At 37.2% G+C, this 70,194-nt stretch overlaps 8 protein-coding genes across 12 annotated transcripts in view; 2 read left to right on the top strand and 6 right to left on the bottom strand.

The window, feature by feature from the left end:
• Positions 1-3,928: 3,928 nt before the first annotated feature.
• LOC148911950 (uncharacterized) lies at positions 3,929-5,255 on the bottom strand. Its single transcript, XM_089028505.1, has 3 exons — positions 5,071-5,255; positions 4,639-4,748; positions 3,929-4,552 (listed from the first exon to the last, which is right to left on the bottom strand). The coding sequence occupies exons 1-3, from the start codon at positions 5,240-5,242 to the stop codon at positions 4,172-4,174; spliced, it is 663 nt and encodes a 220-aa protein (XP_088884631.1). The 5' UTR covers positions 5,243-5,255; the 3' UTR covers positions 3,929-4,171.
• LOC148911949 (uncharacterized) lies at positions 5,139-7,035 on the bottom strand. Its single transcript, XM_089028506.1, has 2 exons — positions 5,262-7,035; positions 5,139-5,162 (listed from the first exon to the last, which is right to left on the bottom strand). The coding sequence occupies exon 1, from the start codon at positions 6,079-6,081 to the stop codon at positions 5,656-5,658; it is 426 nt and encodes a 141-aa protein (XP_088884632.1). The 5' UTR covers positions 6,082-7,035; the 3' UTR covers positions 5,139-5,162; positions 5,262-5,655.
• A 10,772-nt stretch (positions 7,036-17,807) lies between these two features.
• LOC148911948 (uncharacterized) lies at positions 17,808-22,529 on the top strand. The gene is made up of 6 exons (XM_089028486.1): positions 17,808-19,137; positions 19,477-19,549; positions 19,776-19,823; positions 20,218-20,259; positions 20,669-21,570; positions 21,878-22,529. Exons 1-6 carry the CDS (start codon positions 18,454-18,456, stop codon positions 22,034-22,036), a joined length of 1,908 nt encoding a protein of 635 aa, XP_088884612.1. The 5' UTR covers positions 17,808-18,453; the 3' UTR covers positions 22,037-22,529.
• On the bottom strand, positions 22,032-24,462 carry LOC148911947 (uncharacterized). Its single transcript, XM_089028487.1, has one exon. It carries the CDS (start codon positions 24,341-24,343, stop codon positions 22,841-22,843), a length of 1,503 nt encoding a protein of 500 aa, XP_088884613.1. The 5' UTR covers positions 24,344-24,462; the 3' UTR covers positions 22,032-22,840.
• A 149-nt stretch (positions 24,463-24,611) lies between these two features.
• On the bottom strand, positions 24,612-36,891 carry LOC116298066 (lysophosphatidylserine lipase ABHD12). Of its 3 annotated transcripts, none has more exons than XM_031706411.2 (15): positions 36,860-36,891; positions 36,590-36,631; positions 35,851-35,972; positions 34,949-35,048; positions 34,219-34,320; positions 33,600-33,630; positions 32,823-32,868; positions 32,521-32,556; positions 32,354-32,447; positions 31,072-31,109; positions 30,571-30,650; positions 30,256-30,329; positions 26,893-26,971; positions 26,011-26,132; positions 24,612-25,859 (listed from the first exon to the last, which is right to left on the bottom strand). In XM_031706411.2, the coding sequence occupies exons 1-15, from the start codon at positions 36,883-36,885 to the stop codon at positions 25,796-25,798; spliced, it is 1,056 nt and encodes a 351-aa protein (XP_031562271.1). In that variant the 5' UTR covers positions 36,886-36,891; the 3' UTR covers positions 24,612-25,795. The 3 variants fall into 3 exon arrangements, 2 of the variants coding, with proteins under 2 accessions (XP_031562271.1, XP_031562272.1); XM_031706412.2 differs by having other exon boundaries at positions 35,851-35,907; positions 36,860-36,890; XR_004197299.2 differs by lacking the exons at positions 24,612-25,859; positions 26,011-26,132 and adding an exon at positions 27,147-27,383.
• Positions 36,892-37,247: 356 nt separating this feature from the next.
• Positions 37,248-42,325, bottom strand: LOC116298068 (uncharacterized). 2 transcript variants are annotated; one of them, XM_089028485.1, is made up of 6 exons: positions 42,270-42,325; positions 41,816-42,144; positions 40,584-40,603; positions 40,088-40,209; positions 38,177-38,294; positions 37,248-37,778 (listed from the first exon to the last, which is right to left on the bottom strand). In XM_089028485.1, the coding sequence occupies exons 2-5, from the start codon at positions 42,133-42,135 to the stop codon at positions 38,184-38,186; spliced, it is 573 nt and encodes a 190-aa protein (XP_088884611.1). In that variant the 5' UTR covers positions 42,136-42,144; positions 42,270-42,325; the 3' UTR covers positions 37,248-37,778; positions 38,177-38,183. The 2 variants fall into 2 exon arrangements, with proteins under 2 accessions (XP_088884611.1, XP_031562273.1); XM_031706413.1 differs by lacking the exon at positions 37,248-37,778 and having other exon boundaries at positions 38,127-38,294.
• Positions 42,326-51,131: 8,806 nt separating this feature from the next.
• LOC116298063 (TBC1 domain family member 12) lies at positions 51,132-64,156 on the bottom strand. The gene is made up of 12 exons (XM_031706409.1): positions 62,975-64,156; positions 61,071-61,189; positions 59,068-59,197; positions 57,545-57,627; positions 56,861-56,978; positions 56,312-56,418; positions 55,906-56,105; positions 53,567-53,638; positions 53,295-53,423; positions 53,007-53,116; positions 52,394-52,497; positions 51,132-51,845 (listed from the first exon to the last, which is right to left on the bottom strand). Exons 1-12 carry the CDS (start codon positions 63,979-63,981, stop codon positions 51,628-51,630), a joined length of 2,397 nt encoding a protein of 798 aa, XP_031562269.1. The 5' UTR covers positions 63,982-64,156; the 3' UTR covers positions 51,132-51,627.
• Positions 64,157-64,229: 73 nt separating this feature from the next.
• Positions 64,230-70,194, top strand: part of LOC116298061 (protein SFI1 homolog) — a 23,450-nt gene continuing 17,485 nt past the window's right edge. The window contains exons 1-10 of one of the 2 annotated variants that reach the window (XM_031706406.2): positions 64,230-64,586; positions 66,101-66,146; positions 66,241-66,357; positions 66,724-66,795; positions 67,635-67,745; positions 68,026-68,120; positions 68,428-68,545; positions 68,803-68,905; positions 69,649-69,805; positions 69,882-70,027. In XM_031706406.2, the coding sequence (XP_031562266.2) occupies positions 64,334-64,586; positions 66,101-66,146; positions 66,241-66,357; positions 66,724-66,795; positions 67,635-67,745; positions 68,026-68,120; positions 68,428-68,545; positions 68,803-68,905; positions 69,649-69,805; positions 69,882-70,027 (1,218 nt within the window). In that variant the 5' untranslated portion in view covers positions 64,230-64,333. Of the gene's footprint in view, positions 64,587-66,100; positions 66,147-66,240; positions 66,358-66,723; positions 66,796-67,634; positions 67,746-68,025; positions 68,121-68,427; positions 68,546-68,802; positions 68,906-69,648; positions 69,806-69,881; positions 70,044-70,194 lie in introns of both variants that reach the window. The other variant, XM_031706403.2, reaches the window with a different exon arrangement.

Raw genomic sequence — 70,194 nt, 5'->3', positions numbered from 1 at the left:
AAAATCCGGCTTTAAAGCCTATCGCAAGTTGGGGTTAGAAATCCTAGCGCAAGTTCGGTCTTTAAACTCTATCACAGGTTGGGGTTAGAAACCCTAGCAGAAATTGGGGTTAGAAACTCTGGCAGAAATTGGGGTTAGAAACTCTAGCGAAAAATCGGACTTTAAACTCTATTGCAGGTTGGGGTTAGAAAACCTAGCAGAAATTGGGGTTAGAAACCCTACCAGAAATTGGGGTTAAAACCCTAGCGGAAAATCCGCAAATTCGGACTTTAAATTCTATCGCAGGTTGGGGTTAGAAACACTAGCAGAAATTGGGGTTAGAAACCCTAGCAGAAATTGGGGTTAGAAACACTAGCAGAAATTGGGGTTAGAAACTCTAGCGAAAAATCGGCCTTTAAACTCTATCGCAGGTTGGGGTTAGAAACCCTAGCAGAAATTGGGGTTAGAAACCCTAGCAGAAATTGGGGTTAGAAAAAGACCGAAATTTCGCTAGGGTTTCTAACTCCAACTTGCGATAGACTTTAAAGCCGGATTTTTTGCTAGGGTTTCTAACCCCAATTTCTGCTAGGGTTTCTAACCCCAATTATTTCTCAATTGACACGGTTTTCTTTGTTGTTCACAGGGCTTTATTTTTCTTATAACCCTCATTATAAATGCGAGGTCAATATATAGTTTTTAACCCGGTTAATAACTATATATAGACCGTTCGCACTTATAATGAGCAACATTTGATAGAAAACCTTCTCAATTGATAAATAAAATACTTAATTACCTCGAACGTCGGCAATAAGCCTATACATCCCTCGGGGCTGCGGCCCTCGGGATGTATATGGCTTATTGCCTCCGTTCTCGGTATTTAACTCTTACTTTCTAGTAGGGTTTCTAACACTAAGCTGCGATAGAGTTTAAAGCCCGATTTTTCGCTAGGGTTTCTAACCCCATTTTCAGTTAGGGTTTCTAACCCCAAGTTGCGATAGACTTTAGAGCCCGATTTTTCGCTAGGGTTTCTAACCCCAATTCCTGCTAGGCTTTCTAACTCCAATTTCTAGTAGGGTTTCTAACCCCAACCTGCGATAGAGTTTAAAGACCGAACTTGCGCTAGGGTTTCTAACCCCAACTTGCGATAGACTTTAAACCCCAATTTCTGCTAGGGTTTCTAACCCCAATTTCTGCTAGGGTTTCTAACCCCAATTTCTGCTTGGGTTTCTAACCCCAACTTTTGATAGACTTTAAAGCCCGATTTTTCGCTAGGGTTTCTAATCCCAATTTCTGCTAGGGTTTCTAACCCCAATTTCTAGTAGGGTTTCTAACCCCAACCTGCGATAGAGTTTAAAGCCCGATTTTTCGCTAGGGTTTCTAACCCCAATTTCTGCTAGTGTTTCTCAGTCCCTGCCCCACTGACCAAAAATTCTATAGGACCATTGTAGCTGATGTTAGAAATAGGATGATAGTCGACAAAGCGTCCCGCTTCCAGACCTGTTTGCGTCGGTGGTACGTAAAATAAATCAAGTTCTGATTTTGAGCATTCTGATGAGTCGTGATGAACGAAAGCCATAGTTCCTTAATATGATCCAAAAATGTCGTTTTCTATAACTCTTTTCCCTCGGTTGGTTTGCTTGGTTTTTCCTCCTCTGCTTTTTGGAGCAGTTGTTTTCCATGCCTGGAAGCATGTCCAGGACGCTATCAATCTTCGACTTTTTGGTGTCCTTCTTATACTAGAAAGTTTGAGTGACCACAGTCACCATTGTTATTTATTTATCAAAGATATGCCACCACCGTTTCCTTTTTTTCTTTGGTCAAATTCCAGTGATTGTTCTGACAGTTATACCAAATTCTGAATTATAAACAATACCCAGTTTTTTCCTTTGAAATTTTTAGCATGGCTTCAGTGTTTCATAACAATGCTAGTCCTTCAGGTTTTTGGCCGTGATGAATATCCACTTGACGTCCTGGATTGTTTGGGTGTCTTTGGTCCCGAAATGAACGGTGGTAAAGATTATTACAGTGTCCTTATAAACTCGCCACGAATACTGAATTTTGGTATCTAACCGGGGAAACTATAGAAACATTTGAAGAAATCGTGATAAGGATGAGAATACCGATACTGAACTTTCAACGTCGTAATGCTGCTGCTCGCGTGCGAATTCAACGCCTAACTATACGAAACAGAAGACGAAGATTTCTAATGAATTAACATTATTGAAACTTTCGTTGTGGCAAGGAATAAAAACGAATCCAATCAATGAGTCGCCAACTCATCACTATTCTTCCTCCATTCATTCGTCCATTGAAAACAAAACAAAAGAAGAATATTCCCTCCCACCTCACCCAAATAAAAGAACCGTTAATTTGTATAGTAAGACTGCTCATCAACAATGGCATGTATTCATAGGGTGATAATGATGCTTTTAGAACCCTCATTATCACGGTGCTTGATAAGTGGGACGTCTTGGTACAACGGACACGTGTCTTATATGCAAAAGGTCTAGTCACTCGACGAAAAAATGGATTTGTCATGTAGGCAAACATATAGACAAATATATGGGCAAATATCATATTTGACTAATAGTAGACAATATTTGACCAATGACTGTATATGATATGTACCTACACATTTATCCCATGGGCACAGATGGCAAAGTCCGTATGGCCCAGTAAAATCCCAAACGGCAAATATATAGCAGATATCATATCATCCATACATTTACCCGGTAGTAAATGTGAATGCTCATTTGATATGTGCACGTATTTGCCCAGCCCGTATATGTGTTTTATGTCTTACGTATACCCTGTGTTTCCCCAGGCCGTATATGTGATTCATGCCTTACATATACCCTGTATTTTCCCAGGCCGTATATGTGATTAATGCCTTACATTTACCCTGTCTTTGCCCAGGCCGTATATGTGATTAATGCCTTACATATACCCTGTCTTTGCCCAGGCCGTATATGTGATTTATGCCTTACATATACCCTGTCTTTGCCCAGGCCGTATATGTGATTTATGCCTTACATATACCCTGTGTTTCCACAGGCCGTATATGTGATTTATGCCTTACATATACCCTGTATTTTCCCAGGCCGTATATGTGATTTATGCCTTACATATACCCTGTGTTTGCCCAGGCCGTATATGTGATTAATGCCTTACATATACCCCGCTGTATTTTCCAAGGTCGTATATGTGATTTATGCCTTACATATAACCTGTGTTTGCCCAGGCCGTATATGTGATTAATGCCTTACGTATACCCTGTCTTTGCCCAGGTCGTATATGTGATTAATGCCTTACATATACCCTGTATTTTTCCAGGCCGTATATGTGATTTATGCCTTACATATACCATGCGATATGCTCTGACCGTATATGTGATTAATGCCCCCTTAATGCCTTAGATGTACCAGCGCGTCTTAGCCATATTTGCTCAGTTGAATTATGCTCATCATATTTGCTAAATTTAACTATATTATCAGTCTTCAGCTATTGTCACTTATGGCAGGCCAAAAAAAATAGAAACGATATATGTCGTGACAACCACCTCATACTTTAAACATAGCTAACCTATACTAAGAAGCAGGAAAAAAGACATAAATCATACTGAAACATTTTTATTGTGAATTTCCTTTTCTTGACGACTGATTAACTATGAACAATTTGTTAACTACAACTAATTGAAATTTTCATCTTGTGACAGAATTTGTGAAAGGAGATCATAATATATTTAGTTGTCAATCGATCTGTGGCTTATGTACGATTCTTTTTAGATATTCTGTAGTAGTACACTTCATTTATAACTGCAAAAACTTAATTAAGGACACCGAACGTGGTTGGGTTTCTACGAGTTTTATGAATTAAATCTTGTGTCACTGTTCCTCCGTTCCTTTGGCCTGATTTCTAGGGTTTTCCTTCTTCTTTCGATTATTTGAACATTATACTTGTTTACTTGAAGAAATCCAAAGGTCAATAGGCTTAAATAGCCGCTGCTATACCGTTTGACCTTTGGATTTCTTCAAGTAAACGAGTATAACGTTCAAGTAATCGAAAGAAGAACGAAAACCCTAGAAATCAGGCCAAAGGAACGGAGGAACAGTGACACAAGATTTAATTCATAAAACTCGTAGAAACCCCAACCACGTTCGGTGTCCCAGTGCCCTTGATTTGATAAAAACCTTTAGGCTCTCAATGCCCATTCGGGACCTCCAGATGGCCTTGGGCGTCTTGACGGCTCTCCGATTTTCCGCTTCAAAAGCATGGTGAGACTGCGCTCTGACAGTCTCCTTTTTGCTTTTCGGTCCATGCTTTCCATGAACTGGTTAGCTAGGGGGCTTCTCCATGGCAGAGGGTGTTTTATTAAAACTTTACTCTGCTTAGTAGGGCCCCCTTCGTTATCAGAGCCACTGTCCGCTGTATCGTCATCAGCCTGGTCATCCGCCTCTGACATCGACTCCTCTGATGACATATACTCCAGTTTCATAATTGCCTTGACTTTCTCTTTGTCCCCTGGTGATAGCGAGGTTGACAAGTCCGCTGCCTTGGATCTGGATTTTAGGAGCTAAAAGAAAAAAGAAAAAAAAAACACCGTCAGTCAAAGTTTCTTATTAAACAAAGTCATAATCGTTGCAAATTCAGTTTACTCACATTTTGTTTTCTTTGTGTTTTCCGCTGCATCTTTTGATGCCTTCCAAGGGCCCCTGAACGCTCTCTTTTGTTTCTCTTTCTTCTCGTCAGAAAGTGACTTTTAAGGGCAGCTGAAATTATATCAAGTACCCATATATTAAAACTTGAGACAAAATTTGTTAGAAATTTTGGCATTTGGCCGACAATTACTCCTTTAGCATCCATTTGTTTTTGCTTTGTTTTGTTTTGTTTCGTTTTTTTTTTTTCCCATGTTATTTTATTTCAAACTGCTTCCCCTCCCTTCGGCATTTGAATATTTCTAAAAGGATTTCGTTACCCCCTCCCCCCCCCCCCCGACCACCACTACCCTTTGTCCCCACCCCCCCCCCCCCGGGTTAACTTTGATAGGTGCATAAGGCCTTTCGCACTTCGTAATATAAAATACATAAATACCTTCTAACTCGACGGCAGAGACATCCTTATGAACATTCAGAACTCTATCCCTTATTGCGTTATTAATCTGTTCGTTGACGTCATCTCTGAAACTAATTAGGAAATGCCATATTTGAGTGGTAAGTGGAAACTTAATATGGAAAGAAACTATGGATGATTCAGACAAGATCATTTTTATTAAATTTTAATACTTGCGCTTTAGTAAAATCCCATATAAGAGGGTTTTCTTCCCTGTCCCGTAATTTCTTTGCTACCAAGCGTACTTCAGACTGTAATAACATAATATAATTCATTAAAATCATAACATGTACCTTAAGTTATTCTTAGACATAGTAATAATGTTTTCATTATTTTTATGGCTGTGATTGTATAATATTGGGGAAAAAATCGAAATCAAATCAATTCCTTTACAAAAAAGGGAATTATCATTATCATTCAGTGTCTTGTTATTGGAAATCAATAGTAAAGTTTGGTAGCATTAACCACTACCATGGCGGGTTTCCCGCCAATTTTAGCATTGCATAAATTATACCGCTGCATAATTATACCAACTACTCTTCGCGCCAAGAATTCCCAGTAAAATTATCAATAAAAATAGCTTGCTTTTTTAAATATTGCCACTTTACTTACTGCAACAGCCTTTGAGACAGTAATCTTGGTCTTGCTGTTGTCCTTGTTCTGCTGGCTTTCTTTTAAGGCCGCTAGTATTTGGCGGTTTTGTTCTTGCAGTTCTTTAAACTGTTTTACAATCGTTTCGAAATTTGAAGAAATTTCTTCTTTTTCGCTGTCGGGGTCAACGTTCTCATTCTCGCTTGTTGCTTGCAATAGGCGATTTCTGTGTTCTCTTAGCACATCCTCGTTACCACAAGGGACAGAGGGAATAAGTATATTAAGCCTTTGAGAATTGGCGCCATTTTCAGTATGTCTACTCGTACTGCTTGTACTGGTAGTTGCAGTAACAGAATGGACTGGCATTGGGCGTCCTGGTAAAGGTGTAGATGTTCTTCCCATTTTTTGATCGCGACGAATGAACGCAATTTATAAGCAAAGATATAGAATGTGCGGGAAACTAGATGACCGACAGAGTTTGTTACCTGTTTGTGACCAAAAGGCGAATGAACGAATAAGCACATCCACCGAACAAATCTACCCCCTATCTATCACGGCGTATCACGTGACTTGTGATGACATATACGTTCATATAATGAAGTCTAATAATAAAAAAAGGAATAACTGTCTTATAAAAATGCTGAAGTTGTATCCAGGATTCATGTTAAGTAATATATCTATTATCTTAAAGCTATTTGCTCCATTTTATAAAGTTATGAAATTTTTTCTAAAGCCTAGATTCACGAAATATCATTGCAATAAACTTGATTAGCTTCTAGCTCTAAAACCATCGTACCATTATCTGCCGCCAACAGTGACAGCTCTAAGGAAAAGGGCGCGGTAATAAAGATCCGGCGTGCTTTTGTCCAGTGGCATGTGGTTGATGGACGTGGAACTTTATTACGCTGGAATATGGCTGTTAGCCATTCAAAATGCTTGGATTTTGAGTAATTATCCCAATGATACACACCGTCTTTTTAATTATATAGTTCTGGAAAACAAAATGTCTTCTGCGATGTCAAAGCGTTATCATTGCTTTCATTGTAACGAAGATTTACATTACAGAGTATTTTGCCGTCACAAAGAAGAATTTTATGATCCTTTAACAAATCAATGGCAATTACAGCGGAATGACGACGAAGACTCAAATGATAGTATTTTCACTCACGAGATTGACGGCCAGAACGACACTTCTTCTAATGACTACAGCGAGATAAACGTTTTGGACCAAACTGATCAAGACTCCTCTGATGTGCCAAATACAAACCAACCATCAAGTGACGAATTCTTACCAGCTACTTCACAAAAAGGTATTGATGTTATACGTTTATTTGATGATTAGATTATATAATCTTTAAATGTTAAAGTCAAACTGCATAGATAAAAGACTGAATCTTTAACAAGCGGCTGATTTGCACATGATCTAGCTCCCCTATTGGATTTACTACCAAGCATTAGTGTTATTGAAGCGAGATTAAGTTAGAGGTACAAATGATTCTTTTCTATTTCTATCTTAGCCTCGTTTTCACCGTTACTTTTAAGAAGGGTGCATTATTAAGTAATCGGCTTATGGTTGCCATTAAAACCTCAGTGTTCATTCAGAAAGGTTCATTCAAAGAGTTTATAAAATCATAGCTAGAGATAACTCATTTAAAACGCCAAAAAGAATTTACTATGTTCAAATGGATATTGCTGTACATTTTTGTCTCCAAATCAATTCATGACTGTGGTCATCCTGAGATAGCATGGTATCCGGCAAAACATGTTTGTCAAGTTAGAGAAATACAATTATAAGTAATTTATTTAATATGTCTCTTGGGTTTTTTATTTTCGATTTATCATTTTTCTTTCACGAATTATAAATTGTTGTTTTGCTGACTTAGAAATTTATATTTTATTTTCAATGGAAATCATTTATTTTCAGAGCAAAATTTGGGTCAAAATTATACATTTAGGGACCGGTCATTATTTAAGTTGGAGGTAGGGGGGGGGGGGGGGGGTGGAGGAGAAATTGTCAGTGACGCAAAAAAATTTCAAGGCCCCCCCTTTGAAGGCATCCAAGTTTATCGAAAACCCCCCATGGATTGTAGTAAAAAATTTAAAAATTTTCCCTAAGAGTCATTTTTAAATTTCAAGACTTTCACTAGCAAAAATTTCAGCCCCCCCCCCCCCAATTTTTTCTCCCCCCCCCCCCCCCCCAACTTAAATAATGACCGGTCCCTTAGCCCATGAGGTTTTTTTTACTGACATTTTTTTTTCTAGTATTATAATGGTTTCAGACTTTATCTTATACTATGTTGCAGTTATACAATGCCGAATGAATAAAATACATCGTATTTGCTTATGTTTAAAGGAGACGGAATAAATAACTTTGAGGAAGAAGATCAAGTGTTTTGGGATGACAAGTTGGACAGTGAATCTGACCATGAAGAGATAAGAGGAAACGAAAGAAGGAGATTGGTTGAAACTTGGGATATTGATATCGAAGACGTAGAAAGAGATTTTGAACAATCTAGTGCAGAAATAAGCGTTGCCGTCGAAGCAAGTTCCCGAGTGACCCTTATTAACTGGATTGCCTTGTTTGTGTGCTTTTGGTCTGCATACTTTTCTGTACCAGACCGAGGCATTGATATTCTCCTCGCCTTTTTTAAAGCGATTTTTCAGGTTTTGTGTGAGCTTTCGCCAATCATTTTCCCAACCGCAGTATTGGTTTTCCCGAGCTCCTTCAAACTCTTGAAAAATTATCTTTCTTTTAAAGATAAGCATTCAAAGTATGTTGTTTGTCCGAAATGCGACACCCTATACCGTTTTCAAGACTGCATAACAACAAGATTCGGGCGTGTCATTGCTAAACCATGTTCTCACATTGCTTTTCCGAATCACCGTCAATTGTTTCGCCGCACACCTTGTGGAGCGGAATTGCTTAAGGAAATTCGTTTGAAAAATGGACAGACGAAATTGTACCCACATAAAGTTTATTGTTATAAAAGCATCAGAGACGCTCTAACTCACTTTATTAAGCGACCAGACTTTGTACAAAAATGTGAGATTTGGAGAAATCGGAATGTACCGGACGATATTTTAGTTGATATTTACGATGGCCAAGTGTGGAAAGATTGGCAATATTTTAACGGCACTCCTTTCCTTGCCCAGCCTAATAATTATGCTTTTATGCTGAATGTTGACTGGTTTCAGCCTTTTAAGCACAGTGTCTATAGCGTTGGAGTCATATATATGGTCCTCCTAAATCTTCCGAGAAAAGAAAGGTACAAAGAGGAAAACGTAATAATAGTTGGGGTAATACCTGGTCCACACGAGCCCAAATTGAATATCAATACGTACTTACAACCACTCGTAGCCGAATTGAACTTATTGTGGCACGAAGGCATCCAAGTTCGGCCTCATGGGAGTAGAACAGCAAGATGTTTTCGAGCTGCCCTCCTTTGTATTGCTTGTGACATTCCTGCACTAAGAAAAGTTTGCGGTTTCTTAGGATGTACTGCTCACCGAGGGTGCTCAAAGTGCACAAGATTTTCCCCCGGAGATTTTAGTAGCATGGATTTTTCAGGTTTCGAAGATGACGATACACCAAGGACAAATGAAGAGCACCGAAGAGAGGCTCAGAAAATACTCAATGCAACAACCGCTGATGAACGAAACCAAATTGAAACTTCCACTGGAACAAGATATTCTGAACTCTTACAGTTGCCTTACTTCGATTGTACTCGTTACCATGTTGTTGATCCTATGCACAATTTGTTTTTAGGGACAGCAAAACATTTAATGAAAAATGTATGGCTAAATGCTGAAACGCCAATTATTTCTAAAGAAAATTTGAATAAAATCCAGGAAAAGGTAGATGACGTCAAAGCACCATCATTTATTGGGCGTCTCCCGAAAAAGATATCAACATCGTTTGGAGGATTTACTGCTGATCAGTGGAAAACATGGACTCTCTTGTATTCTGTATTCTGCATTTGGAATATCGTTCCAACAGATGATTTGGAGCTGTGGAGGTTATTCGTATTGTCCTGCTTTCACCTTTGCTCTCCACTTATTACAACTGAAGAGCTACAAGAAGGACATGATTACCTAGTGGAATTTTGTAAATCGTTTGAAAAAAGATATGGAAAGGAACGTGTTACGCCAAACATGCATCTACACCTGCACCTCAAACAATGTATTTTAGATTACGGGCCTGTATATTCATTTTGGCTTTTCAGCTTCGAACGTTTCAATGGGATTTTAGGAGCGTTTCGAACTAACAATAGATCTGTTGAAATACAAATCATGAGAAAATTTCTCCAAAAGCATGAACTAAGAGATATCCCTTTACCAGAGAGATTTCGAGAAACTTTCCAACCAGTATTTCAACTTCTTCCGGAGGCACAACAAGTAGGAACACTTGGCGAAAGCATCCCATCAATACCATCAACACTTAATCTTTCAGTTGGTCAAGTACTACGTTGCTTAGAGTGGAGCAATATGAATGCATACTCATGTTTTTCACCTCGATCCATTGATGTTCTTGATGATGACTATACAGAATATCTCTTTAAAGCTTATGAAACAATTTTACCTCAACACTCGGTCATTGAATGTGTTACCGATACGTTTGAGAGAATTAGTACCATTGGATATTCGGGGACAAAGCTAGGGTCCTCTGACTCTAGACTGGAACGTTCTTCCTTCATTCTTGCAAGTTGGTGTGGCCAATATAGTGGCAGTATTGAGACCGATTCATTTGACTTGCGCCCCGGTGTTGTCGATTTCTTTCTTAAACAAACCATTATAATTGATGGCAAGCAGGAATCATTGTGTATGGCAAAGGTTCGATGGTATCAGCAACATCCAGAAAGACACAGGATTGGCAGACCACATGAAATTTGGTGCAGAAACTTGTTTGAAATGGAAGGGCCCTCTACATTCATTCCCATACAAAGGATACACAGCCAGTTTGTTGCTGCTTACGATGTTATTGACAAAGAAAGAGTATTAATTGTTTGTCCTTTACAACGTAAATTGTACGGATGATGGAGATGACAGTAAAGTATCATCCAGGAAAAATATTCAAAGCTATCAAAAATAAACTGTTTGAACTGTGCATCAGTAACTAGATAGTCAAAATGAAAATTGAATGAATTCTTTGATGAGTTTAAAATTAGATGAATTAAAATAATTATGAATGAAATTGCATATATTGCCAATAAAAAAGATGAATTCACATGTTTAGACTAAACAAAATTGATGCTTCAAATAATATTACAGATGTTAGCGGTTTGAAATGCAGCTGAGGTTAATGGGTTAATGAGTTTTCTTATTGTCACTGGAAAAAACGCATGTACGACTTACGCATATTAAAAATACATCGTCCGCGTTTTTTCCTGTGTGTATCAACGCATATAACCTCACTTTCATGACATCAAAGCAAAACAATGATTGAATTAATGTGGTCGCAACATTGATGTCATGCGTTAGGAGAAAAAATTGACACATATGACTGAGATGGACCTGCATGCACTCCCCCCTCGTAAGTCGTAAAAACAAGCCAACATCCATCATAATTCAGTTGAAAAATTATTGATTTGTTTTGAAAAGTTTTGATTGCAATAAATTGAAACGGAAACCTCACATCGGATATACTCAGTTTGGGGTATTGTATTTGCTCCCCAGGTAAATATGGGGCAAAGCCTAGTGCAAAGTTGATTTCATATGTGCCCTTCATTTGACAATAGGGCAAATATAGGGCAAAAACGGTTATCATATATCCCCACTGGGTAAATGCGTCTAAACTAAGGGCAAATATATAACATATTTACCCATGTGTTCAGATGTATGGCAAAGCAATGGCAAATTTATTAGAAATTTACCCCGACCTTTGCCTGCATAGGCAAATGTATGGGCAAATATAGAGCACCATATTTGCCCAACATTTGCCAAGCGGACATATGATGACCAAATCCATTATTTCGTCGAGTGTAGAGATACATGCGCAGAGATTAATTATTGAGTGCAAAATGGGTAAGATTATAAAACTGTCTCTAGCAGAGATTCATACGCAAAGATTAATTATCGATTCCCACATGGGTAAGATGCTGGAACTGGCTGTAGTAGAGATACATGCGCAGAGATTAATTATTGAGTGCAAAATGGGTAAGATTATAAAACTGTATCTAGCAGAGTTTCATACGCAAAGATTGATTATTGATTCCCACATGTCTAAGATAGTGAAACTGTCTCTAGTTGAGCTTCATTCTTACAAATTGATTGTTGAGTCCCACATTTCAAGGAATCAAGAAATGTCACTAGTACATGTTCATGCGCAAAGATGAATTGGTGATTCCCACATGGGTAGAGTTTCATGCGTAAACATTATTTATTGATTCCCACATGTCTAAATGGGTAAGATTCTGAAACTGTCTCTAGTAGAGGTTCATTCTTACAAATTGATTGTTGAGTCCCACGTTTCAAGGAATCAGGAAATGTCACTAGTACATGTTTATGCGCAAAGATGAATTGGTGATTCCCACATGGGTAGAGTTTCATGCGCAAACATTATTTATTGATTCCCACATGTCTAAGATTCTGAAACTGTCTCTAGTAGAAATTCATGCCCAAAGATTAGTTATTGAGTGCCAAATGGGTAAGATTCTGAAACTGTCTGTAGCAGAGTTTCTTGCACAAAGATTTATTATCGATTATCACATGGGTAAGATTCTGAAACTGTCTTTACTAGAGGTTCATGCGCAAAAATTATTGATTCCCACATCTGTAAGATTCTGAAACTGTCTCTCGTAGAGATTTATGCGCAAATATTAATTTGTGAGCCCCAAATGGGTAAGATTCTGAAACTGTCTCTAGTAGAGTTTCATTCCCACATGGGTAAGATGCTTGAACTTGCTCTAGTAGAGTTTCACGCGCAAATATTCATTGTTGAGTCCCACATTTCAAGGAATCAAGAAATGTCACTAGCAGAGGTTCATGCGGAAAGATGCGTAATTATTGATTTGCCACATGTGTAAATAGGTAACACTCTGAAACTGTCTCTAGCAGAGTTTCAAGCACAATAATGAATTTTCGATTTTCACATGGGTAAGCTGCTGGAACTGGCACTAGTAGAGTTTCTTGCGCAAAGATTAATTATTGAGTCCCACATGGGTAAGATTCTGAAATTGTGACCAGTAGAGGTTCATGCTCAAAGATTGATTGTCGAGTCCCACATGGATAAAATTTTAAAACTGGCTCTAGTAGAGATTCACGCTCAAAAAGTTGTTGTTGAGTCCCACATTTCAAGGAATCAAGAAATGGCACTAGTACATGTTCATGCGCAAAGATTTATTGGTGATTCCCAACTGGGTAGAGTTTCATGCCCAAACATTTCTAAATGGGTAAGATTCTGAAACTTTCTCTCGTAGAGTTTCATGCCCAAAGATTGATTGTTGAGTCCGACATTTCAAGGAATCAGGAAATGTCACTAGTAGAGGTTCATGCGCAAAGATTAGTTATTGATTTCTACATGGGTAAGATTCTGAAACGGGCTCTAGTAGAGGTTCATGTTCAAAGATTGATTGTTGAGTCCTTCATTTCAAGGAATCAGGAAATATCACTAGTATAGGTTCATGCACAAAGATTAATCATTACGTCTGAAATGGTTAAAATTCTAAAACTGTCTCTAGAAGAAATTCATGCGCAAACATTAATTATTGATTCCCACATGGGTAAGATGCTGGAACTGGCTCTAGTAGACTTTCATGCACAACGATTGATTGTTGAGTCCCACATTTCAAGGTATCAGGAAATGTCACTAGTATAGGTTTATGCGCAAACATTTATTATTAATTTCCACATGGGTAAGATTCTGAAAGTGTGACTAATAGAGGTTCATGCTCATAGATTGATTTTTGAGTCCCACATGGATAAAATTTTAAAACTGGCTCTAGTAGAGATTCATGCGCAAAGATTTATTATTGATCCCCACATTTCTAAGATTCTAAAACTGTCTCTCGTAGAGATTCATGCGCAAAAAGTGATTGTTGAGTCCCATATTTCAAGGAATCAAAAAATGTCACTAGTACAGGTTTATGCGCAAAGTTTAATTATTGAATAAGACATTTGTAGAGTTTCATTCCCACATGTCTAAATAAGTAAGATTCTAAAACTGTCTGTAGTAGAGATGAATGCGAAAAGATTTATTGTTAAGCCCCTCATTTCAACAGGAAATGGCACTAGTAAAGGTTCATGCACACTGTCACTAGTAGAGGTATATGCGCAAAGATTAATTATTGAGTCCCATATGGGTAAGATGCTGGAAGTAGCTCCAGTAGAGATTCATGCGCAAAAATTAGTTATTGATTCCCATATGTCAAAGATTCTGAAACTGTCTCTAGTAGAGGTTCATGCTTAAAAATTGATTGTTGAGTCCCACATTTCAAAGAAACAGGAAATGTCGTTAGTAGAGGTTCATTCGCAAAGATTGACTGTTGAGTCCCTTGTGTCTAAGATTCTGAAACTGTCTCTAGTAGAGGTTCATACACAAAATTTGATTGTTGAATCCCACATTTCAAGGAATCAGGAAATGTCATTAGTACATGTTCATGCGCAAACATTAATTGGTGATTCCCACGAGGGTAAGATTCAGAACCAGTCAGGAAATGTCACTAATAAAGTTTCATTATTGATTCCCACATGTCTAAATGAGTAAGATTCTGAAACTGCCTCTACTAGAGTTTCATGCGCAAAAATTAATTTTGATTCCCACATGGATAATATTTTGAAAGTGTCACTGGTAGGGGTACATCCAAAAACGTTAATTATTGAGTCCCACATGTGTAAGATGCTGAACTGGCTCAAGTAGAGCTTCATGCACAAAGATTATGTATTAATTCCCACATAATTAAGATTCTGAAACTGTCTCTACTAGAGTTTCATGCGCAAACATTAATTTTGAATCCCACATGTCTAAATAGGTAAGATTCTAAAACTGTCACTAGTAGAGGTACATCCAAAAACATTAATTTCTGAGTCCCACATGTGTAAGATGCTGAAACTGGCTCTAGTAGACTTTCATGCACTTTCATGCAGGAAATGTAACTAGTAGAGGTTCATGCGCAAACTTTAATTTTTGATTCCAACATGGATAAGATTCTGAAACTGTCTCTAGTAGAGATTCATGCGCAAAGATTTATTATTGATTCCCACGTGTGTAAGATGCTGGAACTGACTGGCTCAAGTAGAGCTTCATGCACAAAGATTATGTATTAATTCCCACATAATTAAAATTCTGAAACTGTCTCTACAAGAGTTTCATGCCTAAAGATTAATTTTTGAGCCCCAAATGGTACTCTAGCAGAGTTTCATGCATAAAAATTAATTATTGATTCATAAATGGGTAATTTGATGGAAATGGCTCTAATAGAGTTTCATGCGCAAAGACTGATTGTTGAGTCTCACATTTCAAGAAATCAGGAAATGTCACTAGTAGAGGTTCATGCGCAAAGATTTATTATTGATTCCCACATGTCTAAGATTCTGAACTGTCTCTATTAGAGGTTCATGGGGAAAGATAGATTATTGATTCCAACATGTCTAAGATTCTGAAACTGTCTCTAGTAGAGGTTCATGCGCAAAGATTGATTGTTGAGTCTCACATTTCAAGAAATCAGGAAATGTTACTAGTACAGGTTCATGCGCAAAGATTTATTATTGATTCCCACATGTCTAAGATTCTGAACTGTCTCTATTAGAGGTTCATGGGGAAAGATAGATTATTGATTCCAACATGGGTAAGATTCTGGAACTGGCTCTAGTAGAGATTCATGCGCAAACTTTAATTTTTGATTCGCACATGGATAAGATTCTGAAACTGTCACTAAAAGAGGTATATGTAAAAAGATTAATTATTGAGTCCCACGTGGGTAAGATGCTGGAACTGACTGGCTCTAGTAGAGATTCATGCGCGAAGATTACTAATTGATTCCCATAAGTCAAAGATTCTGAAACTGCTTCTAGTAGAGGTTCATGCTTAAAGATTGATTATTGAGTCCGCCATTTCAAGCAATCAGGAAATGTCATTAGTAAAGTTTTATTATTGATTCCCACATGTCTAAATGGGTAAGATTCTGAAACTGTCTCTAGTAGAGCTTCATGCACAAAGATTAAGTATTGATTCCCACATGTGTAAGATTCTGAAATTGTCTCTACTAGAATTTCATGCGCAAGCATTAATTTTGATTCCCACATGGATAAGATTCTGAAACTGTCACTAGTAGAGGTACATCCAAAAAGATTAATTATTGAGTCCCACATGGGTAAGATGCTGGAACTGGCTCTAGTAGACTTTCATGCACAAAGATTGATTGTTGAGTCCCACATTTCAAGGAATCAGGAAATGTCACTAGTAGAGGTTCATGCGCAAAGATTACTTATTGATTCCCACATGGGTAGAATTTCATGCGCAAAGATTTATTATTGATTCCCACGTCTAAATGGGTAAGATTCTGAAACTGTCTCTAGTAGAGGTTCATGCTGAAAGATTGACTGTCGAGTCCCACATTTGAAGGAATCAGGAAATGTAGAGGTTCATGTGCAAAGACTAATTATTGAGTCCCAAATGGGTAAGATGCTGGAGCTGGGTGTAGTAGAATTTCATGCGCGAAGATTAATTATTGATTCCCACGTGGGTAAGATTCTGAAACTGTCTGTAGAAGAGTTTCAAGCATTAAGATTAACTATCGATTACCACATAGGTAAGATGGTGAAACTGTCTCTAGTAGAGATTCATGCGCAAAGATTTATTATTGATGCACACATGGGTAAGATTCTGAAACTGTCTCTACTAGAGTTTCATGCGAAAAGATTAATTATTGATTCCCATATGTGTAAGATTCTGGAACTGTCTCTAATAGAGTTTCATGCGATAAAATAGATTATTGAGTTCAACAATTCTGGAATTGTCTCTACTAGCGGTTCATGCGCAAAGATAGATAAGAAAGATAGATTATATTGAGTCCCACATTTGCAAGAGTCTGGAGCTGTCTATTGTAGAGGTTCTTGCGCAAAGATAGATTATCGATTGCTACATGGGTATGATTCTGGAATTGTCTCTTGTAGAGGGTATTGCGCAAAGATAGACTATTGGTTCCCAGATTGGTAAAAGTCTGGAACTCTTTCTAGTAGAGGTTCGTGAAGAAGTAATAATTATTGAGTCCCACATGGGTAAGATTCTGAAACTGTTTCTAGTAGAGGTTCATGCGCAAAGCGTAATTTTTGATTCCCAAATGGGCAAGATTCTGGAACTGCCTCTAATAGAGGGTCATGCGCAAAGATAGATTATTGTGTCCCATATGTGTAAGATTCTTGAATTGTCTCTAGTAGAGGTTCACGCGCAAAGATAGACTATTGAGTCCCACATGGGTAAAAGTCTGGAACTGTTTCTAGTAGGGAATCATGAGCAAAGATAGATTATTGAGTCCCATATGTGGCAGAGTCTGGAACTGTCAGTAGTAGAGGTTCATGCGAAAAGATTAATTATTGATACTCACATGGCTAAGATTCTGGAAATGTCTGTAGTAGAGGTTCATGCGCAAAGTTTATTGAGTCCCACAGGTGTTCTACTTGAAACAAAGGATTTGGAGGTGATCATGGTATAATTTAGATAAATCCCGGGAATAGCTTGATAAAGGCCTTGAATTCGTAATGAGCAGAGCAAAGCTATGAATAATGAAAACCGCGACAAGTATTATATCAATCTCGTGTACCCAGAGCCTGCGTTTCGATTGCTCTGACATAATCCATTTATTGAGACTAGCATTTCTTGGATTCCCGGTGTAGAGGCGCATGCGTTACCAAAAGACTTACCAAAAATAATAAAAATATTTTTTTCGATTTCTAATTTTTATTATCTGAATTAATACATAAAGAACTCTATTTAAAAGCATGATTTTCATGATTACCTTTCACTTAGGGGAATTTGCGCATGCACCAAAAAATGGGTTATGCCAGAAGCCTCGTTATTCGCCGCAAGCCAGGAGAAACGCAGGCTCTGGGTACGAGAATGACATTATCTTAGTCTCCTACGCAGTCGCTATTAGTTTCGTCACGAAACAGTGGGTGAGCGTTGCGTGACGAGACTAATAGCGGCTTCGTAGGAGACTAGTATTATATAAGAACTAGTTAAGACCAATTCAGGGTATTTTACGATTACAATTTTATTGCAAACCCCCTTATTCCCCAACCCTCTTCCTTACTCCCACACACACACAAACCCACACACACACAACACACACGAGGATCGTGGAAGAGGGAAAAGAAAAGCTTTAGTGTAGCCGGCAAAGTAGGCGTTCTATGGCAAGCCGTTACTGCCAAAAGGGATCGAGATTTTTTTAAGGGGGGTTGAAATTTTTTTCTTTGTCCAGATTAACTTTTTAGCGATCGAAATATATATATACACTGTTCAATTTTTTTATTCCAGCCTCAGTTGCTGCTAGCGAGTTTTTCTGCTTATTCTCGCTAGCGAGTTTTATCGAGGTGGAAATTCTCGCTAGCGAGTTTTTGAACCGAATTCTCGCTAGCGAGTTTTATCGAGGTGGAAATTCTCGCTAGCGAGTTTTATCGAGAAGATTTGCTACACAGGAAGCCCAATAATAAGTTCACTGATGACATCATAGATTACCCATGATTCATTTCGTTAAGCACATGGTTCTGTAATTCAAAAAAATCCTTCTTTGCTTTCTTCGCCTATTTCTTACGTGTTTTACCCTGCTGTTTTTGTTGGCTATGAATCCAACTGTGCGTAAATTGCTGGAAAATATTGCGAAACTAAGCGAGGAGCTACAAAAACCAACTTCGGGTTCACAAGCTGTTCAAGAACGGGAGGTTTCTCAAGCGTTCGGGAGGTCATCTTCACAATCTACTTCATCGCCATCATCGCAAACTAGCAATGCCGCGGCTTCGAGTTCTTTGGCTCAGGGATCCACTTTATTGGCGAGTTCCAGTCAAACCCAGAGATTTAGGCTTGGCTATAACTTTATGAGAAATAAAGGCGGTTCAAAATCAAGACAAAAACATAAAGTCCAAGCAAAGAAGGTGTTTTTGAAAGATGTTGTGTTACTTGGGGGGCCAAAAGATAGTGTAGTACCACGGCAAGGCACCAAAGTTCTCTTGATGGAAAACAAACACATAGTTTCAAGTGTGGAGTTTGACAAGAACTGGGATCATTCGACTGTTGTGGATAAGGTTAAAGGCTTGTTTCCCGACAAGCTTGGTGAATTTGATGAGGTAGAGTTATTGATGCCTGTTCATCACAAGCTTATGGTGCCTCAACTTTCTCCTGGTCAAACTTTAAGTGCCCAGCTAATTCAAAAAGTTTTTAAAGACAAGCCCATCTATGTAAGACCTCCGAAGGAATTACTGGAGATTTACGAAGAACCCCCAAGTAAGAAGAAGTACGAGGAAATTGAGGTAAAGTTAAGCTTAATTTAAAGCCATGAAAAGTCATAGAAAAAGGAATTTGTATTTCTGCTTTATTCTTGAGTTCAACATGGCCATCGATGTGAAAAAGCATCTTTATATTAGTAATGGAGAAAAATTCAGCGTTCTAACGCAAATAAAAAGGAGTGGATTTAGCAAAAGCCATGCACAAATATTTTTAGCTGAAAATATTGGTGTATAATACCTAACTTTCTTGATAGGGGGAGGGGTGGGCTCACATAAACTCTGCCCTTGCCAAAATGATTTTTTTCACTTCCCTCTGCACTTAATTACAATTATCTAATGTTTTTTGCCATTTTTGATTACCAGATTCACAGTAGTGGCGATGAAAAAAATGATGATAAAAAAAGTGATGATGAATTTAAGTACTCTGCATTTCAAGGTGTCCTTAATAATTACTGTATTCCATTAGCCATTGTTACTCCTCATAATTGCAATGCATACAAATTTCCCTCTGCAGCTCATGTAGAAAACGAAAATATTTATTATACTTCAACCTTAGCGGTTGCAATCAGTGTGTTTTTAATAAACCTACCTATCTATATCCATCCATCTATCTATCTATCAATTTATCAAAACCAATTGCAAAGTAATGTTTCTTTCTTCAGATCAAGCTGAATCAGCAAGGCCTATAAGTGAATCTATTGCAGCAAGTGGTACTGTAATTATTTCAAATTTTACTCAAATATCATTCCAGAACCCTTTGAAATAAGTTTAAGTGCAATCCGTTATTTACTTCAGTTGAGATATCCTTGACCAATATTAGGGTTAGTTTATATTTTCCTCAGAACAATCTGGATTGGCTGTTGAGGAATTAAGAAATGTAACTGGTAATGTAACCATTCATGTTAATCCATTTAAATTCATAATGTTAACGCCAGGAATGGTTTCTAATCAGGTTAGACCCTTAGCTAAATAAGTATGAAATGTAATGATCAGTGCTTGCATTGAGAATTTTTGTTAATATTTCACAATTAAAACTTGGGGTTACTTTGTGTTTAAAATAACTTAGCCCAGTACAAGAAATTTACTTTTTGTTCCTTTTCCCAGATCAAGCTACACTGCATAATGATGAAACCGCTGATAAAAATGGTACTGTATGCACTCATTGCAGAAGTATAAAATTTTTAGTCTATTTAACTAACTGGAGCCAGTCGTACAAAGGCTGAATAAAGTTATCCACCAGATAACTTTATCCAAATGTATAGTATTTGTATAGATTTCATCCACTGGAAAAGGATTTTCAAAGAACGAGCAAAGAGCTATAGGTACTACTAAGTTTGGCAGATTTTGGTCCAAGTCCATTAAGTTTCCAGAATAATTTGTCCTTCTTAACAAAGTAAAAACCTAACTGCAGCCTTTTCATATGAAGAAAAGATTTTAGTCAAAACGAGAGAGTATATCTATTTACAATCAAAGTTCTTTCATTCCAGGCAAAAAAAAAACTCATGTACTATATAATATTTTTTTTTAAATGACAAGAATGTTTTTTATTCCTCAGATCAAAGTGAACTGCCCAGCAACCAACACACAAATCACTACCATCATGACTCAGAGACCCCTACCCCATTACCTACTGATGTCAGTTTCTATGATGCAATAATAGAGGAAATCAATAAAAAGGAACTCACTGATCCTGTAGAAATCTTAAGACTTCTACAAACACATCTTGTTAAGGGAAGAGATCTAGATGTTGTTGATGTAAGCAATAGCTCAGAAGGTGCCACAAATTACATTTGTGTAGACCGTGAGAACATTCTGAAGACAACCTTTTCAGAACTAGAATCCATTGAGAATTTTTTGCTAACATTTGAAGTAGACTTCATGGGAGAGTTGGCCAAAGATTTTGGTGGGCCCAGAAAAGAGTGGATCCGTCTTGTAAATGCTGCAATGAAAGACAAGTACTTTGACAAGGGTCTGAGAGAGTACCTTTCTGATGAATATTACTATGTAGGGATTATGCTGGGAGTGGCACTCCTGCAAAATGGCCAATTGCCAACTATTATTCCTGAAGACATGATTAACCAGCTGATATACCCAAGCATCAACAAGTGCATTGTCAACCTACAAAAAGGGCTTAACAAGTTTGGATTGGTTAGAATTTTCCAAAGAAAGCCTGTGTTACTTTATCTCCTCAAACCAAGGAGTGAAACGTTGAATGCAAAAATGTTGATTAAGTTGCTATCTCCAGTTTTTGCCCCAGACGGTTCTACTGCACATTCCAAAGAAAAGGAGGTCTATGCAATTTTTGTGAAGTACATCAGGCAAGTTGCAAGTGGTAGACGGGCACCAGTGATGTTGACTTCCATATTGGCCTTCGTCACTGGAGCAGAAGAGGAGCCAGTTCTTGGTTTTGCCAAGCATCCAAGTATCACATTTGCCCATGGATGGACAAACGACCTGGTAATCTGGCCTTTGTTATTTGCTTCTATTATTTGGAGTTCTTAAACACTATTCATACTTTGAAGTGATGAATGGTGCTTGATGACAATTAAGGTGTCCAAAAATTGGAAAAAGAAAGAAATGGGTTGTATTTTTGATGCGTTGATCCCAATAATTCAGCCAAATAATGTTTCCTAAAAATCTTAGCATATGTTGGGGGGATAGGGCAATTTGGTTAGCATAAGGAAATGCATGTCTACTTGAAATCTTTGGGATGATGATGATAAGACAGTGATATCTAATACCATACATTTTTATTATACTTCAGGCATCAGAAAAGTCTGTCTGTTATATACCAACAGCTCACACCTGTACCAACAACTTAGTCCTTCCCAGAGGACCACTTCTCAAAGTTTTACCTTCTGAAGAGAAGCTGTTTGAACTGTATGATCTAGCCTTTGCCAACAACCATTTTGGTGTCATGTGATTATAAAGATATTTATTCATACAAGAGACTTTTTGCTATTCATGCCATAGTTAATACTTTGCTTTTAAGCATTTATCATTATATATTAATGTTGTGTTCAAGTTAATGGAAATATTCCCATGCCTTGGCTAAGTGGCTAAATTGCTTAATGCACTGAGTGTCAATACCTATTAATAGGCTAGAATTGTTTCCCTAATTACATTGTTTTGTTTACATTGAATTTTCGGATCAAGCAGTTCACTTTATTGATTATTACTGTATGTCTAGAAACAAAAACTGTTTTTAAACAGTTCAAAACAACAAGCATTACATTTATAATATCATATAACACTTTGGGGTTTCAGATTAAATTTTATCATTTTGTTGCTGACATATGTTTTGCTGTTTCACCATGTAGCACTAGATTTAAAAAGATTATTTGTTAAGGAAAAGATAGTTGGCAGTACTTAATAATAGTAAGTAATCATTTTGTGGGAATAAATTTTTATATCTATTTAGAGTATCAATCCTTATTTTACAAGCATCAGAAGGCACATGGTTATGAACACAGCCTAAACAAAGAATCATATTCTTTAGGGAATGACACATGGCCTGAATCTTGAAAAACAGTGTAACGCAATGAATAGGGTTTATCCAGATATTCACTTAAGGTTGGACGTGCGTGTGGAGGGAGGAGGAAGGGGAATAAGATCGATAATCATGGTGTTGATAACGTGAATCAAGAATATTATGCTTTGAAGAATTCCAAACCTTGACAAATCATTATTTCTACTAGCCTTCATACTTGTTTTGCACAACGGCATTCTATTCTAAGGTATCAATGAAAGAACGTGTAGCACAAAAATGATTAATTCCAGAGTCACCATCATCAGTTAATGGATTTACAGTTCTTTCTAATTGTGCCATTTCAATCTCTCCAAGACTAAAGAGACACTCAGGGACAGCAACGTTGTTGACATCAGAAATGTCAAGAGGCATTACAGTGTCATAATCAATTCCATAGCTGTCAATATCAAAGTCCAGCACACTGTCACTAGGGTTTGCTATCATTCCAGAATTCCAGAGAGCAAGTGGTGAACAGTGACTTGCTGTTCGCATGCCATGATAATTCCACTGTTCATTAAATTCGTAAAGTGACCTTGAAATACGGGGGAGATAAACATAGTGGAGAGCAAAGATGTCGATTTCATCATTGGAGTTGAGTATTCTGTGTTGTTCCATGTGTCTGAAAATGGCCATATAGTAATGGTTGACAACACGATTGACCTCCCTCCATAGCCTTTCAATCCTTGTATTGTGCACACTCCTGCCAGTAATAAAACTGCCTCTCCCTGTACCGCGACATGCAACCATGAACCTTGCTACATCCCAGTTCTCCACACCACAGTCACCTCTAACTCGACTAGGAATACCATAATTGTCTACACCTTGTTGAAAAAAATGGAGTGCAGTTTCAGCTAAGTTGTTATTTGCACATTTCAGGAAGATGATTGTTCTACTGTAGCCATCTACACAGCCATGAATTACAAAACGCCAACTGATCAATTTATGATTAGTGTCAATGTGCCATAAACAGTTGGGTGCTGGGACATTGTAAACACGACGTTGTATTGAATTGTTCCTCCTGAACGCCCTACCAACAGGATCAAGGTGGTACAATCGCTCTCTAATCTTCCAACGTTGAACGTACACTCCCCTACTCTTTAGACTTCCACGGATATAGCTTTCTCCTGCTCCTGGAGTGAGTGATGCTACTTCTTTAAGGACCTCATCCAACTCTGAGTTTGTAATCTGTGAGAACGTCCGGTTTAAATTAAATTGCTGTACTCGTCGGTACAGTGTTCGTTCACTAATATTCAAGCAACAAGCTATTTGGGACCATGTCATCCCGGTTTCTCTCAGACTCTCCAGCTGTTGCTTTGTTACTACAAATTTTGGGCGCCCCATGGTCTCCTCGGTGGGAAGCTGGTAGGTTGATTCATGGCTTTCCTCTTCTTTCTCGGCTGAGGATAGCCATTTATGGTAAGAAAAGTCATATAGCTCTTTTACCAGCCGGAGATTTTCACTGTCGGTAGTATTGCTATCTTGGTTGTCGTTATTGTTCTTAAACTCCAAATCATAAATAATTCCTGCCAGGATGCCTAAATAGTATTCCAATTCCCTACGGCGATATTCAAGTAGTAGCAGGTCAGTACAACCTTCCAGTTGCTGCAAAACTTTATCAATACCAACGAAAAACTCCTTTAGTTCTTCTTTGTGCGAGAGCGCCGCCATCTTTGATATATCACTCTGACCCAAGCCCTCCATACGCGCCAGTATCAATGTGGTTAAATGTAATTTAGGCTAAGTTAGACTCGAGGTCAATGACATCTCGCAGTAGCGTTGTCCGGACGCATACCGCTATCTCCGCTGTCAACGCATTTATTACCTCACGCGATCGTTGATCGACTCAGCTAGCAAGTTGTTTATAGCATGTCGCAATCTATCCTAGTCGATCTCTGTGGCCTGTATGAGATATGGATCATAGCTATCATTACGAAATTCGATAAGACGCTACACACGTGATCACGCTAGCTTAATGCCAACCACGCGAACCTTTATTCGCCATCGCTATCTATCGCTAGCACTTGCTATACGACGCTATTACGCTATTACGCTACAACACGAGTTTAATTTCCCGCCCGCCATCCCTACCACTGGTACAGGTAAGTAGAGGTAAGTATTCCATTGACTGATCGCGGTCAATGTGACAGGTGTTCGGTGGGTGGTGACAGGGTGACCATGGTTACCGCTAACTTGTGCCTGGCTCCGCCCATCCCACCGAATATGCACCTAACGCCAAGCTCATCATTAACGATGAGTTTAACGTGTCATTGAAGCATGAAGAAAACTCGCTAGCGAGAATTTCCACCTCGATAAAACTCGCTAGCGAGAATTCGGTTCAAAAACTCGCTAGCGAGAATTTCCACCTCGATAAAACTCGCTAGCGAGAATAAGCAGAAAAACTCGCTAGCAGCAACTGAGGCTGGAATAAAAAAATTGAACAGTGTATATATATATTTCGATCGCTAAAAAGTTAATCTGGACAAAGAAAAAAATTTCAACCCCCCTTAAAAAAATCTCGATCCCTTTTGGCAGTAACGGCTTGCCATAGCGTTCTTGTGGTTTTGGGAACTTTGGAAATTTGGAACGAGTGAAAATTTAAATTTGAGCAAAAAAAGCGTTCCCTTTTTTTGCTAGGTCCCATTTTTCTCGCAGGCACGTAGTTGAAACAGGAATCCCAAAACCCCGATTCTTTCTCAAACACATTACAAGAACTCTGCTCTGCAGGCTAGTAAAAGTCTAATATAATTTGTCCAGCCGTCATTAGTATCGGTCCCAGATCCTCTCGGATCCGTCGGTGGGGAGGGATTGGGTGGATCTGCGAACGACACTGACGACTACGAAGTTGACCAGGGATACGAGCCCAGTAGGGTCGCCAATGGATTTTGTTTTTGACTTTTCGGATTTTTTCGGTTTTCAAAAGTTTAAAAACAAAAACATAAAGTGTAAAAACAAAATCCGAAAAGTGATTTTCATTTTTTTGGATTTCGCTTTCAACTTTTCGGTTTTTGTTTTTCGATTTTAAAAAGTGTAAAACTGGGCCAAAGTGGAAAATGGAAAAACAAAGCCCGAAGAGTGAAAAGCAAAATCCGAAAAGTGAAAAAACAAAATAATAAGTCGAGCAACGAGTTAAAGAATTGTTAATTATGACATTGGTTAATCTTTTTTGTCTGCGAAGACGGTTTGCTCACTTTGCAAAGAATTTTGCTCCAGGAAGTCCCTAAAATACAAAATGAGAGGTTGGTTGCGAATATTAGTCATCTAAAAAGCTAAAGCCGTTGGTGTTTACCGCCTCATCCAGACTGTTTTCTTGTCAAAGGCATCAGAGTTGTCAGTGGTTCATTTTCTGGTAGATTACCATTGACACCCACCTTAAAATGCGAGGCAACAGTTTAGAATCACAGATCCAGTTATGCCCATGTTTGCCATTAAACTCGATCAGATGCACGGGTTTTGCATTCGAAGGACGACTTTGTCGTGCTTGTACATACAACTGGAATGTAACAAACAAACAAACATCATTGATGATCATTAACGGCGTGAACAATCAACAGATAGAAAAGTGATTATTTTTCAGTGGTTTTTAAAGCTGTTTGACTCCCTATGTTGACAAATCTACCAAAAGGTTAGTAAATCTTTTCCAAGACCAGTTAAAATGCCTTAAATGGCGTTTGAACATAGAAATATGTATGCAATTCAGAAAACTTCGATAGGCCAGAGGTACTAGACAAACAAATGATAAAGATGTATTTCTTGATGGTTTTGATACCTAGTTTTCAGACGTTGTTTAAGCCATGCACAACCATGTTTTCTACTAGTGTTCTATCAAAACCGCCAGTAATATCATCGAACTAAGAAAATACTTATTGCTAGAAAACTATTCACCTAAATCCAAAATGGCACTTGGCCGGTTGAAAACGAGGCATCCAGAGCCAAATTTACAAATTTACAGCATTTTCTTATTGTAAGTCCGTATGCAAATTAATCGAAACGTCGTCATGCTATTGTAAAAAACGTAAATTTGATTGTGTTTATAAATATTTTTTGGTCTCATAAATTATTGGTCTCATAAAAGTATACTCGCGGAATTTTTATTTACTGGGAGAAAACGAATATTTATTTTCTCACTAAAACTATTCCAAATTCTTGGAAAATGTGCTAAGTCACGCATGCGCAAACGTTTTTCTAAGTGTAAGACTGTCACCAGTCACAAGAAATCTATTCTATTGTCTATTGCCTTACAACTGTAATACCTTTTTTCCGAACTTGAAGGGGATGATTTCATCGTCTTGATCATGTAACATAAGAATTGGGCAATAAATGTGTGATATCCTAAAACGAAAAATTACAGTTTGCGTATCACTCCCAGTGCAAAGGCGGCAACGTAAACAGTAGAGCGTATTGCATGAATGTGTTCTAGCGCAGCCTATTTCAATTTTCTAAACAAAATTTTTTGAAGGGTATTGAAACGTTTTTCGTTTGTTTATTTATCTCTCTGCATGACTACCTGTTTATAATTGATCTTCTCAATTTTCGCCTTTGTTCTTTCGGTTGTTGGTTTCCAAATATGAAAAATAAGATGCTCTAAGAGCGTAAACTGGGCTGCCTGTATCATGCGCAGGCAAAGTGTTACATCGGCAAACATACGACCATGACGGGATGTTTTACAGAAAAGGATCTTTCGTGTGGTGATGTTTCCGCAGATAAACAGTGTTGCGTTATGCATGTCACACTACTCCACAGTCTGAAAGAATTGACAAATTTCTTTAGAAATATTTAGTTTGTTTTTAATCTGGGTCTGTTACGGATAACTTAATTCTCATGTTATGGGATCACTTTATGCTCTTTTTATGGGATACATTTATGCTTAGATTATGGGATATGTCATGAATAAAAACGTGCTTGACAACATGGCGTCTTGTTCATGACTGATTTTATAACATAGTGCTTAGAAGCGGGGTTTAAAGCGTTCCCAGGCGACTAAAATAAGAAAAAAGTTGACAGAATTCAAGCTAACATACCAAGCAACAAAAACAAGAGTCATAGAAGGAAGTTACACAGACTAGGCTGTAAAACGTAAACAAATCTACATTGAAGTAGAGAGAATAAGAGAAAAATATCAAATGCCCTTGGCAGGATTCGAACCCACGTCTTCGGTATTCTAGTCCGAAGTGTTAACCACTACACTACAAGGACCAACCACGCTGGTAACGCAGCCAGAATATGAAATGTAGGGTATTCGTGAGGATCCCAGAGCGATATTTTTTCTCTATAGATAAGTTGAACACCGTAAATATGTACGCAAAGAATAGACATAGTATAGTAGTAATAAATTATGCGTTCGGTGTGTATATAATGAAGTAGAGAGAATAAGAGAAAAATATCAATATTCTGGCTGCGTTACCAGCGTGGTTGGTCCTTGTAGTGTAGTGGTTAACACTTCGGACTAGAATACCGAAGACGTGGGTTCGAATCCTGCCAAGGGCATTTGATATTTTTCTCTTATTCTCTCTACTTCATTATATACACACCGAACGCATAATTTATTACTACAAATCTACATTGATTCATCGAAGACTGGTCGGCAAACGTTTACCGAGAGTAAAACCACAAAATGGCAAGATCATTATACCAATACCAGGGGCGGATCCAGGAATTTTAGAAGGGGGTGACCATTACAAAGGTTTTTCCATAAATTCAAGGAAAAGGGGGGTGGGTTACTGCTACTAACGATATACTGAGAAATTTGTGCATGATCCTGCAGTTTTATCATCAAACTGGGACTTTTTCAAAGACAGTTGGCTAAACTATGCGACAGCAAGTCGAGGACCACGAAGTTATCGCGGCGACCTTACTGACAGTAATAGGCAAAGAATGCTTCAAAGAACAAGAATCATACAAAAAATTACCAGTAAGAAAGATAAAATCCCAAAACAATACTGCGCAATCTCACCGAAAAGTTTGAAGGTAAAAAGAACATAACGTATGAAAGATACGCCTTTAACTCGTGCATACGAAAAACAAGAGGAAGGATTTGATCGTTATCTAACTCAGTTCAAAGAACTTATAGCAACATGTAAGTATGGAACACTAGAGAACGAAATGCTTAGAGACGGAATTGTTATAGTAGTCTCCCTGGAAAGAGTCGAGTCGTACGAGTGATGCCTAATATCCCGACTCTAGTCAGACAGGGTGCATCAGCAAATCAACGAGATACACGAGAAAGATCTTACCCTAGATACAGTCATCAACATGTCGTATCAATGAAATGGCCGCCCAACACAAACAGAAAATCGACCAAAAAACACAAATACCGCAGAGGAGAACACAAAAACGCACTCTCTACGATCAATGTATACAAATCCACCGGATTACACAACATTCATTACTGGTTACTAAAGAATAACTTTCCCTGAGTCAGCCGATATGCCAGATCTTTAACAACTCTGTCCAGGAAGAATCTATCCGATCCGGCCTAATGGAAATGTGCAGACGTCATAACACTCCCCAAAACTAAATGTGCCAAGTCCGTAAAAGATGACCTGCGTCCAATATCTTTGACAACTGTTGCAAATTATATTTGTTCCTGGCTTCTATTGTTATTATTATAAAAGTCTTCACAGGATGAGGTTACGACTACAGAAATACTCACTTGACTTAGAGTACAAACTAGGACCCAAGATGCTTACACTCTCCAACCTCAAACTTGGTACTGATTAAATCCAAAAACAGGGCAAAAGAGCAACTACTTTTCAAAGGTCAGTTAAGATTTCTCCCGGGGGGTTACTCTTGCCCGTTTAGCGTAGGGATGTGACGTTGAGCCCTCTGAACCCTGACCCTGTTCCAGAGTAAAATAGCTGAAATTCATACCCTGTTCCAGAGCAAGATCGCTGAAAATCACACCCTGTTCCGGTAGTGCGAAAATGGATACCCTATTCCAAAGAGGAGAGAGCGTGATTTCATATATCCTGTCCCAGAGCGAGCGCGATTCTATATACCCTGTAGAATCGCTGAAAACCATACCTTGTTTGGCGGCACGCACCCGTATAGCGAATATAGGGCAGTAACCCCCCCGGGAGATTTCTTTAATTGATTTCACATTTTGACGGTCTTACTGAGGTTTTTAAGTATCGCCATACATTTTCTTATAACATGACACCACAGAAACCTAGCTTGGGCTACATGTGGTTCCAGTCGAACGCTTTCAAACATAACGAAAGAGAGCTATTGGTCAGACTATACACGAAATCCCTTTACAATATGCCCGCAACGGTCTAATGCCCAACTTTGGAATTTTCTGACAGAAGAAAAAGTGCGGAGAAACGGGACGTATTTTTAGACTGGGCTTTCGCAAGCAACCCAGTAAAAGCTGCGAAAATCTAGAGGAGATTTTTTCTGTGGGGTTTCCCTGCCCATAAGGCAAAGGTTATAAAATAATTAAAAAGAAATAAATGTTAATTAGAACGTAACTTTTGAATGAAAAAGTAAATGGTCCTCCGTTTTTCTTTATTGTTTTGACGTTTTATGGTGCACCGCGATCAGTGCTATCTACTTTTTAGTAACGAAATCTAAGTAGAGAGTAATGTAAAGCCTCATTGCAGTCCATTTGTACTCACCTTTTGTCCGTTCTGAAAAGTTGCTTTACCTCATCCATCACAATCTCCTCAAAAAAGGGTAAAAATCTGAATGGCTGTTTAAAATAAAGGAGGGAAATGAAAAAGCAGAGCAGTATTGCATTGTGCAACATTACTTTTCAACTTAATTCGACAAAAAGATCAAAGTCATATGCGTCCCGCTTTCCCCCTCCCTTTTCGTTTCCTTACTTCTTTGTTTTCGTTTCACTAGTTTATTTATTTAAAAATATCACAATTCAAAGCTTTCTCCGTCAAATTCTTAAAGTGAACCAAAAGGTACGACTTGTATCTGGTTACCTTTGCGATGGCGTGTTCTTTTCCCGCATCATAAACGTTATTGAAGGGCGCCTCAAGAATGATTCCAGATGGCGGGGAACCTGGGGGAAACAATTTAACAATTAAAGTGTATTTCGTTTACCTCGTTTAAATTTAGTTTGAGTTAATTTGAATTCCATTTAATTTGGATTCCACAGACTAGCTCTTCTTCCACTGGAATTTAGAAGTTGATTTTTACGGAAGAAGGAAAACCGGAGAACCCGGAGAAAAATCCTCGAAGCACAACAACAACAATTTATTACTTTAGTCATAAATATTTACAATTATTTACAATTAATTATACAAAAAAAATAAGTAACTGTTACTCAAAATAATGAAGGGCTAATCTAGTTGAGCAACAAAGCAAAGGAGAAAACCAACAAGCGAACCCGGGTCGCATTGGTGTAAGGCTAGCTCTCACCGTTACGCCACCCCTGCTTCAAATTCCCTTTGATCATCAACGAATTATAATAATTTTTTTACCTTTATCACATAGCACTTTTGCTACGCCAGCCGCCACACTGCGAAGAAAAAAGTATTCAAAAAGTAGACGTTTGAACGGTTCCATTAAAATCCTATTAGCTAAAATAGAATTAGAGACGCGAATCCTCGGGAAAAATAATGAAGTTATGGCTCGTTAATGATCCTTAATTGTGCTAGAAGCAAGTTGGGCGGAGAGTCGAATAATGCATAATTGAATTTCGACCGGAAAAAAACATGAAATTAACATGAATGAATGAATGAATGAATGAATGAACACTTTTATTTATCAATATCTATCAATATAGCTATCAATAGGAGCCCTAATAAATATAAGATAATAAATAATTTAGGTTAAAAGCTAAAATATGAAGCTATAGTAATAAAATCCAAAGTACGTTAATAAGATCTAAAATATGATACTAAAATATAATACTAAGGCCGAGGTTAGACGTCGACCCCACATGCCCCGAATCCAACGCAAACGAGCAAACGCTAACAATTTCATTTGCATTGGGCAAACATAACAATAGAGATCCCACAATCCTTTGCATTGTATAAATCAAAGCCAATCCTGTCTTTACACAGAGAGAATAAGGGAAAAATATCAAATGTCTTTACACACATTCATTCCAACAACATCAAGAATGTGTATAAGACATGGTGTCGTACGCGATGCCTGTGCCAGTGTACGTGGATATACCGCTGTTCACTCTCGTGGACAGTAGACGTTAGTACTCCATATTTCAAATATATTCATGTGCATTGTAGGCACTGAGAATTTAGTATAGTCTCAAGTTCATACATAATTCGAAACCAAAGCCCCTCATACCTTGCGTTTCTGTTATATACAGTCAATTCAAAAAATGTTGTCGTCGACCAACTCAAGCCTACGCGACTGGACCGAAAGGAACTCTGGGTAGCAATCATTGAAGCCGAGTTGACTCCATAATTTTATCTGACTAGTTATGCCTGGTTTAAAGCACGAACCTTCGTAGGCGTGCGGAAATGTTGAAGGAGACTTTTTTCAGTGCCTTCATATTTTCGGGATTGTGAACTGAATCACAACTACTTTGTTTTTCTTTCCTTAAACCCAAGAAGACATGCATTTAATGGATTTTTTACTCGCCATTATTATCTTTGCTACTAGCGGGAACAATTAATTCAGAACGAATATTTAACCGCTTCAGTGATTTTTACCCATATTCCTTTCGGTCCAGTAGCGTAGGCTCGGAACCGGTCGACGACAACGTTTTTTGAATTGACTGTATGACAAATTACTTACGCGGATCCTAATGAATGCCCCCAAATGAAAACAGGTGCGTCTGCGGACCTCGATTTAACCCAATCCCAAGTAGCAAGACCATCCTCAATAAGACCTTAGTATGAATGCATGCAAGAATAAATAGGAGGTAATGCATACCATTTGACGGGGGAAAAACAACCCGTTACCTTGTTCTGATGGATGACCATCTGAATCAGCAAAACCTGCAGTTCAAAGCAAACATACATGGATTTTAATAAGTGCTATTTTATTGACTTAGAAGTCGATTCATCTATCATTATTTCACGTCATATTCGACACCTAGTTGGTTCTTGTTGTGGTCTTTATTTATTTATTTTATTTTTCTTCCTTTTTCATTTCCTTTCATCCATTCCTTCCTTCCTTCCTTTCTTTACCTTTTATCATTTAACGCCACAAGTCCGACCCTGGCGTAGTGATGGCAATCATTCGATTATACTGCTGTACGTACCTCTATAATCTATCGTTACAACATGATACGACAGCGATGATAAAACCTGCTCAGGTAGAACAAAAGTTGAATTTGAAATTAAGGCTGTGTTTACACGGTACCAGACGAATTTTTAACCGGTCAGAAATTTGACATGCACATTTAACCGTCTCTTTAACTGTATAAAAAATACCGGATCCAAATTTTTGTTCGGATAGCTTAGTCCCATGTGAACCGAACCCTTAATCGTACAGTAGTAATAAATTATGCGTTCGGTGCATATATAATGAAGTAGAGAGAATAAGAGAAAAATATCAAATGCCCTTGGCAGGATTCGAACCCACGTCTTCGGTATTCTGGGTCCGATGTATTAACCACTACACTACAAGGACCAACCACGCTGGTAACGCAGCCAGAATATGAAATGTAGGGTAATCGTGAGGATCCCAGAGCGATATTTTTTCTCTATAGATAAGTTGAACACCGTAAATATGTACGCAAAGAATAGACATAGTATAGTAGTAATAAATTATGCGTTCGGTGTACATATAATGAAGTAGAGAGAATAAGAGAAAAATATCAAATCGTACAGTTTTTTGACTGGTTAAAAATTTGTCCGGTACCGTGTAAACGCAGCCCGATGAATTTGAAAATATGGCTACTAAACAAGCACTACAGTTTTATTACTAAGACCTTAATAAGACCTCCATTGCCAAGGAGGGATTGACAACTTACTTATCCATTACAGACCAAGGGAAAAATACAGAAAGATTGGAGAAAAGTAAAAACAATACCAACCTTATACAATGCTAATCGATGCTCATTTGCTCTGCAATACAGAAAAAAAGAAAAGAAATGAAAAGAATTTCAAGGATTACGCAAGACAAAAACTTTGAAAAACACAACAAGATCATGCATCGCAAAAAAAGAGGTCAGTTTTCATAACAAATAAAAGTAAGAGATGTTCTTGGTTTTGCATGTAATGATGACACAGTAATAACACACACAACAATGAAAAATTACTATTTCATTAGAATTTTTAGTTCTCCCTATTTACTGTAGTTTTCCTATAAAAAACTAACACTCTCTAGTTTCAGACAATGTCCATACCTGTTCTAAGGAAGGAGGGGTGGCAGTGGTTGGAAATGGGAAGGGGGAGGGAGCGAGGGGGAGAGGGGTGGAGGGGAGAGGGGTGGAGGGGAGAGGGGTGGAGGGGAGAGGGGTGGAGGGGAGAGTGATGGAGGGTCGACGTCAGGCTCTAGGCACACATTGTCTTATAATTTTTTGAAACCGTCTTATTCTATGATTAAAACTCTACTGAAACTGGATAACAGACCACACACTACTATAAATTGTGTAGCTACAAGTATAGCAAGAAAGAAAGGCCATTCAATTATTGTTATTATTGCCATTTTACCTAGAGAATGCATTTCCATGAAAATAAATGAATACTGGGTTTCCATCTGTAAGGTGAAATGGCTGGTCAAATGGTATTTCATCATTTTTTGCTTTTACATACCTGAAAAATGTTATTAATAACTCACATTCACTCTATGATTGTTTATTGGTTTTCCTTTAAATGAAAAAACACTGTAGTTTCTGAAATCATTCACACCCCTTCTACAGAAGAGAGGTGGAAAGAAGGAGGGGTGGAAGGAAAGAAGGGGATTGGAGAGTTGAAAGTCAGGCACACTGGAAGTTCTATGTCATAAGGCTGCGTTCATAATGTATGGCAGAGGGGGGGGGGGGGGGGCAGGTGAAATTTAGGGGGATTGGGAAAATTTTTACCAGTAAAATGGGTGAGGGGGGGGGGGGGGGTTGAAATTTTTTCAGAGAATTGGCAGGGATGCAAAACTTTTTTTGCGGGACTTCAAGGGGGAATCTTAAGAATTTAGCTATTGTTTTTTTTGTATATCTTCATTATATTTGACAACACCTCAAGTCTCTATACAATACTTTATACCCTCTTAAGTTTATAATTATAGACATTTTTTATCTCAAACTGAATCACAGACCACACAATTCCTTTGAATTATGTAGCTTTCTTAAAAAGTTAAAGATATTGCCATTCTACTGCACCCCCATTTTCTTTCCAATCTAAAGAGGAACAAAGGGCCCCCAGAAACAAGAAACTGGACTAAACTCACCAAGCTCCTAGCTTCCCAGCAGGTCCATTAATGTAAAAATTTGTTGAATTTTCAATTCCATGTTTATATGGTTTGGAATAATCAGTAAAGGGATCTTTAACTGGATAAGAGGAAAAAATACAAATATAAAAATACATAAAAAATACATACATATAACATACATAAATTCAAAAAACACACATTCTTATATACTGGTAATTTTTTGATTAATAAATTTATCTGTGATAAAGATAAATAGAAAATACAAAAAATTGAAAATGTTTCCAAACTCCAAACTTAAACAACACCTACAAGATTAAGTCCACCACTATGCATTGAAGTAAACACAATAGAAATTAGAACTGTTTGCATCACACTGTTTGCTCGATCACAGCTCAAGTACACCAATCATGCACTTGAACTCTGATAACAATTAACAATTAATGGATGATGTTAGCATGACAACATAAACTATCAAGGACTGAGACTATTTTGTGCTAGGGCCACAGACTATTTAAATACAGATAAAATAGCTGAGGTCTTAATAATTTAAGTTACCGTGGGTTTCAAAATTTTGGGAACTTTGACATTTATAAGGCTTGTTATTGTGAAATTGGTTTTTCACAGACACAAGTCAGGAATAAAAAGGTACTGACTGATCATTTTTGATTCATGGCAGTGAAAATTCACATTTCAGTGTGCAGCTCACAATTACTGAGTTGGCAGAATATTGAAAACTGTAGTAAATATCATGCCAATAGTAAAATCAATATTATTTTTAAATATGCTATTTATAAATTTAGAATGAATTTTTTTGCAACAAACAGAAGTAAACTGTATTTCAATCTTTGTTGCTTCTAGTTGAGTGACTAATTGGTATGATATCTCAGCCAATAAGGTATAAACGAGTAAGTTGAATTTACCATAGTTTAAATAAATAACTTGTTTTCTTGCCCATGATGAATTGTACATGACAACCACTAACAGAAGATAAACAGACAAAGGGATAACTATTGACAGTTTTATCAAGCTTTTAAGGAAAGTCCTGTTGGAATAAAAAAAGAATACAGATTCAAGATGTTACTCATCTAATTGACCCACAACCGTTTAACTGTCTCAAAGGTATACTTTAACCACCCTTTGTTTACTTGACGTAGTACTCAATTGGATTAAACACCTTGAAAATCCTGGACAATACCTTAGGGTTTACTTTCCAATTTTCTCAAAAGCATTTGATGGCATAGATCATAACATTGGTGCCCGACACCAGCCAGCTACACTAGAGAGACCTTTATCAATATCAGCATTTTTACACTTAGGGAGAATGACAGCCTTCTAGTATAAATAACTACCATCATCTGAAAGAATACATCTCGAAATATCTTGTCGAGGATTTGACATGCCCAAGCTAAAAGTGTTATGTGTCACAGGAAGTTCAAGCAGGGGATTTCTCTGGGCTTTCTGTTTATTCTCCTTCCACAAAATTGACAGTTAAGTAGACTCAATTCAGTTGGATCAAGAAGAAGGAGGGAGAGCTAGCAGTAAAATTTGAATAATTTCCTTTCAATAATATAAAGGATTTTAAACTAGGTCTAAATGTTATACTAATACATGATGATCAATATACTATGAATACATCCAAATATTAGTAAGATTACTTACCCTAAATTTATAGATTTTTGCTGTGCCATGGATTTCTCTCCTCTATGAAGCAAATGCCAGGGATTTAAAATTGTTAAAGTTCAAATTCGAATTCTTATTATGGCAGCTAGTTTGGATAATAAATATGGATAGTGCTAGTGTTAATGTGAATACTACAGTACATAGCCAATTATGCAAATAAGACAATGATCAAGGTCCTTTAAAACATATGAATATCAGTCGCTGTGACTACGGATGACATGAAAAAATTGTAAAAATTAAGTTACTCACTTTTTACTCTTATCTTTGGCCGCCATTTTTGATACACATTATCACCACAGGTAGCCCAAACTAAATTTTGTAAATAGATAGACATAGAGCGCTGCCAAAACTATCGCGTGCTCACATTTGGGGCGGATCCAGGGTATTCCCTTCCTTTCAGGACTTTGGTTATGCTTCTTGAATTTGAATAGGAAGCATATCTTTTAATATTTTTGTCCAGTCAAGCCCCGCCTTTTATTGTTGGTGGGACCAGGAGGGCGTGGATGCTCATCATATCTTTTAGCGGGAAAATCGAAAATCTGTTATCTTTTAGGGTGTCTAAACGATTTTTGGGTCATTTCAATCCAAGCTGGTATCTTTTAGGGTATTCTTTTAAGATAATAAGATATCACATAACAATAGCACAATGACGACTTTAATTGGTCTCGACATCCATCAGGCCAGCAAGACATACAAGCTAGGTTGGCAAAGATGATGAAACAATTATACAAAACTTTGTACGCTCGTTTCTCATACTCATTAATAATGCATGAGTAAACCAGCCAATCAATGGGCTATTTTTGGGTCACATGATGTTACTTAAAACCTGGTAAAGTTCTGTGAAAGGACTGAATTCAGTCTGTAGTAACTGGAACAACTACTACTACTACAAGTCGAATAATTAATGAGCATGAGAAGTCATTTCAAAGCCTCCAATATTGGACTGGACAGGATTTCAAGTCCACGCAATTAGTTCCAATTAGTTGCAACTAATTGCTTGGACTTGAAAACCCATCCAGTCCTCATTGTCGGCTTTGCAATATTACATATTATATTATACTAGTGACTTGTTACTGTTCTCGAAATTAATAGACCTCAGATTTATGACAATTAATAAATGCTTTCATAAACTTTTTAAGCAGGAAATGCTTGAAGTACGTCTTTGGATCTATTAAAAATGCAAAAAAACCTATAAATATGTTTAATCTCAGCTGGTATCTTTAAGGGGTAAAAATCTTATGCTGCCACGCCCACCTTTGTAAGACTCGGTAATCTTTTAGTAGTCATTTTGGAAATTTCCAATGAGCATCCCCTGCTCGTTGCCTCCCAGAGTCCCCCCCCCCCCCCCCCCCAGGGTTTGACGGCTTTATGGAAAACACTCTAATGGCTTAGTGGTTACTTCAAGTTGGGTTGGTGTTAACAGTTAGTTCAGCTGCACGCAGGCTAGTGTGTTGAATATGAGTATTTAGCAGCATGTCGATTCAGCCCGTCCCTGATTACATGAAAAATGCACAACCAGACTAAGAATGTCTTTTTAATTCTTTTAAAATACGCATATATACTAACGCTTATTTTAATGGCTCATTTTAATATTTGATAAAGTATTTAATTCTTCAGTGTTTCTCATGATATGGATGAGGGAATGAAGGTCTTCTAAAATAATCTTTGAGTTGTATGCAACATCCTGAAAGAAGAAACGATACATTTAATAAATGAATCAGGGGCATCATTTCGTATGGGGGTATTATAAATGAGGATTGCAGGCAAACCTAAAAAGTGGTCTTAAGATTGGAAAATATAAGAGAAAAGGGAAAAAGTGGGTATGGGGGCATTAATCAGGGCCTCTCATCTCCATTCCCATCTTCACAGTTCTCTAATAAATGGTAACTAAGTTGTAAAGAGTGTGGGAATACCACTATGGTTTTGGATGGGATTCCTTTTTTTTATGAATCCTCAGTCCCAACTAACAGTCCATCAATAATAGTGTGTGCTAATGTAAAAGTGATAATGTAAACAACCTCATGATTCAATATAATACAAAAATCTGTATGGAGACATCCATTGAACTCAGAAAGAATTCTGATTTGCAGATGGGATTTGAACCCACAACCTTCAATACTCTCTGCCTCAATATAGAATTTTATATTGAATATATCAGCCACTTAATGTTTATATTTATCTTAATATGCATCTTGTTAGGCACCTTTGAAGACATTATTTTGAATTTGCACGGTATAAATAACAATAACAATAATAATAATAATAACAATAACAACAGCCACAGGAACAGAAATAGCAACAATAACAACAACAACCACAGCTACAGCTACAATGATAATGATAATGATAGTGATAATGATGGTAATAATTAAGAAGAAGAAGAAGCATATGGTATGGAGTAATCAGGATGAACCTGCATTCAAGTGGTTAAACAGAATCATGATGGCGGAGAAAGCTTCAGCAGTGATAGAAATACAAGAACAGATGGTAGAAACAAGGGCAAGGATCCATGAAACTAGCTGGCAAATTTAATCAGTAAAGTGATGCTTATGTGGATGTCATTAAGAAACTGGGCAGCATTGGCTGGCCAGCTGCAAGATCTTAGCAAGCAGAGAATATCTTCAGCATCATGACAATGCACTACAAAGAGGTATGGGAGAAGGGAACAGTCATTGAAACCCAACAAAGACAGCCTAGATGAGATTGAATGGCAGACAACAGCACCTCAATGCCTAGACTTGGTACAGCAGTAGGAGTTAGAAAAAAGGTTCAAGCCAATTCAATTTACTTAAGATGGGAGAAATGTGATTATATTTAAGAGAGTATGTGATTAGACGGGGGGGGGGGTTACAGTCAAACAAGCTCAAGCGTTGACCCCTAGAGTCGATTAATGAAATCATTAGTATTTCCATGCCTCAATTACTTGGAAGATATCAGTATTTTGTAGGGAACGTTCCCGCCTTGAGCGAATGGAGACACAGTTCCATGTCGTCGATAATGTTGGAGTATTTTCTGGACTCCCCAACTAGAAATTTTCAGTTGTCGCGAAATTGCTTTATTGGGCAATCCGCTATCGCTGTAGTCTTCCTCGCATCCATTTTTAGTGTCGTTCGTCACGCAACGCGACGACCGACACTAAAAATAGATGCGAGGGAGACTACTATTGCTGAGATGAACAATTTCCTGTCGAACAATATCAGGTAAAGGCCTTCCCGGCACATAAACACGGCCAAGCCTATTTCTGGCCGCCATGTTTTCTTGATCTTCCTGTGTTAGCACTGATTAACCAATCAAAATGTCGAATATTGAAATTAAAGTTGATTGGAATTTTCATATCTTCATTTTCGACATTGTAAATTTCAACTGAATAATGAAATCAAAATTTGAAAATTCAAATCATTAATTGACTCTAGGGGTCAACGTGTGAGCTTGTTTGACTGTAACAACAACAACAACAACAACTGCAGTATATCTTACTTGGACAGCTGTTTGAGCTCTTGAACGATGAAATGTTGAGCTATCTAGTTTAAGAGTAGCTGATTTGTACATCTGCGTAACCCCCTCAACAATACCACTTCTTAACTGGAGATTCTTTTCTCCTGTGAACAACAAAATAAGCATCATTCAAAAGGATGTGACATGATTTGCCCAATGTTCTTTTTTTATCTTAGAACAATAAAAGAACAATACAATCACATGATAAGGGGTTTAACTTTGGAAGGGCTTATTTTTGGAGATTTACATTAGTTTGATTAATGGGTTATGTTATCTAGTCTAGCAAACTTGTATCTTGTATCTTAGAGAGAATAATGTTTTATTATTATCACCATTTGAAAGTCAGAAAACAAAACATGTCACAAATAATTCCATGTATCCTACATTATTCTGGTTTCACTTCTCACTGAAAGAAAAACAACAACAATTTGATGAAGAGATATTAAAATACTATTAAATAAGTACTTCTAGTACATACTTAGCTTTCTGTGGAAAGGCCTGGTACATTTGGATCAGGTGAAAGCAGCAGCAAAAGAAAAAACATCAATTTTAATACCTTGAAAGTTACTCAATTTTATGTTATATATTATCAAAACTAATAATATAATTATATTGTATATTATTTCATAGTTAAAACTGATTCAAAGCAACAATCTGATGTTTCTAGGAATTTGAGAGCATGAGAGAGTAAATAGGTATTATAGATATATAATATACAAAGATTATCATAGGTTAAGAGCTTGATATCATTTTTATTCACCAGTTTCTATATGATACCACAAACAAGCCAGTCCACAAGCGAGCAATATCATATGGCAAACAAATGAATAAAGGGGATATTAGGCTCTTAACATGAAATAATATTGCTTTATTACACATTTATGTCAATAAAATGTCAAAATTTACAGTTTCCAGTTAACCGTGAAGTGATATTGTATCACTTCATTGATATAATTTTTATTCACAGCTTTATCACACTTATATCTACCCTAAAAGTGTAATAAAATCATATATCACTCATTCGTATGAGGACAAGGAAGAATGTCTCGCACACTCATGCCTCATACTTGTACTCCTTGTCATATCTAAAGTTATGTGAGTTGAGTGTAGTGTGTTTTAAATAATGAAAGTAGTGGTAGTGCATTTATAGCAAATCTCACAGAAGAGGCCCTTACAGGGAGTGGTATTTGAAAATTATATGTTTTTTTTACCTATGCAAATATCAGTAGTGTATTAGTAAATACCACGAAGACGTCAAAGGAGGCATTTCAGTTTTTCTCCCATCACATGGAAATCGAAACACTGATTACTATGAGAAACTTTTTTTGCTAGAACCTTTCTTTAATTCCTAAGTAAGACAATGATGTTTTATAGCCCCAGAAGAGTTTTGTATATTTAATGCCACCTTTGACGTCACATCATTAACATATGGGAAGTATAATATCTCAAAGATGCCATTTAAGAATATTTTAGAGTGCAAAACATTAATCCGTGAAACACTAATTACTAAATAGTACAAAATAGTGCTAATTAAACAATAGAAAACAATGGAATTTGCATGAAATTGTGCTATTTAGAATTACTAAAGTTTCACGGTTATATTATATTGTTTGCACTACTCTACCCATTCAACTATTTACTTCATTTAGAATCAATGCTGAAAATTTTGAGTAAGGTATCATAGGTCACTTTCAAGTTTTTTGTACTCACGAATCATATTTATAAACCAGTTTATGTCTCTTTGCTTTTTCGACCTTTTTTGATTGAATTGAAGAGCTGTTTGGTTGTTCAGTGTCATCTGTAGTGGCGCTGAATGTTTCTGAATCCAGTCCCTCTAGCTGTTCGGTACTGTCTGTCATTGGTTTACTGTAAGGACTTTTGATCTCCTCAACTTCTTCTTCTTCGTCAGTTTCCGATGCTTCGCCAGAAACCATCGTACTGCTTATCATGGTGTTCTTCATGAATGATGAAGATTGAGCTTCATCATCATCAGACTCTGCTCCCTCTCCAGCAATCACATTAGAAGTCATCTTGTTCGACTATGAAAAACACATTCTTCATTTGAAAATCGTTTGCTCGATAAAGTGAACTTTTAGAAGTACTATTTATCGATTGATAACACTTTATCGACTTATTTTTACAATTAACCATACCATAAACATACCTTTATATCCTTGTACTTTTACCCCGGTGGCACGTGGTTTCGTCTTGCATCTTCTGTTTTACATATTCCACAGGTAGTCCAAGTCTAGAATTTACCAATCTCGAGCGCAGTTTTTTGGTAAGCGGGCTGAGTACGGGCTTCACTCGTTCACCTCGTAATCGTAATCCTTGTATTAGTTTTCAAAACAGATACTGTTTAGTCGGTTTGCGGGGCAAAACTTTACCGAGCGCTTCTCAATTTAATACACGCGCGAAATCGTGAAAAAAAAATTCGAGACAAAACAGAGTTTTGGTGGACGCCAATCAAAGCGTTTACCAACATTGTAGGAAAACACAAAGCTTTTAAGGGCACGTGCCTATGGAATGTCATGGAAACGCATTGATTGACGTCCACTAAAACCTACTGGACTGGACTGGACTGGACTGGACTGGACTGGACTGGACTGGACTGGACTGGACTGGACTGGACTGGACTGGACTGGACTGGACTGGACTGGACTGGACTGGACTGGACTGGACTGGACTGGACTGGACTGGACTGGACTGGACTGGACTGGACTGGACTGGACTGGACTGGACTGGACTGGACTGGACTGGACTGGACTGGACTGGACTGGACTGGACTGGACTGGACTGGAAATCGGTAAAACATGGACTCAAAATAATAAGCTTAAATAACCGGGCATCAAAAAATGTTGAATTTCTCTCGGTCGTGAACAATCAAACTACGAACCACAATTTAGAGCTGTTATATATGAAGCGACCATTACTGAATAAACAAAGGTAAATCAAGCGCAGCTGTCATTTATTGACATATAAAACAGATCCACTGTTGATTCAGCCCTTAATTGGTAGCCCTGATACTCGGCCGGTCTACCTCTCCACTACAAACAAATAAAAATAATTAAGTTCTATTTAGCTACAAATATTTTTGCCCGTTTCATGACCTTTAAGTTACCCTCCCTTATAGGGAGGAGAAATCTAGATGATTTCCAGGAGGAATGGAACGTCTGGTTTGCCGCGTGGGATGACCCCGCCGGGGGGATGACTTAACAGACAAAGAAGAGGAAATAGGTCGTGGCTCTTTCGGCTTTGTGTGAAGCACCAACCGCGATGATTTGAATATTTACATACTGCCAACATTTTTACCACGTGTGAACTGTCTATCTTCTTCAGAATTCTTGTTTCTTTCAGGAATATTCGCCGGACGAGTTCTTCGTCGCTCATCAGCTTCTTAATAACAATCTACTCATCGAGTAGTTTTGACCTTGCCACAAACAAAAGGCCGAAAGAGCCACGACCTATTTCCGGGTTGCAGTTCGTATTTTTCACGGGATGAACAAAATGTGCCCGGGGGGGGGGGGGGGGGGGGGGGGGGGAGAGGGGGTACTCCCCTATATTTGCTACACTGTACGGGTATGTGCCGCCCTATAGGGTATGGTTTTTCGGCTTTTGGGTCTGGGTTAGGGTATCATTTTTTGACATTTCGTCTGGGATAGGGTATCATTTTAGTCTGGGATAGGGTTATGATTTGGTCATTTTTGTCTGGCGAATAGGCTACGCTTTCTGCCTTCAAAAAAAAAAAACAATAAAAAAGTTAGTAAATATTGATTGCAATCTGTTGAAAAACCGTCTTTTGCGTCTTTTAGCCTGGGATAGGGTGTACAATTCTTAGTTTTAGTCTGGGGTAGGGTATGTAAAATCAAAATTTTAGGTCTGGGATAGGGTCAGGGTTTTGAGGTCCTGGCGGCACACCCCTACCCAAGTTGGGGTGGTAGTACCCCAACCCCCCCCCCTCCCCCGGGAAAATGTGCCTCTCTTTTAATTTTCTTGTGCTTTGGAAACTTTAGTAATCTCTTTTTAACGTTTGAAGGACTGATGTTGAAGTTGATATTGAACCCACGCGCGAGCACCAACAGGACTGCGTGCTGATTTTTGAAATTACATGGACTTTTTATATCCTGCAGAAAACTATTGATGATTTTCATAAGCGCCATGTTGGATGAATTAAAAAAGATGTTATATCATCCAACATGGCCGCCGTGTCTTTTGTTTTTTAATTCTCTTGGAAAGGATTGAAATCCAGCAATTACATATGGCTCTCTAATGATTCTCGGTGTTATCCGGACTAAAAAGAGTGCTTTTTGTATATTGTAACATGGCCAAAGTTACAATTTATCTAGGCGGATGAAGGTGAAGAATGAGCCGATTTGAAGCTCTCAACAAACTTATCTCTTTGGTTCACTGGTTTTTAATGACAAAATAAGAGTCATAATTACGACATCTTACATAGTTTACTATTTTATGTTACTCTTCCGATCGATCAACACGAAGGAGAAGGAGAAGGAGAAGGAGAAGGAGAAGGAGAAGGAGAAGGAGAAGGAGAAGGAGAAGGAGAAGGATAATAAGTAATCTGCTTGCTAGTTGGCTACGGTTTCTACCCAACTATCTTTAAAAAGCCTAGGCCTGGGCATCCAGAAGTTGATACTACCATAATAATAACTACAATAATAATAACTTGGAAAAAAAAGATATCCAATAACTGCTTTAATTGAATTCTTTTGTGTGTGTGTTGGTGCGTGTTTTTTTTTCTTCTTTCAGTTTTTTTCCTTGTCAATTTTTTCTTGCCTTCTGCTCTTCTCCTCTCTTCTCTTTAAAATCAAAGTCTAGCTCTTCAATAGTCAAAACAGCGTTACCCTGGGGTCCAGACTGTTATTCTCGCTCCAGTGTTTGCTGTTTTGAAGGGAAGTCGATAGGAGAAATCTGTAAAAAGAAAACAGCTTGACATTTTTTGACCAATCAAAGCTCTCGATAATTCAAGAACCAGTCAGAAGGCTAGGGTCAAATTTAGACTGATTTGTTCGGCGAATTCATAGGATTAATGTCAATGATGCTTTCGCCCAGAGGTTCCTTTCGCACTCTTAATTCAGCGCTCGCTCTTTAGAACCATACACAGGAAGCGAAATAGAACCTCTGGAGCCCAGGGTACTTCTTCTTGTAATTATTTTTTTCTTTTGTATCTCAGAAATTTCTCAGTTTGAAACTATTGGTCAGAAACGAGTCACATGACTCCGTGTAGACACACATCTGGGTTGACAAAAGAGAACTAAAATAACGTGCATACATACTCACTGCTTATGATACTAAACAACACAAGTTTATGATCATGACTTGAATGATTGCGGTCTTGCTAACTGAACTATCCGACTGTAAACACGCAAGAGATGGGCTTGGCCGGGTTTTTTCGTTCGACAGAAATAGGATATTTCAAAATAAATCTTTGTTAGTTAACTCACTAACGATTTTTAATTTAAGAACTGCAAAGGAAATACTCACTTGATTTCGAATAATTTCACTGTGAACCATAATATATTATATATATATATATATATCCCGAGTTGATTTGGAGCCAGCTAGATATCGACAACTTTATGGAAGGTTTTCAACCAGAACTATTGGTGGTCTTGCTCTATATGACGCTGTTATACGAACTCATTACAGGAATACAGAAACGAGCCAGCAAGATGGAAAGACTGAAAAAACTGTCTTCTCCGACATGTTCGAAGCGAATTGAAGTCGTGTTGATTTGAATCGAAACAACAGCGAGAATCATGATCAGATCAGACAGAGAACAGCAAGACATTTTGTACAAATGAGAATAGTTGGAAGAGACTGAGAAGAAACAGCGTTTAACATTTAAACGGTATATAGATAATCAAATTCAAACCTGGGTGCCGCACTCTTGGCGAAGAATATACTGAAACATCGCCGTGTGCGAGCCGAAATACGTTTTAAATTCTATAAGATCATGACGATAAATACTCTAAACCTATTGACAAAATGAGCATGGATATTCATATAAAGGAATTATAATACAAAAACCGGCAGTCTATAATTGTGAAATTAAAGGGTCAACAGTGAATAGATCAGTGGCCATCACTTTTTCGGTACTGAGTGTGACTGTTCTCCAAAACAATTTGTAAATGAAGATATTCCATATGTCATTCAATTCGAAGGTCATTAAAATGTCTATACCAACCGAACAATTAGTTTAAGCGCTTTCAGTTCCTTATGTTATGGATAGAATTTTTTTCAAGCCCAGCTGCCTGTCTCGCTTAAAAAAAACTGAATGTTCGCCAGAAGACGCACCAAGACTGAACTATATACTCTATTAATGGTTATCATATTATAACTGAATATGTACAGTTTTGACCATCGCATTAAGGGACGTTATTCGGTTAATGAATGAAGGCAAGAATAAAGTATTCAACTATAAACCCAGCATGTGTTGGTAATTCGCATATATTTTAAGACCTCAAGTCTGTTCTTTTATTTTCTTTCTGTCTTTGTCCGGGCTTTTTCTTTTTTTATCCTTCGCTATAAGTTACTGAAATACGACTTGACAGACAAATTGTTTGTCTCACCATATATTCCATTTCGTTCAATACCCTTCGAAAACCCTTATTCAGTTTTGAAAGTCCCTAATAGCATTCACGCATCTTTATTTTTGGCGAATTGAGGGTTAGTCTATATAAGCCGGAATTTGTAATCCGGAATCCAGAACCCGGAATATCCGGAATAAATACCCGGAATACTAAAATCCCGGAATCACCAAAGATTAAAAGGATGTTACTACAATTATCCTAAAAAAGCCTTTCCTACTATGCCCTATGTGGTTCGTTTTGCATGACATTACTCATTGATAACTTAACCGAGAGGCGAGAATCTGATTTTTAATCTGGATTTACACCATCACGATGGCAGCCATATGACAGTAGGCACAACATCTATTACCCGTAGATATCGCCTCATCTCTAGCCTCATTTGCAGCCGTTCTAAGAACGGCTGCAAACGAGGCTACCTCATCTCTCGTCAGGAAATATGTATTTTTTTTAGAGTGTACGGTCGTAACCGGGCAAAGCATATTCCAGACCAATCCACACTGCACAAGAATTTACTCTCCATCAAATCAAATGCCCAAAACACGCGGCATAAACACGGCTAAGACACGGTCACACCAATGTTACGGCACTGCCAGACCAATCACATTGCACGAAAAAAAAAAAAAGAAAAAAAAAAAAGCTAATTAAAATTCGAGAAAACATCACGGTCGCGGCAAGGCACGCATACGGCAATGACTTTTTCACAGTCATACCAGCAATGTACCAGTGTAGCATTATAACATATCTAAGATATAACGCGCGCTCTGATTGGTTCACCACCTATGAAGAAAAAATGTATGGAGCACTCGTATGGCGCACGCTGGTGACGTCAAGTTGGTGAAAATTCGGTGAAAATTGCAAGCATTCAGACAAAACTAAGAAGACTACCAACTGCCCTACCTTTCTGTACATTTAAAGATAAAATATAACTATCGATTTCCTTTCCATAAAAAGTTTATAGCGTATTTGTTTGTCCTCAAGTTTGGCTTACTAAAAATCTCGCCCTTCCACCCGCCAAATCACTACAGCGAAATCAAGAAGTCTTGTAGTTGAGAGGTCAATTAGTTCAGTTTTTCTTCCTCAATCCGCCGTACAGGTCACCACAGTAGTCCAGCAAAACACCACGATGGTTACTGAAGCTCAAGTATTATAGAAACTGCTTCCCTTGTATGAATTTTTCGGAAAAAGTTTTTAAAATGAAGTTTAAAATAACAAATTGAGCTGTTTTCGCATCTTAGGAGATTCTGTGATTTGATCAGAGCGAAATTAACAGTTTTTATCGTGTAAATTTGTTCTTTATGTTATAAAAGCAATGGTCAATGCTATAGAAGTGCGTAAATCTATTGATGGTGCACTTGGATAGTTGGGAGAGCACGATGGTAGCTAGAGTTGACCATTGCTTAAGTGTAGCAGTGTAGCAGTGTAGCAGTGTAGCAGTGTAGCAGTGTAGCAGTGTAGCAGTGTAGCAGTGTAGCAGTGTAGCAGTGTAGCAGTGTAGCAGTGTAGCAGAGCAGTGTAGCAGTGTAGCAGTGTAGCAGTGTAGCAGTGTAGCAGTGTAGCAGTGTAGCAGTGTAGCAGTGTAGCAGTGTAGCAATGTAGCAGTGAAGCAGTGGAGTGCAGTCAAATTTTTTTTTGAATCTATGAGTGGCTGGAGATCCAAAAACAGAGAAAATGGCTGAAACTTTATATACTTTATGTAAGAGAGCCTTCAAACTTTTTAGAAATAGATATTGAGCTACTGTGTTGAAATTAATGGACCAGCTCTGGAAATACCTCGTTTGATATCCAAATATGAAATGAAGAAGTAAAAAACCGAAAAAAGATAGAATCTTGAAGAAGTTTATAGAGTAAAGTTTAAACATTTTTTCGTAAGTCGATAAATTTTCTGTAACACCAAACCTCTTGATGTTCTGTACGCGCAAAATCAACTCGGAATGAACTGTTTATAATCAGCATTGTACAGATAAAAGTAAGTACATATTCAATTGAAGAACGTTTCAATATGAGACAGTTTTTTGATTGGCCCCCAAGGCGCAAAGCATTGTTGGCTATGAGAAAGTGGATGACGTCGGCGAAAAATTGAAAAACAAGGAAAGAAAGAAAACAATTAGTTACAAATCTACCCTATGGATACCACTGAAATCACCAGGACACCAAGAAATGAAATTGAAGAAAAGGAAAGCCCAGAAAAAATTAACAAGGAGCTTCTCTCAGAGTATTACAGTGCAATGGCAGAGGCTGCTACCTTCAAAGAACTCTGGAAAAAAGAAAAAAAAAAGAATGCTGTGCCCAAACGCTCCTTTGCCCTTTCGGAACTGTCTTTCTTCCTTTCCTTTGATCCTTTGCGCACTGCCGGTATATTCTTTGTTGTGCATGCCTATTGTTGTGCCTAAAGTAGACAGAAATAGGTTACTCAAAAATAGAAAAGTTTCACTATTCTATTTTCTGTTTTTTTTTTAAAACCAAAAAAGAAAAAATGAAAAAAGGAGAGCAAAAGCGTGAGTAGGCATAATGGTTAGGTCACCCATCCAAGTGCTAACTCTCCTCAGACGAGCTTGACTTAGTATCTTGTTGAACGACAACGATTTAGCCACTGGACCACGGTTTCAGGTGAATCAGCATAACAATAGCCGTGAATGCACCGAATACACTAGACTTTTTGACCTTATAATTTCAACCGATTCCGTGCGTGGCAGAGATGCAAGGGATTAGCCAATATGGTGTGGGGGCCGGCTGGTCTTTCCCCTGAAGCTCCGGCTAGAAAATTTTCTTGCGTAATTCGTACACCCAAGGGCCGAAGGATTTAATCGCCGTCAGGTCCGAAGTCCATACGCCGCCTCAGCTCTGCGGATGTCTTGGGGGTATGGCACAGTGAAATCGAGTTTTTTGAATTTTTTTTTTTGGTGGGTTCGAATCGCATCTTACCCACATAATTTTTTTTTCTTTTTTTAATGTCTCGGGGGTATGGCACAGTGGAATCGAATTTTTTGAATTTTTTTTTGGTGGGTTCGAATCGCATCTTACCCACATAATTTTTTTTTCTTTTTTTAATATCCATTTTTCATTAGATTTAAATCTTCAAGAATAAGGCTATCTTTTTAGTAAAAAAGATTTATTCCTAGTCGGTTGCTTATAAGCCTGTATAAGTTCAACCAGACGTTATCAGTCATATAAGCAATATCTATCAGCGAAAAGTAGAGCTATGCTTTCATATTTTTCCTGGAAAAGTTTGCTGACAACAACATTTACTGGACTTTGATCTCTATATCATATGCCCGCAAAGGACTAGTGGATGGTGCCGTGAAGAGTTGTGGGTACTATTGCGCAATTTCTGAAAGATAATAAAGAGCCACCCCAGTAAATAATACAACAAAAAACGATGGTACAAAAATAAGAAAATTAATTGGTGATTCTGACTGAGAGCATTGGGATATTTGATCTCGTTGAGTCATGGCGCAAGAACATATTCACAAGTAGTGTGACACGTATAGCCTAAAGAGCAGAACCTGCAATTATTTTAATATCAGAGAGTTTTAGATTGACTTTTTTTCCTTCCCGCAAAAGGCAATAGTGCCCACGTTTTCATCGTTTTCCTGTATTTTACATTGCCTTTTACAAACCTTCTCACCAAGCGCAAATACTCTTTTGTTTTTCTACTACTTGGACTTTTTTGCGATTCTTTTTCAGTAATTTAAAAGAATTTTTTACTGGTCAACTGACGTTTCACGTTTGCCGTGAACGTAAATCTAAAACTCTCTATTATGTAGAGAACACCTCGAGGAGAAGATCGCCTTACACGAGTTAAACGAAATCATTCTTTTCTTTGAAGCATTCCATTATCTTTTGGCTAACATTGCAAACTTCTTCTGTTTACTAGGCCTCTGTCCATGATACAGGCAACCCAGTGAACACCTATGGGGCGTCCTGTTTTTTCAATGAAGTATTAAAACAAAATCTGTCATTCTTATCATAACATTTCTTAACGAATATTTCTAGAATATCCGCCTAAGCTCGCCTATTTCACAGTATAAATAAATAGTCAGTGGGACGTACGAGGAGCATAGGGAACCCAATATCTCAATAGTGAAACAGAAAAAGTGATTCGTGCAGTCTCCTTTCCCTCGCGAATGCAAATCCAGCAAAAGAAAAAGAAAGAAGGTAAATATATTTCGTCATCACGTACAGGAAGGGCACGAATAACCAAATACAGCGCAAGTAGTTCGACGTAAAATCCGAGTATCCACGAATTTTGCTGTTGTTGATTTAATTGTCGTGACATTGAAGATGACGAGACAGCTTGATAAAAGTAAAGGTCACCTTATACTCCTGCTTAGTCGTGCAACACGGCGCCTCCCGTCTAATATTATTGTTATTATTATTATTGTATAGAAGTCCTATGATGTGCAAACTGTCTCACAACATATTCCCTTGGTATATTTTATTTGCAGTGTATTTTACAATGTTGTACAAGAGATGCTAAACGTAAAAAGAAAAAATCGAGAAAATGCGAAATTCATTGAAATATTCTTTGTCTGAGTTGCGCCTGCAGTCAAACATTATATCTTTGTGAGGCCACATTCGCCATTCTGAGGGCGAGGAGGGGTGGGAATGTTTTAGTAGGGCGCATATTGCAAGATAATTGCTCCTCTATATGTCCCATAATGCTTTGCAATGCCAGCTCGATGCAGTTCTTTTTTTAAACATGGAATGGCTAAATAAGCCAGGCTCTAATCTGACGAGGCTTGTGTGAATAATAGTAATAATAATTTATTTATCATTGATGAAGCTTGAAAAAATCGGGAAATAATGTTTCTTCGTAATTCATTTTTTGAAAAATCACATGATTTACCCATAAGAAAAATTCAATCATCATTTCCTGTCTTTTTTAAGTTGAATGTCATAATTTAAAGAGAAGCATTATTTTCCGCCAGCTGAAGCGGTCACTGTCTTGATTTGCGTGGCGAGTTCTTTTTGCTGAGCAAGTATTTGGTTAAACTTCTGGCGAGATAAGTTGATGGATGATATGCAATCAAAGAGTTTGTTAGCTGAGATATCGTCTGGTAATTTGCTAAGGAACTGTCCCAAGTGAATAAAGTCCATACCAATGAGTTCATCCTGATAAAACTTCAGAATACCTGAAAAGACAACATTTTAAAGCGATATTACGGCTGCGTTCATTAGACTTCTCCTATAGAGTAAATTTCGTTCGCATACAACTTTGTAACCGCACGGACCTCCAGCATGCACGGCACACTGGCAAGGCACGGAATTGTACCAATGCACCAATTTTGCATTCGATGGATACCGCTGCTTTTGAAGACCACAGACTCATTGGCACAGGTTTAGCCTCGTTTATAAATCAGCTATTCACAGGAATTTCAAGACATTGGTATTGTTCAAGCAGCAAATGATTTGCTCCTGAACGAGGCCGCGGTCTTCAAAAGCTTTTACCGAATGAGTAAAGGAAATATTACAGCAATTGAGATCGCTGCTTATCGAATTAGCTTGACATGGCACCTCTGTAGCGTGCTTTTCAGTCATACAAAATTTCATACGAAATCTGCTGACAACGCAAGAGAGATCTGTCTACCCCGCAAAATTCATTCTTAAAGACGTGGTCATTTCATAAATTGACACTGGTGTGCTTATTTTTCTTCCAGTTAAAAAATTATGAGCTAATTACCTAATGCTGTTCGGAACAAGAAGTAATCGCCATCTCTGCAAAACACGTCCCACACACGACAAGCCACGTCCAGAGGTAAAGACTTACTAAACAAGGTAAATATCCTGAGAAAACATGAGAAGAAAGTAAATTGTGCATTACTTCAAACTCTATGGAAATGTATTTATTTTTTATTTCATTTATTTATTCAAAATGATGCTTACGATAGCTTAGCAAGTTTTTCTTGTCCCTCTTTCGGGATTGTCATAAAGAATCTAATTCTATAATTTGGATCATGAATAATGAACATTGTACGCGATTCATGGTTTCGATTCCCCATAGTTACCGTTGCCAGGTCTTACAAGCTTAGAAATTTAGCAAGAATAACAATGATTTTGTTTTACTATTTTACTGTACTATGGCAATACGAGAAACGTTTTTTTAGTCTCGAACAAGAATAAGTTGCAATATTAGGAAAGTTGCAGTTGATGCGATGATCGGTACGAACCATGAACTACTAACTTGGCTGTATGCACTCACTTGTTGCACATCGTAGCATATAGCAAAAACGTTGCTTATTATACATTTAGTAGGAAATCTAACATTCAAAGAACATAAAAGAGCAATGACTTACCAATCTATCAAGTACATATCAGGAGAAAAATTTTCTTGGAAAAAGAGTTTTCCAACCTTGGGAAGGAATTCTTCAAGGAAGATTTCAAAAGTGGCAAAGTAGGCTTTCATCTGTCGAGGAAAGAGACGAACAGATATTAAAGAACGCAATTCGTGTTTCTGCGTCTACGATGCAAGCCCACCCCTAAAACAATAAATCCCTAAATCCCAGATCGAGTCTAGAGTTTGCCATATGGTTCTCTAGTCATTTGCGCCACAAGAAACAATAAAGGCAAGTGGAATTTCTTACCATAGGGTGATCCACTCTGAAAAAGACCAGCTGGCATGGTTTGTTGAGAAGGTTAGCAAAACAAACAAATGCGTCGGGTGGTTCCATGTTGAGGAGAAGAACAGCAGCTATGAATGACATTCCTTGGACCTGTACACAATGAAATCGTCTCTACTTTTATAACTGTTTTTGCATTTTCAATGACACTAGCCTTTGTTTAAGGGTAGGGGGGGGGGGGGGTGGGACATATTGTGGCTTCCTCCCTGTTTGTGCTATCCCATGCTTCTACTTACATATCCAACATCTGGTCTGTAACAAGTATATGCTCCTAGAATACTGTGTAGTACATCATGGAAGGGACCACCCTGCAAATAATAACCAGTAATTGGAAGATGCAATTGTGTTCCATACATCTACCCGCCTAAAAATATCTAAATCAATACATTCTAGTAGAGTGCAAACCGTACTACCCTCTCACTGTTATACCACCTTAACCCTCAGATATATATAGAGAAAACAAACATACTACCCTCTCACTGTTATACCACCTTAACCCCCACATATATACAGAGAGAAAACAAACATACTACCCTCTCACTGTTATACCACCTTAACCCCCAGATATATATATAGAGAAAACAAACATACTACCCTCTCACTGCTATACCACCTTAACCCCCACATATATATAGAGAAAACAAACATACTACCCTCTCACTGCTATACCACCTTAACCCCCAGATATGTATAGAGAGAACAAACATACTACCCTCTCACTGTTATACCACCTTAACCCCCAGATATATAGAGAGAGAACAAACATACTACCCTCTCACTGTTATACCATCTTAACCCCCAGATATATATATAGAGAAAACAAACATACTACCCTCTCACTGCTATACCACCTTAACCCCCACATATATATAGAGAAAACAAACATACTACCCTCTCACTGTTATACCACCTTAACACCCACATATATATAGAGAAAACAAACACGCCACCCTCTCACTGTTATACCATCTTAACCCCCAGATATATATAGAGAAAACAAACATACTACCCTCTCACTGTTATACCACCTTAACCCCCATATATATATAGAGAAACAAACATACTACCCTCTCATTGCTATACCACCTTAACCCCAAGATATATATATAGAGAAAACAAACATACCCTCTCACTGCTATACCACCATAACCCCCAGATATATAAAGAGAAAACAAACATACTACCTTCTCACTGTTACACCACCTTAACACCCAGATATATGTATAGGAAATCGTATGGTTTCGAGTGCACTTTGGAGTAAATTTGTACAAGTGGGTTTTCAAAAAGTTCAAAATTGCATGAGACCGATAGGGTGAGTGCTATTTGAGCTTTTTGAAAACCTGTGAGTGCAAATTTATTCCAAAGTGCATGAGAATACCATGCGATTTCTTGTTAATACTATAGATGCAAAAATTTCCAACCAAAATTAGATAGAAAAAAGACGTGTTGCAAAAAATGCACGAAGCGAAGAACTCTTATTGTTAAAGGATCTGTCACCATTACTGGGTGGTTGCTTACGGGAGAGGAAAAACGATGAAAAATTCCAAAATATTAACCCCAAAGGTGGTCGCGGTCACTTACGAGAGGGGTCTCTTACGAGAGAGTTTTTTTACAGAGTTTATATGGGGAACTTTTTTGAATGGGAAATTCAAATGGGAGATGGTCGCTTACGAGAGTGGTCGTTCAAAGAGAGTCGACTGTAACAAAGATCTTTTGATCTTTAAAAAGTAAAAATGTTTTTTTAGAAATCATTTTTTTCATCTTCAAGAGAAAACAAGTAAGCATATTGCGAAGAAATTCTGCAAAACTTACATAAAGCATCAAATATCCTTTTTTTCAATTTCTAAGCACTCAAAGGAAAGTTGAATAAAGTTGCTTTCTTTGTACAGAAGTATTATGTACCTCTTTACGGATAAAGTAAGAAGACATAACTAGCTAAAAACTAGTGTGAGCTGCATCGGTGTTTCTAATGAAACAGTAATGATGAAAAGGTAAATTATACACCGTGAAAAGATGAAAAAACTTACTGACGTTTTAGACACTAGTCCTTGGTCGGAGTAAAAGAGAAAGAGGTGGTAGAAAGGAGTGTAAATATGATAGAGTATGACAAAAGAAACCAATGAGAGCAAGGTCGGCAACGAAACAAAAACAAACAATCAAAAGACAAAAGAAAATGTTAGTTGAAAGTAAAGCGTTCATTAATCCTGTTGGGACTAAGAGTGCCCGATAGGTGAATAAGCTGCATTTCTTTGGTCTTGCGACAATCATTGTTGCCGTAATCAAAGAAAGACCGAAAACAATGAAATCAGAAAGAGAATGGTTAGCTAGATTAAAATGGCGGGAAACTGGTTTGGTGGGATCTTTCTCTTTTACTCCGACGAAGGACTAGCAAACATACTACCGTCTCACTGTTATACCACCTTGACCCCCAGATATATAGCCTTTCACTGTTTTATTGAGAATAAACTAAAGGAAAACCGAAAAAGTTAACCCAAAATAAATAAAGCTCAAAATAAACATTAAAACCAATCAATATCATGATCTCTTAAACACACTAAGCAATTACATATCCTACCTCTTGAAATATACAGAGTGAAGGAAAGGTCCTTGAGACATCCAACATTATCAGCTCTACCTTGTGCTCACTATTCACCACAGGAATAAAGGTATTGGTTGGTAATTCCGCCACAGAATTGGATTCCCTTAATCTCTTCTTATTGTTACGAGTGATTATGAGTTTCTCATATGCATGTGTTTGGAATATGTCAAATAATTCTGTGATAAATCAAAGAAAATATCATAACGATGCAGTTGGAAAATATTATGAGACAACATTCATAAATTACAATTTTTGCATGGGTTAAAGTTTGCTTTATCAAGAACTTTGTCCTCTATATTTTTCCTTATTCTATTTCTAATAAAAAAGGTAATCATAATAGAACAGTTTGGACATAATAAATATACAAAGTTCATTCACTCACCATTTGTAATTTGTAAGTCATTACCAATAGCTAACTTCCATACTTTTCCTCTAACACTTGGAGGGATTCCTTGCCACCACAGTTCCCTTGCTCTGCGTGAGGTTTTCCTAGAGATTATTTCAAAGTTTACTGTTGGCTTATAACCTACAAGAAATCATCCCTTACAATAATTCTAAATGAGGAGATGAACTGATGATCGCCCAAGTGGGCAAGTTTTTTATTGGCTGAGTGGACACAAAATCAGATGCCTTCATGTATGAGATTGTTCAAATCAGGGAAACCTAAAAACAGCTCTAAAAGCCCTAGGAATCACAGGTGAGTGAGACACAATGACCATGGCACTATGGAAGTTACTTTCTGTGTGTCTGTTTGCTGCCTGCCTGTTGGTTTGTCTGTTGTTCTGTCTGTGTGTGTGTCTGTTGCCTGCCTGCTGTTCTATCTGTGTGTGTGTCTGCTGCCTGCCTGTTGGTTTGTCTGTTGTTATGTCTATGTGTGTGTGTCTGTTTGTCTCCCTGACTGCCTGTCTGTCTGTCTTGTAGTGATACTTACACTGTTTCCCAGTTTGGTAGTATCTCATTTGCCCATACTGCAGCAGCAGTTGCTATCACTTTTTCTTGTTTATTTTTCACCAGTGCCTCTTTCTCTTGTTTCTTTGCTTCCTGTAACTCTATTGAGCAAAGTCCATGACATTGCCAATATTAATAAGAAAATAAGGTAATAATAATAACAACAATAATAATAATAATAATGGGAGGTTGTTATGTAGCACATTTTACATGGTCCCAATGCGCTTTACATCTGTGATCAGTGGAGGACTTTACAGGCTGCATATTGAGGTGCTATTATAGCAGCCGTGTGGATTAAGGATCATGAGTGACTTGTTAGTACATTAGTGTTATTAGGTTCACAGTCCTACAGTCAACTCTTGCCTTGCAAACACGCCAAAACATTTACCATTAATACGGGCAATTGCTAGATTTCCTGCCTTGTATTATTATGATTTTACAGAGACTTATTTAGGCTTTAAAAAAATCTCTTCTCTTCTTATTGATCCCAAAAAAACAAACTTGAGTTCGAGAATTTAGTATTTCTAGCTAGCATGAAAGATTTACATATTCACCAGAATTCATGAAGGATCTATTTGCTTAGAAAATGAGCAGGTTTACAAAGTAAAATTTTGCAAAACATTTTTGGCTTGTGTTGCATAACATTCAATGTAGTACAGTACATCACCTTTTTTCCTTGCTTGAGCTACCATGGCTTCATATTGCTGCCTGTGTTTCTTTTCTTCACTTGCTGACTTGGCTGGTAGATTTCTGAGAAAACATTTTGATACTAGTAAGTCCATAGTGCTAAACACATACATAGCAATATTTATGCACTTCAATGTAAAATTATTCAAGGATTTACTGCAATTTGATTGGTTGAGAAGAACAATATTTCAGACCCTTTAGAAAATCATACAGGACTAAATGAACAGATGGAGAAAAAACCTGGTTTCCAATTTGACCCACTTTCACCCACACATTAAAAATTCATTCAATATTCTATGTGTACAACTCTCAACTCACATGTTGATGATGGGATCTACCAATACATTCACTATTCTATGTGTACAACTCTCAACTCACATGTTGATGATGGGATCTACCACTACATGTTCACTATTCTATGTGTACAACTCTCAACTCACATGTTGATGATGGGATCCACCAATACATTCACTATTCTATGTGTACAACTCTTAACTACCACTACATTCAATATTCTAAGTGTACAACTCTCAACTACCACTACATTCAATATTCTAAGTGTACAACTCTCAACTACCACTACATTCAATATTCTAAGTGTATAACTCTCAACTACCACTACATTCAATATTCTAAGTGTATAACTCTCAACTACCACTACATTCAATATTCTAAGTGTACAACTCTCAACTACCACTACATTCAATATTCTAAGTGTACAACTCTCAACTACCACTACATTCAATATTCTAAGTGTACAATTCTCAACTTGCACATTGATTATTATGGAGGGAAACTAGAGTACTGTACCATATAAGCTACAGTATAAAAGACAAGCATCACATCATCATGCTTGTCTATTGTACCTTTATTTCCCCAACAATTAATGATTCAAAAACCTCTTTGCTTGGACAGCTCAATCTTTCTCCGCTGCATATTATTTTCCATTGCTTTTTAATACATTTACTCAGTATTTTGTCAGTGCTTTGTTAAATAGTCTTTTATCCCTGCTTTTTAATAATCAACAAATTTGCTTTTTCTTTGATAATTGACATTAAGGACATTGGTGGGCAAATGAAGTTTCAATCAAAATTTTTTAAACATGGCTTAAGCATACCACAACATATTCTTGTTCAAGAAATGAAATGCCAGGGTCACTGAATACATTTTTCATGTGTAACCTTAGTATCAAAGAAACACAATCCACAACCACTAAAATTCATGACTTTCTTTACAATTTACCAGCATGTGAGTAGGAGTTAGTGATAAGGATATATGACACATAAATCCTTGTGATGCAGTCAAAATGCATAGAATATAAGTTCATTAACAGGTAGATTTTTCTGTAAATTTGGTGTTAATTCTTCCTTCGCAATCAGATTCTTTTTAGATTAACATACGTTGTAGATTTTTTGTAGTTTCAAGCAGAAATTCCATGTTATGAACATTTCGTGTAATAAGGTACAGTTGTACAAAGATTAAATCAAAATTAAGTCTACATACCTTGGTCTGTTTTCAAAGATTAAAGCTGTTGTAGAACTAGGTACAGCAGAGGTTGATCTCTTCAGGGATAAAAACTTTGGTTTTCTTGAAGATGATGATTGTTCCCCTAGCGATCTTCTGTTTACATCATCTACATGTATGAAAAATTCATATAAACTTAACAATATAATAATCGAAAACAAACTTGTTATTAACATTGCCTAGACTTATGCTCCTTTTAACAGCACAGACTCATTTATTAGTGTTTGCCTTATCATAATATATTTTTCTATAATCTCACTACAATTCCTGATTTATTCATGCTATAATAATTATACAGCTTCTCATTAATCCCATATAGGTAACTGTCCAATTATTTTCTTAATTGGACAGGTCTTGTTGATATGGGATTAATTAGGCAACTATATAATTAAAAGGTAATGGGGTTTCATGCTCCCCAATCAAGAAATAATTAGACTCGAAAAATTCCTCTGACTGCAAAATTGGACTCGGCCTAAGGCCTCATCCAATTTTGTCAGTCCTTGGAATTTTCCTCGTCCAATTATTTCTTAATTGGACAGCATGGAGTCCTATTACATATACTTATTGCTGTACAATAATAAAATTCACTTAGTCATTTTAATTTTTAATTTTTTAACTCTTGGATATATGAAGCATAGAATTCGAAACGAGTTAGCATGTGGGGTCTGAATATGCAAATGTGTCACTCGCTCACTCACTAGCAGATCAATAATTAATTGTTTATCAATTGTCTTACGTTATCTGCTTATAAATGTTACACAAAACTATTAAATAAAATAAGAAAATAGGCTCCTAAACTAGAGAATACTCTAAAGGAACATAAGAAGTATAAAAAGGAATATTTAAATTTCTTTAATGAGAATGAACTAAAGATAATTCTTTTATGGCATTCACGATGATCCTTAGTTTATCAGATGCAACATCAACGTCAGGATATGATGTACACTAAGGATGGTGCCTACTATTGTCCACATGCACAAATTGAAAATTTACCATTTATTAATAACTAGGTGTGCAATTATAGTTTTGAAAATCTTTCTTTGATCGCTTAACACTTCTATCATGAAAGTCTTTTACTTTGGAGTTTTCAATCTAAAAAATCATCTTATTACGTACCAAATGTTTCAGAAATTCCTTTCTGCATTGAAGTAAAAAGTCAATAATAACTTTACTTCTAACCCAATAGTCTTCCTGGAAGTGTATAAAGCTTGATTATAAAATTAATGTTGATTTTTTTCTGTGTTTTTTTCTTCTTGCATGACAGGAAGCATCATGCTTTAGCTTAACTTACAAACGCACCAAAAACAGAGTTTGTCACACTGTTTTGCATGCTGTGTAATGCTTGTCATGCATTTGGTATAAGATTTATCCCTAATAATATTCTTTAAAAATTCCTATGGCCTAAAAACGCCTGATACCACTATTTTTTCTTTGTTTAAATCATAAAGTAAATGCCAAATGTAAATGGTTTTTAAAAGAATATAGACACAATCTCTACTGTATGTACAGTATCTAATGATCACAAAATAGGAAGCATGAAGCTAAGAAATTATATATTTTATAACCAACTATTAGAGTCATGGTAGTAGGGGTATATTTTAGTAGAAACAAAGTGTCTGTCATTTAGGAGGGTTTAGAATGGAAATTTATCAAAATCTTTTGAAAAAAAATTTTTTTTCTGGTGTTAATAAAATCATGACGTCATCACTTTTTAACAATTATTAAGCTTCATTATTATTTTTAAATGCAAGTGTTCTCAGGGATTCGTTCACAGTATGGTGCATCTTAAATTAAAAAGCTTGGAAAAAATTCATTTTCTAATATCAATATTTATATGAATATTGTTGTAAGTCCAAATTAACATACAGTACACAGTATGTACATGATGTATTGTTAATATCTTTGTTTAGACTAATTTCTGTACATTATGAATGGGCAATAGGTTCAATGAGAATTGACCATGCTTATTACATGTAGCTTACCTCTTGAGAAATAATTTGAACTTTGAGACTCGGATGTTTCTTTGGGAGGAACTTTACCAAACAATTTCCAACCAACTTTTGTTTGATTTTTCTCAATTCCAGAGTCAGAAAAGAGTTCCCTACAAGATAAGTTAAAATTTTCAAAGCTAAAAATTAATGTCAATAATTGATTTTTTAAATTCTACTAGCATTAAAAGTGTACTGGTCTAGTACAGGGGCTGGTTGTATGAAGCCTGGATAGCGCTATGCAGTTGATAATTCCTTATCCAGTTGGTAAGTAGATGCTGCTATCCAATAAATTTATCTACTGGATAAGATATATCCATCAGATAGTGTTATCCAGGCTTTGTTCAACCGGGCCCAGTCATCAGTCATGTAAAATCAACCTCAGCTGTGTGTCTTATGAATTGAAAATTAAAATGTCTATTGGGGCATGTCCACCATGTTGGAAGACTTCGACAAAAGATTTCAATTGGTCTTCAAACTTTTTTCACCTATGTCTTTTGTCCTTAAGGATGGTGCCTACTATTGTAGCGCGCACACTTACTGCGCATCTGCATCGAGGGATTCCCGTGGGTTTCAAAAGCAAAACACTCAAAGGTACAGAAAACGTCGACCTTGGAAAAAATTAAGAACAAGAACAACAGCAATAACTATTATTTATGTAGTCAAAGATGTATCACAGAGTAATTTTCAAGAATTCAGGTGTTTTTGGCAAAGAATCCTATGTTTTTACTTTTTAGAAAAGACAGAACTGTTTCAATTGCCTCAGATCGGTGAATAATAAAATAACTTTTTCAATATTTCCATACAGATAAGCTTAGTTTGTTTTAAAGTTAAATGAAAATTGAGATGGAATTACACATTACACCAAATGTCAGCCATTCATTTAGCTTTTCCTGTGAGTACAATTACATAAAATAAACTTTTGTTGTTGGAAGACCTCGTATTTACATAAACTGTCTTTCACTCACTCAAAAAGTATATTCAAAAACATTCATGCAAAGAGCATACTGACGAAAGAAAATTATTATTTTGATTTATTAAATCTGTCTCTTGCACTTGTGAAGTTAAGCTAAGTAGGTTTGTATTTTACGAAAGTTTTTGCCTGGTTCTTGCTTTGCATGCACGACTGCCTTGAAACATTCAAAAAACCATTCTTTTTCCGACTTCAAAAAAAAATTTTACATACCATTTGCTTAAGGAAATCTTTTCTTCTACACAGCAAATAATTATTTATTATTGTTCTTCAAATTGAATAAGTTTTCTGGTACTTTGAAGGCTTGAAATATCGCTTTTTTTTCCAGTTTTCCTCCTGCTTGTAAAACCACGAAGAGATGAAGGAGCTGCTGCAAACACGCCAAAAACAGAGCGAGTCACGCTGTTTCGTAACACCGCGTCACGCTTTTAGCACCCGATTTATCCTCAAAAAAATATTTACAAAATCATAACTTTTTAAAATGCGTGGGTACCCCCCCTTTTTTCCCTCCAAAATGTAACAGATATAGTTAAATTATTTTTCATAATAGAATTTTTAAAATAAAAATGGTTTTGGATGCAAATGTAAGCAAAAACGTAGCATCCCTTTAGAACCATACTTTACACTTTTGAAGGCAAAATTTGGTGAAAAAAATGGTATCTTATTTGAAACAAGTTTCAGATAAAATCCATCAAAACAACTTTGTAAAATGATTTTTTCCCCTTGCGTAAAAAAGTGCTTACGTCATCGGTGTTTGACGTCAATTATCTCGTTTAGATGCGTGGGTCCCCTCAATTTTATTTTTCGGATTCCAGTGGCCTCTTTGGAACTGGCACAATTTGAAAAAAATTAAAATGGTTCGCAATTAGTAGGCCTCATCCTTAAATCTTCATGGAAAGGGATATATTAAAAACAATAAACTTACTTGATTTTAGTTTGCTGTGGTTGGTTTCTACCATCAGTATTATCTAATAAGCTTGAAGAACTGGAAGTTTTCCTTGTGATGTTAGGTGCATAGGTGTTTTTGGACTTGGGCACCCAAGAAGATACCATATCATCAACACTGATCCTGGACATTTCCTGGAAAAGGTTTGGACTGTATGAACCATCTGCAAGGGGTATTTCTTCCATTTCTTCATCCCGTACTGTGGAACTTATTCCACTATCTTCTGCACAACTAGCAACTGAGGAGCAAGCACTGCATTCAAACTCACTGCTTGGAGAGTCTGAATAAGCACTGTCTTTACAAGATTTTCTGTCATTCAAAGATGAATTTTCCTGGTTCCCTAGATTTACTTTGGCTAACTCAGGTTCAGTAATATCAGATGATGGAGAGCCACAAATATCAATGCCATCTTGCTCCAAATTCATCACATCGCATCCTACATCAATTTTTTTTGCATTTGAATTTTCTGTGGTTTTTCTGGTGTTACACTCTTTACAATTTTCATTGTTGAGCAATTTAGCATCTTTCGAAATACAATTCTTACTATTTCCGGTTCCCAGCAATTTCGACTCGGGACTGTCATCCTCATCACTTGATCGAACGATTTCTCTTCTTTCTGCTATTTTATCCATTTTATCTTCATGCTCGTTTAAAATTCCTTGAAGGTCGACGTTTTCGTCCTCTTCTTCGCATGTTATAGTGGAAGAGCTGCTCTTACAAGACGCGTTGTCTCTTACGCTATCGGTGACGTTACCAACCCCGCTGCTTGAGGCCGACGAAGAACTCGTGTTGCAACTACAGTCGCATTTAGTTTCTGAGTCTCCTTTGCTTACTAAACCACAAACTTCTTTTTTTTGACAAGAAATATTACATTGATTGGATTGACATTCGTTGAGTAACAGTGGGGTCGTAGCTTGGTGTTTGAATGTTATGCTCTCTTCTTCGGCCTGAATTGACCGCCCTTCGTCTTCTTCATTAGAAGACATTGAACGGTGAAATCCTTTCCGGGTTTTGCTGTTCACATACAACGACAACAACAACAGGGCCCTTTTATGTCCCTTTGTTCAGTCAACGATAAAATTACTGTAAGTAAATCAAGTCATATGTCATTCTCTAAAAGCGCCATTTTGAGCCTTTTTGCATTCTTGTGAGTTCATAAAGCGTACAGCTCTCGACCTAAAATCGTATACATGTCGGCTAAAGATCGTATCAATGTCGGACAAGTGTCGGACAGACAAGCCAAGTTGCTGCCAAAAGGCTGCCAAGGCTAGGAAGAAGGGCCGGAAGAAGGCTGTACGTACTTTCAACCTTTTTTTAGACTTTTGAACAATATAAGGAATGCAGAAAGACAGTCCTGGCGAGGTGATAAGAGGACGGAATGAGCGATATACCGCCGCTGCGCACCCTAAGCTGCTATCCCTATCTTCTGTGAAGAAAAAAGCCTCAGAGTTTGCTGCGAAAGACAACAAGAGTGCTCGTGTCGGAGCAAAGAAAGCCATTTTACAAGAGTTGAATTCACATTTAGCCATTCGAGCACAAGGACTATTCCCTAAAGAGGAAAGTGAAAATCCTTATGGAAAACAGACTACTGGTACGTTGTAAAAACAATTGAAAACTTGTTTTAATTTGTTGGCGCGAAAATCGAATTTCTTAAATTTTATTGCAAAGTAAACTTGAAACAAACCGTTTTTCAAGGAAAGTAAAGCACTCTTGACTGGGGAAAGGAAAGTCTTGAAGTGAAAATTTAAATTAGAAGCTTTAAGCGTATTACAGTAATCTAGTACAATTTCCATCTACAGTACCCTCCCCCCCCCGCCTCCCACCTTTTACCTAGGCTCGCTGTGGTCCTGCCTCACATTGTAGCAGAAACTCATAAGGGGGGGAAGGGGGTTGAAACCTGTAACAGCCATATAGCTTTTTTTATACAATATTAATCTCCTCTGAGAGTTAGGAAATTTAGAGGTGTACTATAGAAATCACCAGAGTGGTAAAACGTTTGTTGGAAGTCATGCCTCATGGTGATAGATTTATGTGCCACCTGATGAGATTTTAGTGGACCTTGTGAGATTGAAACTAGTTTCACAATGGTTGGTGTTTTTTTGAGTGATGGGCCTTAATGCTTGTTGCAGCCTTGAAAAGAAATACCGTTCTCATCAAAATTCTTCAGTTTAGTGCATGTAGTCCATATAATTGTGGCAATAGTTCAAGTTTGCATTGCTAAACTTATCTTTATAGTAATGTTGCTTGTTCATCTGCTGATCAGCAACTACATTTGCATGCTATCAAACATAATCCAGTGGTACACAAAAATATAATCACATGGTACATAAATCTGTCACCTCAATACATGCATTTCAACAATCGTTTTACCACTCGATTGTGATTTCCAAAGTATGGCCAAGAAAATATTGCATCTACCACCCACATGCTTTGAAAGCTACTACTAAAAGTATTTATTTGTGTATTTACAAAAAATGTCATTATTTGGACAAAAAAGGTACTTCATTACCCAAATGCAAGTTTCAAATCATCAACTTCGGTAAACATTCATTTTTCCATGGTTTCCACATGATCCACACCAGTAAATGTTTATTTTTTCTGTGGTTTATCCTGATGTGATAGCATTCCTGCACGTGGGTTACCTGTGTTGCAGTATGCAAAAAAAAAAAAGTGCCACTTGGTGCAAAGCAGATAGGTAGGGTAATGGGCGACAGTGTAACATACTGTAGATAGGACAATGATACTGTATGTTAATGATATACAAAGATATCAGGAATGTTAACTTGAATATTAACAAAGTTCCTTATTCCACATTAAATTTTTTACCATTATTATTATCATTATTATTATTATTATTATTATTTAATTTACCCAACTTTGTCTGCACTTTTTAACTGCATATTTTCTTCTGCTGCCATACTTTACATATGAACATAATACATTTTAAGCTTGGTATGCAGTAAACAACATGCGATATGCAAAATGCAACAAAACCTTTACCAACTTTTTTTGAAAATGCTGTATTATGTATACAAATATGTACAATTATATACAATAAGATAAAATATAAAATAAATTAGTTTCATTGTTTTTTTGTTTTGTCAGATCAAAAGGTTTTTACTCAACCCAAACGTGCTTCTCAAAAAACAAGGTACAGTTTTACTTCAATTCTTTTAATAGTATTTGTTTTGAGGTATACTGTACTTTGCTTATATGTGATATGTTTTTTTAATTGTTATTTAAAGAGCCAGAAACAACAAAGGAAAAGGTAAGGCTGTAGTACAGACGGAAAGAAGAAAGCAGACAAAAGCACAGGATTATAACTGGAACAAAGATGGAAGGGAACAGGAACTGAGAATAAGGTGAAAAATAAAAAAAGTCTAGTACTAACTTTGGATTTTAAAATATTGTTATGGATGATTAACTTCAAGTTAATAATCAATCATAAATGAATTGAAATACTTGGCTTAGTCGGTATTTTTTTAAAATGAAAAGAAACCATTCACTGTATGTAACAGAGATTAAGGGAAGGGGAAAACTGGGTGTGAAATTCAAAGATTGTTCCATCTACAGCGTAAAGGTTGTAATTGACCAGTTTGTCTTGCCGCAGGCTTGTCTTTAATAATTGCTGATTACTACATATTACATGACTTTGTATTCTTTTTCTATAACACTGATGAAATAATATTGAATACGTGATGTAATTGGTATTAATATTTCTGTTGCAGGTGCCTTGCAAGGAAATTTTTGTTCCGTTGGATGAGAAATGTTTATGGAAGAGTCCATCCACATGCCGCCAGGTGATATTTACTACACAAATGAAAATGACTAGCAGCGGATAATATGACTGGAAATGATATATGACTGGAGCTATTTAAACTTCTTCTTGTCTTGTTTTATTGACTGACTGTAATAAAAAGTGGTTGATCCTTAGATTCCATATTTAAAGGAAAACTTTTCATGGCTACTATAACAAATTGGGGGCAGCCTCAAGATGTTAAAGATTATAGAAAATGTGTGAACGTGCTGTGTGCAGTCAAAAAAGCATGAGGAGATTGACAAAACACAAGAGAAGTGTTAGGAGAAGCACGAAATATAGCAAAGTGCTTCTCGACACTTCTCAAGTATTGTGCCAATCCCTAAGTGCTTTATAACAACTGTACCCAGCACAGCAAGCAAGTTTTTTATTTCTTTTATAAAATACAAATAACATGAATGACGAAACTGAAGTGCATGCACGTGCTGTGTGCTCTCATAAAGCATGCACAACCAACCAATCAGAACACAAGATTTAGACCAGTTATTACAAAATACAGAATAATGGATCCTTTGGGGACAATGAAAAGTACATTTTTTGTTGCACTAAGTAAAGAGAACACCCATACAATGTTTTACTTAATATAAAATGTATGTTTTCAAGACAATCTAGCAATGGCCCCTTGATTATATATTCTTAAATATATGATTTATTGGCATTTAAAGCCAGCAGTCAGCCCCTTTTCTTGATTTAAATATTTCACTAGCCAGCTAATTAAAGAATTTTGCTATTGAAGCCATCTCAATCAACCCCTATCCTTTTCTTGAATCATTTATTTTAATAGTTTGCTAACTGTAGAGGTTTTGTGCTTTCTCTCTCTAGAATTCACTACAACAATAAAGTCAAGCGTGATGTTATGCAAGTATGGCAAGATATTTGGTGGTCAGGAAGAAAAGGATGGAAGCTCCACATCAGGGCTGAATATCATAACAGGTATATCTTTCATCTCTTTATATTTCCTTTTCTCTTGCTTTGTTCTTCTATTTTATGGGATCACTTGTTTTAATTTTTCCCCCATTATCTCGTCACGTTTATCTAGAAATCACTTTTGTTCAAAGAATTTTCTTTGGTTAGGTCATTATAGGGTTTTGATTAATTAGTTGATTTGCAATAGACCATTTGTGGGAATAAGAGTAAAATTTAATCGTTGTTTAACTGAGAATAAGACAAGCCTATTCCCTTTTACCAAAACATCTTTCATCTTCTTCTTTAGGTACAGAACTTGGTTGAAGGTATGGAGGGCTTGGAAGTCATACGTTTTGCAAGAAAAAGTAAAAAAAGACAAGGAAAACATGGCTGTCCAGCATGGTATGTAAACACATTGTCATTACTAACAATACTGTATACTAGATTTTTTTTGCTATTTACATAAATCCATTTGAAAGAATGCACAAATTGGTGTATTTTCCATTTCATTTGTAAAACATTTTGAAGATTTGTAAGGTTTGACAACTACTGACTTATCAACCTAGATGTACCATTTAATAGTTTCATTAGTCTCATTCTAAAGTAGAAGATGCTCAAAACCTGGCATACGCACATACAGCATGCATTGCAGTACAGTACGTGTATGTAACATGTCAATAATATGTATATTTTTCCAAATTATCAAAAGCCAAAAGAAAATTACAAGAAAAGCAATTTGTAACATGGACAAAGTACATCAAAACTAGAAGATTAAAGGCTAAGAAGGTTGAGATGGCATTACAAATTGCTGTTTCCTCTGTAAAAAGGTGGGGCAATGAATGATAATAATTATTAATATTGCTAATTCATTAGTGCTAATTGAACACACGCCCTCTTGTTGTCCAGACCTCATTAGTTGCTTTGTACCATGTTCTGATGCTCATCCACACCGCAGCTCTACAGAACGGTCAAACTGTTGAATTGCTCCATAATAATAATAGTTAGTAGTATTAGGGTGACATGGTATTTGAGTGCGAAATCAATGAATGATTGTATAACTTAGAATTTGCTGTCTTTTTGACAGGTTGGCTTTTCAGCAATGGATAAAAGAGTTGGAAAAAAGAAGAGAACACAGAGCAATGGAATATGAAGCTATGCAGTACTGGGCTTACACTCTAGTGAGAAAAGTAAGAAATGTTTCTATCTGTTTATCTAGTATCTACTGTACCCATGTGCACAGCCAGCAACACTCAAAGTTTGTAGATGTCTCAACACATTCTTCCATCCATCAACAAATATTTCTGCCTGTCCATTCACCTACCTAACCATGCATCCACCATTCTACACACCCATGCATCCACCATTCTACACACCCATGCATCCACCATTCTACACACCCATGCATCCACCATTCTACACACCCATGCATCCTCCATTCTACCCACCCATGCATCAACCATTCTACCCGCCCATGCATCCTCCATTCTACCCACCCATGCATAGATCAACCATTCTACCCACCCATGCATCCACCATCCTATACACCTATACATCCTCCATTCTACCCACCCATGCATCCACCATCCTATACACCTATACATCCTCCATTCTACCCGCCCATGCATCCACCATCCTATACACCTATACATCCACCATTCTACCCACCCATGCATCCACCATGTCTACACACCCATGCATCCACCATTCTACCTACCCATGCATACACCATTCTACCCATGACCACCCACCATTAATCAATCTATCCTTATTCCCTTCATTCTTTTCTATTCATCCATTTTCGTATTCATATGTTATTTCACATTAATATTACTTGGTCAATTAAAATGCTTGCTTTATTTTCAATTTTTCTCTGGCTGAGTGCATTTTTTATGTTCAGTAATTCATTCATTTAACTATTTTTGCTTTCTAGTTCTGGTCATTTTGGACTTCTGCTCTCTCAGTTCATTTAATAGACAAAGCTAAGCTATCACATGCTAGAAAGATAGCCAACAGAAAATTACTTGTCAAATTTTGGACAGGCTGGAAGAACTACAGAGCTTATCATAAACTGAAAGAGACTAAAAAAAGTGAGTGCTGTAAACTGAATAGGTTATTGTACTTGTTCTACTTTATAATATAATGCATTTGTTCTCCTATCCACAGGAGTAGCAGACAGACATTACTACACCACTTTGGTCACCAGGGCACTGATCACATGGAATGCAAGATTGCACAGGAGACGACAGCTTGCACAGTTTGAAGATCTTATCACATACAAGGGCATTATTGCTAGAGCCAGAAGAGCTTTGGTACATTGGAAGTTTTGTATCCTACTTGCATCCATCTTTCAAGTTGGAGTGTTTTTTTTATTGATGACATCTAACACCAAATTAGAAAATCAGAAAATGTCAGTGCCATTATGGGGGGTTTTAGAATTGCGAGCATGCCCTCATTTTCCTTGCAAATCAAGAAAGCA

This window comes from Actinia tenebrosa, unplaced genomic scaffold (assembly GCF_029948245.1).
Source record: "Actinia tenebrosa isolate PJP-AT-01 unplaced genomic scaffold, QUT_ActTen_1.0 PGA_scaffold12__29_contigs__length_12842862, whole genome shotgun sequence".
NCBI classification, from domain to species: Eukaryota; Metazoa; Cnidaria; class Anthozoa; order Actiniaria; family Actiniidae; genus Actinia; species Actinia tenebrosa.
This window is presented reverse-complemented; position numbering and strand designations above follow the sequence as displayed.

Coding starts and splice junctions, on each gene's coding strand:
- LOC148911949 (XM_089028506.1), bottom strand. CDS start 6,081: ATGGGAAGAACATCTACACCTTTACCAGGACGCCCAATGCCAGTCCAT.
- LOC116298063 (XM_031706409.1), bottom strand. CDS start 63,981: ATGTCTTCTAATGAAGAAGACGAAGGGCGGTCAATTCAGGCCGAAGAA. Junction 56,106..56,311: donor TGACTTACAAATTACAAATG/GTGAGTGAATGA, acceptor GATTTATCACAG/AATTATTTGACATATTCCAA. Junction 53,117..53,294: donor TCAGAGTGGATCACCCTATG/GTAAGAAATTCC, acceptor TTTCCTCGACAG/ATGAAAGCCTACTTTGCCAC.
- LOC116298068 (XM_089028485.1), bottom strand. CDS start 42,135: ATGACTTCTAATGTGATTGCTGGAGAGGGAGCAGAGTCTGATGATGAT. Junction 40,210..40,583: donor GCCTTTCCACAGAAAGCTAA/GTATGTACTAGA, acceptor TGTTGTTCACAG/GAGAAAAGAATCTCCAGTTA. Junction 38,295..40,087: donor GAGCTCAAACAGCTGTCCAA/GTAAGATATACT, acceptor TTCTTCTTTCAG/GATGTTGCATACAACTCAAA.
- LOC148911948 (XM_089028486.1), top strand. CDS start 18,454: ATGAATCCAACTGTGCGTAAATTGCTGGAAAATATTGCGAAACTAAGC. Junction 19,550..19,775: donor TAAGTACTCTGCATTTCAAG/GTGTCCTTAATA, acceptor TTCTTTCTTCAG/ATCAAGCTGAATCAGCAAGG. Junction 19,824..20,217: donor TGAATCTATTGCAGCAAGTG/GTACTGTAATTA, acceptor TCCTTTTCCCAG/ATCAAGCTACACTGCATAAT.
- LOC116298066 (XM_031706411.2), bottom strand. CDS start 36,885: ATGGCGGCCAAAGATAAGAGTAAAAA. Junction 34,321..34,948: donor GCTGGGAAGCTAGGAGCTTG/GTGAGTTTAGTC, acceptor AACATTTTTCAG/GTATGTAAAAGCAAAAAATG. Junction 30,330..30,570: donor AAGAACACGCCATCGCAAAG/GTAACCAGATAC, acceptor TATTTTAAACAG/CCATTCAGATTTTTACCCTT.
- LOC148911947 (XM_089028487.1), bottom strand. CDS start 24,343: ATGGAGGGCTTGGGTCAGAGTGATATATCAAAGATGGCGGCGCTCTCG.
- LOC148911950 (XM_089028505.1), bottom strand. CDS start 5,242: ATGATCTTGTCTGAATCATCCATAGTTTCTTTCCATATTAAGTTTCCA. Junction 4,749..5,070: donor CTCTGCCGTCGAGTTAGAAG/GTATTTATGTAT, acceptor ATATAATTTCAG/CTGCCCTTAAAAGTCACTTT. Junction 4,553..4,638: donor AAACACAAAGAAAACAAAAT/GTGAGTAAACTG, acceptor TTTTTCTTTTAG/CTCCTAAAATCCAGATCCAA.